Here is a 60457-nt window from a genome sequence, read left to right as displayed (position 1 = left end):
TAGTCAGTTACATCACTGTAGCACAGCCACTGAGCAACCTGCAATGATGACATCACCCATTACTTATTTCTAAGACAAGGCTTAAAACTCAGGCACAGCACACTGCCTGGCAAAGGTTTATGAACACAGTGTAGGTTGGGTTAACCTGAAACTCAAAATGGCCTGCAGGGGTGAATGTTTTTTTTTTTTTTTGTCAATATACAGACATGTTACATTAATGGAAAGAAAACAGAATATATGAGGAAAAGCTTAACCAATGCAGAACCTTCCATACAAGCGTACTGCATCATACAATTAAGCAATCAACACCCTACGCTCTGTGACACATTCTACACTTGGTGAGCAGGCCCAGGCTTTGGATCAAAATGGAAAGGGTGACTTTATCCTGTGATTACAGAAAAGGATATCCTGACAGGAGTGGTGTCATCATCCACAGGACACAAGGCTCACTGGACGGTTTGATGAATTTGAGAATTAAGTGAATCGCATGCTATGGCCTTCACACCATCATTGGGAAATGATGTGTTAGACAGCGCTCTCCACAACCATCATCAAAATACCATGGAGAGAAAAATCTTTTGGAAGAGTGCTGCTCATCCCTTCAGTAGAGATCCAAACACATGGAGACTCTGTGACAAGGAGCGTTGACGCTGTTGAGGCTAGGTTTTTCCTCTCATTTGTCACTCACATGTATGTCTGCCCTGTGATAAACTGCTTTCCTGTCCAGGGTATTCTTGTATCACTTAATAAACCGGGCCAGTTTCCTCCCCTCTCTCTCTGAAGAGATACACCAGTAATTTAACTGAAATACACGTAAACTTGTGACGCTTATACTGTCCTTGCTAAGGCGTTTACATGCCTAAATTAGTAGCATGTGCAACCTCAGGTCAACTGTAGAGACAGCTTCATCTAGTGATTTAGTGAACAATCCCCCTACACTGCTGAGAAAATAAAAAATGCAAGCAAAATCATAATATTAATAAGAAGCTACTGATGTGTCTACCTCTAGTCCATATCCACGTTCCTCCCATAAAACGAGCACAATTGCTTAATTTGCCAAAGCCACTCATTGACTGACACCCTCACCCCACAGCAGCATTTTTAATCCATAACGCTTGGAGAAGTGTATTAAATATGATGATGATGATTGGATGCTATTTATTTCTTTTATGAATTATGGGAGCACATATATGTGTTTAACTTTTACATGTTGAACAGCTTGACCTCTCCTGTGCACAAGCCTTCCATACTGTGGATTGCATTTATCCATGCATTTGTCCATAAAGCACTAATTAATAATATCTGAAAGCCTTTCAGTTGTACAAAGACTTGGGTCCTTGGTGAAAAATCACTATATTTATTTCTTCAGAGGTGGTAAGGACAATCTAATAATAACATTACTATGCACCATGTGTACAGTATGTGTGACTTTGCTACTTACACCATAGTTGCGGTACGCGTTACAGCTTCTACTACCTTTCTTTGGTCTTCTGATGAATTAAAGTCAATGATATTAATAATGCATGCATTTTGCTTATCCTAAATAAGGTGGCACCCTGGTGTTGCTCCCCTCATGTTCCTCACTCATTTTCAGGTTGTGGTCGATGACTAGCAGGGCCTGCTTTGGTTGTTTCATAAGTTGACCAACATCGATTGTGATTGGTGGTTCGCTGAGCGTGCAGAGCCTGCATTTCATGTCAAATTACGTTATATCAGACAGAGACTTCTCTTGTACAATAGTGTTAGGTTTCTAGCTTAACGACCTGTAGTTGGGACAGACCTAACTCAATTAGCTTTGGCTGGCTCTTGTCCAGTTTGTTCAGGCTCGCACTGGAAGGTTGATTACAAGCAGCCTGGAAAGTTGGCATTTCATTGTTTTTTTCCAAGCAGACTTTGTGGAAGTAATTGGTGGACGATTTTACAGGATTGTTGACAGTTGCTGACAATGATAGAAATAATATGTTGCTAACTTTCGGATACATAAGTGATTTGAATGCAATCTTGGTACTTTATGGAAACTTATTCTCTACAGCAACATCTAGCAGCTGATAAGCAAGCGTTTATTTCTTTAACAAAAATGGTCCGATTTATGTATTATTAACATGGCTTCTCATAATGGCAACATGTATCTTGTCTTGCCAAAATGGTGCAGAATGATTATGAGTTAATTAGCCTCCCTCCAGGTTATTGATTTTCCTCCCACAGAAGTCATTAACTCTAAACAGGCCGCCTGAATGGCCTGGTTGCAGTTTGCTTCATAATACTACACGGTATGCCCCCGTTGCTGGAGTTTCAGCCACGTGTTATTAAAGTTACTATATGTCACTTTTAAATCTTTCTGAAACTGCGTAAAAATCTGATGATCATAAATGAAGTGTAACAGCAAACAAGACTTTATTTATATAGATTTTATTAATGCCTTTGCCCCGGTCAGAATGTTTCCCTGAAGTCACTAAATGATTTACGGCAGGTAGACGGCGCTACAGAGCACACATTCTGACGGGTCACAGATTTCGGTGTATTGTGTCCAGCCAGGTAAAAGGTAGCAGTTTCTTTATATAGATATTTTAGAAGTTATCTGCTGCTGTTATGGCTGATAGTGGGGCAGGACCATCACAGGAAAGAAGGAAATTAAACCTAGATCAACTGAAAGCTGAAAGGGAAAGTAAAGGGGAAAACCTGAGTCACACTCTTACTTTTGGAGACAATTATGATTCTAAATGATTCAAAACCGTCCCTGAATTGGCCTTCAAGTATCTATCTTATCTATCCATCTATCTATCTATCTATCTATCTATCTATCTATCTATCTATCTATCTATCTATCTATCTATCTATTTCATTCATAAAATAACTTCAGATTGCGCGATGTGGTTGTAGTCAGTAGCCAACATTAAATTACACCTCCCCCTTCCATTTAGCGCCCGGTTTTTATTTCTTTCAGTCCGTGTTTGTGTTGGCCTACTATTTTCTGCTCCCTTGTCCCCCTGTACTTGTGTAAAGCGTCCTTCGGTTTCATGAAATACGCTATATTCCATCCATCTTCATCTGCTTATCCGGTGTCAGGTCGCAGGGGCAGCAGCTCCAGCAGGTGACCCCAAACTTCCCTTTCCCGAGCCACATTAACCAGCTCCGAGTGGCCAGGTTCCAGGCCAGGTTGGAGATAAAATCCCTCCACCTAGTCCTGGTACTTCCCCGAGGCCACCTCCCAGCTATAGTAATCTAAGTTATTATTACGTTGGTTACTACAACAATCTCTTAATGCTTTGGCTCGTGATCCAGTGACCGTGATCCCTGGTTTAGCTCGCGATACATCCGAAGTAGGCTAAGTTACCGTATGAAGACTTGAAATGCAAGGATGCATCTGTAACTTATTCTCTTATTGTAAATAAATGATTTTCTGTGTAAGCAAAACGTTCATCGCAACTATATGACCTGCCGGTAACGCTAACAGTAATAAAGCACTGTATAGAAAAGATCTTTAGGACAGCACGTGTGGTAAAATCACTACCTTTTTTTCCAAAGTGCCCACTAGAATCAACAGAAATGAAATATATACATATAGCCACTTTAATAACAGGCATTGCTTATATGATTTCATTTATTGCTGCGAAGGGAGGAGGTTTGTATGTAATTATTGCAAGATGGGATTTTGAATGTCTGTCACTTTCACTGAATAAAAGGAAGCAAACACTTGCACACACATAGATAATGTCACTTTAAAAGAATAGCAATTAAGACAATTGACAAGTATTCATGAGGCAATTGTAATCTCCTCTCTATCCAATGTCAATATCCTAGTGGAGCTATGTTTTACAGGTTAACCCATTGGTGCCATGAAACATGTTGATGCTACACCTCTGCAAAGCTGAGCATTGGTTTGCTGCACTGTAGGCCCAGCTGAAAACAGACTACAGACTGGCCCCAGTGGAATGATGCTTATTGGGTTAAATGGGCAGCTGGACGTAGTCAGGGTTAACCTGGGTACCTAGGGACTTTGAGCTCCTTCTAAATAATTGGTGAAATGAGATGATGAGTATGTGATGTTTTTCCTGACACTTGGGAATGTCTAACAAGCCCCTGCCCCCACCCCCTGCTGTGGCACATTGACCCGCCCCGTTAGACCCCATGGTGGTCCCAGCTGCTGACACACCTACCCAGCATCAAAGAAATAGTGGCGACAAAGACGTGAAAGAAAATTACTCTCCATGCCATGTATACATCATTCAAAAATAGAAACTGGATATACATACCATTGAGATGTTACATAAGGGCTGCACAACTAATCGAATATTAATCATTAATAATTAATTCATGATTTTGTGATATTGACATTTAAAATGCGTGCTCCGCTTATAGAAAACTCTGCTGCATATCATATCAAGCGCTTCTTAAACTAACAGCATGACTCAGGAAGAACTCAACCAGCCAGTGCCGTTCCAGCAGTGGCATTATGCACAGCCGTTACCTTTACACACATCAGAGTGCTCAGTTATAACTCCACTCAGCATGACATTTCTCAGTTATTGGCTGAGATGGACAGGTTAGCGCTGCAGTGTTTTAGTCTTTACACTCACTGTATAAATGACCCTAGCGGCTAGTGGTTAGCTAGCGGCTTACAGAACACCACTGTAAATTTCAATTTATTTAATTTTTTTCAGTTAAACATTCATGTAATTAACTAATATTGGTAGTAAAGTATAAACTTAATGTTCATTTCAGTGACATGCAGGACAAGAACAGGACATGAACCCCAGTCTCCTGGGTGAAAGTCCTGTATTGTTTGACCCATCCACTCCCCCAACCTGCCTTCCTATGCGGAATTTTGGTCTTTCATACTAATCTCTACCCTTGAGGAGCGAGCATTGAGGAGGGTTCACCAAGGAGCTATAGACCCTTTGCAAACATGTGACCACGACCACGTGATGACGCCATGACGGACGGCAGAATCACCGGAAACGCAAGCTAAACAGTGTAGTAGACGAGTGGAAAGTTTCATTAGTTTCAATCAGTTTAAAAGAAATAACACTAAATAAACTGTAATAATAATATTATCTTCTTCTTTATGGCTTCGCAGATCGCAGGATTGGATACCGACCCTTACCTTCTTCCTCCCTCCGTTTTCACGGCCCTCATTAAATCCCAGAGTCTGCCCGACTTCAGTCCACATGATCTGTACCACTATGTGGTAAACGGGGTATCCCCATACACTGGTGCTGTTCTCAAAGCTTTTAAAGACATCGAGGTTTATGGCGTTTCATAACAACGGGCCAGTTAGCTGCCCTCTGAGCCAAGCCAACTACAGCTTTGACTCACCCGACAGATCAAACGGTAAATGTGAATAACTTGTACTAACATTTGAATTTCCCTTCGTATTAAAGGCAACCTCTGAGCAGGCTAGTGTATTTCAACAGCTGACTTCGGGTATAAATGACACAAGTTATCTTGGAAGCTAACGTTAGCTAGCAATCACCTGTTGAGCTCCATGCAAAGTCTGCAGCCAGCCAGCAGTTAAGACAAACTCCCAAAAGAGCCACATGAAGTGAAACTGAAGATATGTTGTGCACCATTCAAATACGAAGACAAACAAAGTCAGTGTGGTCTGTTGTTGTTATCACTTTAAGATAATTAAACTTAACTAACCTAACTAAATAGAAGCGGTTTAGGCAGGCTAACGCGCTAGCATTACGTGGCTAATAGTTAGCTAGCTCTACGTTAAGAGTGATTTAATATTGGCCAGTTTGTGATACTTTAAATATCGAAGGAACCTCAGAAGTGTGTTCCCCTTAACACAGTGACTCAAACCAGACATAACACAAAGCCTACAGAAGCCCACCGCATAACCATTTTATTATATGAGCGAACACGTACGCGTTTGACTTGCCATCCGTCCACAGTAACAGCATAGCTCTTCTGCCGTCCGTCATGGCGTTCAGAATTCCCGCGAGTAGAGCGTGTCGTCACGTGCAAAGGGTCTATAGCCGAGGATACACAAGAGCAGCCTTCCTGGAAGCCGTGCAGTTAAAGGAGTTGCTAAATCCGCCCAAACAGCTGACGTATTCATGTGACGCTTCAGAGGAAAGGACGTCTCATCCCTCTAAAACACAATGCTCATTGCCTCTCTCCTCAGATGATTTCCTCGCATCTCAGCCGTGTCAATTTATGCCGCATTCTATTTAGCTCGGAACTCGGAAGCCGGAGCTGGAGAATGACGTCATACCCGAGTTGAATGCGTTCCATTTAAAAGTCGGATTTTCATTGTTTTCGTTAGCTCTAGCCCGGTTAGCTACCAGTTGATAACAGCGCATTACGCCATTTTTTATGCATGCAAACAGCATAACAACATGCCCACAGATAGAAGTTGGACATGCCTGTGTGAACGACTGATTTAGTGACACAAATAAGACAGAGGTGGTTATAACTTTATGTTACTGCAGCTTTCACATCTGTTGATACAGGGGGCAGCCATGTTGGATTTTGAATTTAGGGTACTGCGAGGTTGTACGAGTTCCGAGCTCGTAAATCCGAGGTCAGGGGGCGTGTTTCCGACTTTGACCTCGTAAAAACCGAGTTCCGAGGTAAATAGAACGTGGCATTAAGTGCTATGGGACGTACCCATAGTCTCGGGAAGGAACTTGTTTTGGTGGAATGTGCGTACGTTCAAAAGTTGGTCTAGTCATGCAACAGAAAACTCAGATTGGACAGATAGTCTAGCTAGCTGTCTGGATTTACCCTGCAGAGATCTGAGGAGCAGTTAACCATAGTCCTCACAAATCCACCGGAGGTTAGAACGCCAACACAAAGGAAGAGGAAGGTAACAGACATCCGGCGGAATTTACGGCGGCACCGGAGCAATCCCGGAAGTGGAACGTCGTGGATATAGACTATGTGGTCATTTTAACAGAGAAGTTTGACTGATTAATGAAATGTATTTCTGTACAGTCCTTTATTGAAGTGATAGCTAAATGAAGAGCTATGTATTAATCCTCCTCAGACGCTCCCTGTGGTTGATGCCATGCTCAAGCAGGAAGTGAATGATGACACTGAGTGCTGGGCAGTTTGTCTCCCGCACTAATCATCACCACTGTGTCACATGTGTCCTAGCAGCCCAGTCTTCCACCTGAGAGGACCACAGGATGAAATATAGCGGTGCAGTCTATCCACAGCCCCAACTTGCCTGCCATTGAGGTGGGGTGCCTGACAAGCATAAATTATGTTAATAGAATTTAATAAAAAACACTTTATTCCAAAGGTTTCAGTACTTTGAAATGTCAAGATGATCTAGTATGTTACCTGGAGAGAATTCTGAAGCTTAAGTTAGAACACTAAAATATTAAAACAAGAAATTGTGATCTCTCATGAGGAATGACAGAGCGTGATGAAAAATGGAGAATGCACAAGTGTGTCTCCCAGGTGGAGTTTTCTCCATTTATTAATTGATCTGAGCGCTGAATCTAGTCCTCTATTGTGGCTCTGTATAATGAGGAAGATATTTAACAGATTTAGGAATATTTTAATGAAAGAATGGCCTTTTTTTTGTCGATTCCTTTCTGTAATTTACAATCACACTGTTATCTAAAAACAGCCAAATTGTAATTAAGTAAGAAATTGGATTTTTGTGTTTAGTTTGGTGATTAGTAATGACGGTCTATTGAAGAGTGGAATTATCAGAAAATGATTCTTATGAATACAAAAAAACACAGTTTTGTGTGCCACCTCCCCAGCCCTCTCCGACACACACACACACACACACACACACACACACACACACAATGGAAAAGTAATGGTGGTGAGACTGTAAATTATCCACTGCTGGTTGTTAATTGAACATGTCCATTGTTACCATGACAGACTGCCTATTGATTGGCTATTGGTGCTCCCACCACTTCCCTTGGCCTGAGGATACGGCCTGACGTAGAGACATGTTGTGAGTAGAGAAAGGAGGGGAAACAGGCTGAAATAATAAAAAAGAGGGCGCTGAAAAAGGCTGGGAATGAGAGAAAGAAAAACCTTGGAAATTGAATGAAAAAGAGAATCAGAAGGTGGGGGAGTAACGTTGGGTGCTTGGCCACTGTGTTCAATTACAGCATGCGGGAGGTTAAATCGATAACATTTAAATTGCTTATGGTAATCACCTGCAATGCACCTCCAATCAGTAGGATCAGCATAAGCAATGTGCTGACCCCAGCCTGCTCAGCCAGCGACTGAAATACATGAAGAGGAGTCAGCTGGCTGGAAGGGTCAGCCTGGATTGTGTGTGTGTGTGTGTGTGTGTGTGTGTGTGGGGTAGCCTAGCCTCATTACATCTTTTCTAAATTAGTAAGATGTGTTAAAATGCAAATGCTGCTCTGTGCAGTAAAAGTGAGAGAAATCCGTTTCCCCACAAGGAAGTAATGAAGAGGAGGAGACCTGCTGGAAACAGGCTGTCTTGGCTTGTTAAAACGTGGCGATGGAAAGTAAAGGTTTTGAGGTCAGAGAGGCTGAGATGTGTTTTTATTTTCAAAAGGTCATTTGAACCTAACCCTAACCAAAACCCTAACCAAAACCTCAGCCTGCCCTAAAAGGGTTTCACCAAATGACATTTAACCACAATTCAAGAGGATTTCGAATATCATCTCTGTCATTACGTTCCAACTGCATACATTTCACGTATCGGGGAGCGGTCTGTGAGATCTCACCCTGCTGTGTTTTCCAGTATTTTGAGTACAGCCCTTGCAAAACAGTATCTGATAAGTAGATTTATAACAGTCATTTTACTTTCATTTATGTGCACCAATCAATACATTTTGTCTGTAACACATATCATTTACTTTATTATTATGTTTTCCAACCAAGAGGTACTGAAAGCCTCAGGCTGCTACTAATGAACTAGTTTGTATGATGTGTCACGGTTCTGTCCTGCGGCCGGTGGCCTTCACACTTTCTGTTTATTTAAGTATATTTTAGACCATGTGACAGTATTTGTTTCTAGGCTGGGGTTTCCTGTTTCATTAATTGTGTGAGTTTTCTGTTTGTGTGTATATCTCATGTGTCGCCCTGCCCTGTATGTCTTCCATCGTCAGCCTGTCTTTTTGTTATCAGTCCTTGTTGTCCTGTTGCCACTGTTGTGATCCTGGGTTTTGTTCAGTTTCCTGTTTTATTTTGTAGTCTCTCTGTTTCTCCTGGGTCTTGTTTTACTTCCTGTCTTGTGTTTTCCCACCTCTGATTGTCTGCCCCGCCCTGATGCGTTCCAACTGTTCATCAGCCCTCATGTCACCTGTCCCTCGTTCCTACCCTCCTTACCTTGTGTATTTTGTTCTGTGTTATTGTTGGGTAGTGTCAGATCATCATCATCATCATCATCATTCACGGTGTCTCACTCAGTGTTGTAGCTTCCTGGTCGTCGTTGTTGTTGTTGTCCTCCGTTGTTATTCCACTAACTTAGTTAAACTCTTAATAAACTCCTTACTAGTCCGTTTGCTCAAAAAGGCTCACATGAACAAAAAACATTGGCCAAGTGCACAATCCATCATCACGGTGTGTGTGAGACACCGCTGCTATAGTACACCCATACAGAATGCAACATAACAGTATAGGGGCCTGCCTAACTTATAATAGGCTATGTCACTGAACACAACTGATTAACCATCAACACAGCACAGGTACACACAGCTCCTACATATTACAAGTTGACTTGTTACTTACTTCCCATTGACTTTACTTGTGTTACAGCTGTGTGCTGGATGAATGTTGTGCAGCGTATGTTGGGTGGGAATGGAAATTTGGACCTGACTATATGCTGGTGCACATGGGTGTTTCAGGCCCGGACGCACCAACGGATTCGCTGCCTATGCTTGAATCGGTTCACTATTAATGTGGGGTTTTTTTTTTTTTGTGGGGGGGGTTTTTTTGTTGGGGGGGGGGGCGGGTGTGTTGGCCTGTCTTGTACTGTAGGCGTTAGCACAGCAAAAAACAGCTGGTAGAAGCTTGGCTAAAAGCAAGCTTATTGTAGGTCGTTAATGCTGAAAATATTCAGGAGGATAGCATGCTGTATCTCATTCTACGGCACCATGTCTTTCAATGTTGAGAAGAAAGAGAGTAAAGAATCTCAAAATGTCCACCTGGTGTTACCCAATTGATTCATAATTCTCTCTGCCAGCCGTGAGTTGGATTCCGCCTAACTATTCATTAATTTTTCAGGACCTTGGGTGCCGTTGTACGATATAAATATCTGGCCCACCTCAGCACCGGTGTGGAGTGCGACTTTGAAGTTATGCCTAATGAAGCGGCTGTATAGTTAACCAGCTGAACAATGAGGCTCAGGGCAGATCATAGGCATGTGGATGACAGCTAATGAAACGCAGACACAAAGCAAAGCCAACAGACGCACACAGAGGGAACATCTTCAACTGGAGGCACTACTGTATCTAATCAGGCTGTCATACATGAATATCCTCAGTACAGAGACATACATGCACATACTGTGTGTACCCATAGTAACCCTGTCTCTAACAAAATATGTAATGCACTGTAAATTAGCTTTCTGAAATGGGTTTTGGAAGAAACGCATTGCTGCCAAAAGAATGTTCATATCCTTATGCAGGGACTGCAGGGAGAAGGTTGTGGTGGATGGTGGAGTGTAAACCACACTGTCATTAGCTTTAGGCTACCATGTTGTGCTCGTAGAGACAGTCAATGGAAACGTCGTTAGCTGTTAAAAACACGTTCATTATGTCAGCCTGATAATCAAAATGAAATGCAGTGTTAACTTTCATAAGAGCACACTCTTTCCTTTACCTTGCGCACATGCTTTAAATGCCCTAAACAGAACCTTAACAACCTCAGGCTTTAGTTGCCCAGAGTGGATATTGTAGGAAAACTAAGAAAACACTTTGGCAGTGAACATTTAGCAGATATGCATAGTATATACATTTTTGTGTTGCCATTTTTAATTAGTTGTAGCCTGTATGAACATTTGATGAACAATACAGGGTTGATCCATACAGGTAGCAAGCTTGCCTCCTAAATGACTCATGGATGAATGATGTTCTAGAGCATCATAGAGAAAGGGTGTGGAGGCCAGGTGGTGGATGAGTAGAAGAGCCCTGATATACTCCAGAACAGAGGTGGAGGTGGACAGCAGCATGACAGTGGAGTGGATTTGTGGACCCCCCTGTGCAGACGGTGGCGCAACTCTTGTGGAAATAAGCAGCTGATTCAAATAAATGTAACATGAACTCTTGTGGTGCCCGAGTATTTCATGGTTCACGTCCTGTCTGCTGCAAGTCTGCGTTGACACATTTGCTATTTACCTGAACTTGTTTCCTTCATCTTAACCAAGTGCTTTAGTTGTCTCACCTCAGCCAAACCTGAATCATACTTCAGTATATGGACAGAATATCCAACTGAAACGTGTAACAGCAAACCTTCTGCAGATACATTCAATATTAATATGCTGACCTTTTTAGAAAAAAAAAAAACACAATCCAGGCAGAATGCCTAAAACATATTGTGCTAATGCAAAACAGTTGCATTTGTGCATAGTGTAATTGATGTGAGATGTTGCAGACAGAGTCCAGCCTACTGTGCATGCAGCCAGGCGTGCTGGGTGTGTCTGTGCCTGTTAGTTATACAAGGTGGAGCTGTGAAATGCTTGGCTTGTCTGAGGAATGAGAGACCCTGGAGGGCCAAGGGTCCCCAACAAATGAGCTCCCATAAAACTATTGTACTTATACATGGACAGGACCCAATGCAGACGAGCAACCGCCCAAAGCAGCCTTCATGGTAATTTCCCTCTATTATTTACAGTGCCCACCCATGGGTTTCACTGCTCCGTGTAGGAGCCAGTCACCTTCATGTGAAGCGTGGGGCAATTCATCATATCAGCAGCTGACACATCCAAACAAGTCGGTACACTCTACTTCCTAAGAGCAAACACAAGCGGGAATCTGCTGATGACAATTATTTTGTATACAAATGTTAGCAAATTGGGTTAAAGCTGTTGTTGTTCCTTGCGTTCAGTCTTTGCGTAATTATATTTGAGTGTTTGTGCTCAGTTGGAAATGAAATAAAAGCTGCATTGTGGGGGTATGCAGGGGAATGTTTGCAGCACAGCAAATGAAGTTAATTGTTCGAGCTGAAGCGCTTTTATGAGCTGCACCTGGTCCATAAATGATTCCTAATGAGGAGCAACTCAGTTGACTTTTAAAATGCCTCCCTCTAGTGGAGGACACGCGCCCTTCCAACGCCTCACAGTCAGTTCAGCTCTGTTCTGTCTGCCACAAATACAACAGCAATATATCTGAATGTGGACACTCCTGTGAATGTGAAAACTATGGATTTTAGAAACAGATCTTTAATATCTCCCCATGTTTAGCTCCTTCTCACGTGTCTTCATTGCGTGTGTTTGTTTTATCAGTTGGCAGCACATTATTACACATTATTCATTCTGACATCAACTGCTGAGGGAATCGAAATAGGATTCTTTTTTTTATCTGTGTTTTAGTCAATAAAGGAAATGAATAATGAACCCCAAAATGTATTATTATAATGTTATTAAAAGTACAGATAAAATAAATCTCATACATTGGTTTTTCAGTCTGCTATAATTAAAAACTTTGAATAAAATGTGGAGAATTACTCTTAATGGAAACACAAGGGCTATTCCCTATTCCATTAAAATGACAGGATGTCAAATAAATGATACGGCAATTTCCAATAATTGTATAATACTAATACAAGTATACACTGTTAGAAAAGTCAGTAGAAAGACAGGCTAATATACTTCGTTAATATGAAGGGATGTTCTGTAATGATTTTTTACAGTTGTAAAATTTAAACATTTAAACATTTAGATTTTTGGATGAAAAGAAAGGTCTGTCTAAAGGTACAGAGGATACACTGTAAATCAAATAAACGGAAAAGGTACCGGTCATTTTCTGCCAGGACATTATCAGTTTTTGTACGGATTGTTTTCATACAGTGTAGCTTTTTAAAATGTTGTGTTTCATATCAGGAAGGAATAAGAGGACAAGACAACACGCAGTTTTATTTCCAGAAAGAAAATATTACAATTGTAATGTTTGAGCTGCTGACATGTGGATGTGGCTTCTACAGGGGAAACATTTTCTTTTCTGTGCTATTATTGTCCAAGAGAAATTATTTCTGTTAATAAATGCAAATCCCCCTTAGTGTTTGGTTTATGCTCTTATTTGGTTGTAATTACCAACAAGAAGGAATGTCAACAATTGTTTATTTTTCAGTTGTCACTAAACTAATAATAATAATAATAATAATAATAATAATAATATATTTAATTTAATGGCACCTATTATGACACTCAAGGTCCACTTACAACAAGAACAGTAATAAACATTTAAAACAATGAAGCATTAAAGGCACACTATGTAACTTTTCCCTCTTACAGGTTGTCTCATTGGAACTACAGCTCCCTCTTTGGTCCCCTACAGGTTGTCTCATTGGAACTACAGCTCCCTCTTCGGTCCCCCCTACAGGTTGTCTCATTGGAACTACAGCTCCCTCTTCGGTCCCCCCTACAGGTTGTCTCATTGGAACTACAGCTCCCTCTTCGGTCCCCTACAGGTTGTCTCATTGGAACTACAGCTCTAAATCCAATGAGACAACCTGTAGGGGGGACCGAAGAGGGAAAAGTTACATAGTGTTGCTTTAAGAACTAAAACAACTTAGTTAACTGTAGAAAAAGCTTGTGGTTTGGGTTCCAGTCCGCTAATCTTTTTACGTTATTTTACGTATATTATTTTTTTACATGGTAGCTCATGCACTGAGGCTCAGTCCTCACTGCAGCGGCCCGGGTTTGAGTCTGAACCACGGCACTTTGCTGCAGGTCAGTCAGCTGTCAAATAAAGGCCCAAATGCCCATAGACAGTATATAATGGACCAACAGAGCCCGTTGCTCTGGACGGAGACCAGTGAAGGCTATTAGAAGCACTTATCTGGTGATCTCTTGCTTTACTGAGCAGCCTCCAACTGAGCTTGAAGACGTAGATGTGACGTGAGCAACCTGTCTGAAAGTGTGAAGTCTTCTGGTAGCTGTGCCGAGAGAAATCTCAATCATTCCCAATCTTACAGAGACGGAGAGCGTAGGTATATGTAAGGAGATAACATGGGTACAGGCTAATTAGTGCTAACTAAAATGCTAGTTAACATTAGTAATTAAACCTAAACAGCTAATGTAAGTTGAAACTGCCTGTGAGCTTCTGTACTCCACGGTAATTACTCTACTATGTGACACAAGCCTATTTTTACAAAAGCGTCTGCTACGGAGCCATAACGTGAGGTACAAGGTAATGGAGCCTTTTACACATTGTCGTGTTTCTTTAGAAATAAACAATGGACAAATAGAGTCTTTTAACGGTTCAGATGTAAAGTTATTCGCTGTTAAGTGGCGCCAAAATGAATGCTAGTCAGTGGAATGCTAACGGGAGGTGATGGCCAGGTAGCAACAAAATGGCGCCATAGGAGGTTCGAGTTCTGAAGCGAAGCTTACCCCCTTGAAAATGCCTCAAAAAAATAATTTAAAAAAATGACTTCCTGCTTTGCGCCTGTCATAACTACTACGGCCACTGGAGGGCGCCACCACTGTAAACGTAAAGATGGATAGTAACTGTTGCTTGAACAAACAACTTGTGGGGCATTTTCCTGGGGAGAAAAGTCTCTCTCTCTCTGTTAGAAATCACTGGAGAACAACAGACATACATATTTAATGCTACTATGATCTCAAACATGTCAGTGTAACATATCATCTCAGTTACATAATACTTTAAATATTTCAATTACTAACCTGACAGAAAGAAAGCTGACCTGTGATCGGCATTATGCTATTAGATATTGTAACTCTATGTGTATGTATGTATGTGTATGTATATATATATTCATTTATTTTGTTTTTTTATTTTAATTATTTATTTTGTAATGTCTCCAGGAGGTGTGGAGGTAACCTTTTATTTAAAGTTTTAGTCTCCTGCTGTCCGGCCTGTCCAGTGGTTCTTTTAACCTGCTTTTAATATCTGGCCTTCTTTTAAACAGCTTTTATATAACCAAACTCGTTTTTTTAAGGAGGTTTTGAAGTGTTTTAATCACACCAGTAGTCCCCTTGTGCCCGTGCCCCTCGCAGCGCCCATCCCGGTCATTGTGTTTTAACCCTAACCTAACCCCGAAAACTACAAGTCAGCGTGTTTCATACACATCCTGAAGCATGTCCTTCATCATTACTGTATTATAAGAGACCTGTGTCAAGATCTAGTGTTTAGATGCTGAAGCTTTGGTTTATATTGTGCTCACATTATCCTAATATCCTTTGCAGGTGGATCAAAGGGGGGGAACAACTGACAGGTTTTGGCCCAGCAGATCATTCACCATAGATGTATACAGTGACCAGCCCAGCAAAGCAAATAAAGCTGAAATGAAGTGCAAGAGAAGAGATATTAAAATTATTATTGTGGTCCAACATGACGTTGTGTGCATCTTCCCTTGTTTTTTTGCACAGTCATCGTGATCAGCAAAAAACAGTTCCAAAGAGCAGAATTCCTGGCATTTATCCTGGGGTTGTGTAATCTGCCCTGAGCTGAAGTAACACTTACTATTAGGTGTTGCCAATGAAGTAACAATTTAGCCTCAGGTATATATTACATTACATATATTAATACACTGGTAGTCCAACCATTTTAAAGTGAAAATGAACACAATTCTTATCTTCGCTGGCTTCATTTGAAGTGTCTGAATACTGCATAAGACATACTGTTATGTTTGAAGGATTTCACCTTTTAAATTTTAAAATTATATGAATGACCTTCTCCATTGCCAGATTGAACACCTGTACTTAAGTGAATCAGAGTCGCATTGAGTTTTAGCACTTGTTCCATTCCATTACCTTGAGAAGTCATTACCCAGACACAAAGTTGATAGAAAAGTTTATTAAAAAGAAATGTTCCATCTATGAAAATGTAAAGCATAAGTGCTAAGGATGTTTAATAATCAAGCTCATAGATAGCTGCAGCAAGAGTTAATTATTAATTAACAGATAAGGTTTTGTTAGAGTCCAATGCTGTCTCTAAAGGAGGAGAACGGTGCTAAGCACCCTGTAAGTCATGGAGAAGGTGACCAGCATGCCTGCTACCCAGGACAGGGCCCTGCTGGGCTGAGGCAGAGCGCCAACGTACGAGATGGTGTGGAAGATCCGAGAGCCGGCAAACACACGGAAGTGAAGCAGAGCAGTAGAAAGCTCGGGTCCAGTCAGCGCGTAGAGCAGGCCGACCATCACAAAGGGAACAACGCTCTCCAGGTCATTCTGGTGACACCTGCACAACAAACAGATAACACATAACATCTAGCAGTATCGGTTGGGATATGTGGCAACTTGTTTTACATATTTACAACGTATTGTATTGTCCATGGAAAGTCTTGAAACTGATGACTTAATAATCTTTCCAATAAGGATTCTTTACATTGATTATACAATGTAAGGGATCATGGATTTTGTTACTATTGAGAATTGAACCCCCTCTGGCTAATTCAAGACGTCCTGCATCACCCTGTCGGGGGTTTAAGTTGCAATAATGACCTCTCGCTACATTATCTGGCTTATTACGGCGTATTACATGGCTATACATACAGGGGTTACCTGCTGATCTCGGTCGGGACAGTTAACTTTAGCGCTGATGAGCCCGGCTCTCTGGTTGAAGCCAGGTGGCCCCATTGGCTGAGCTAACCATGGAGCTAACTCATGCTCTGTTAGCACTGTTGCTATTAGCCAGAGGTGGGACCAAGTCACTGGTTTGCAAGTCACAAGTAAGTGTCAAATATTTTCACTGAAGTCCCAAGTTGAATCGATTGTATTGATTTTAAAATAGACTGCCAGTGTCTATGACCGTCCATGGCAACATACTTCGCAACGGTCTGTTATACGTAGCAACAGTCCGTTAAACAGATTTAACACACCGTAGAGTGCTGTGATTGACCAATCAGAATCAAGTGTACAACAAGGCCGTATAACAATGATATACGCATATATATGATATAATCCATCCATCCATCCATCTAACTGCTGATCCAGTGTTTGTTTGAGAGGCACTGTGCTGCACGCATGACTGTATGATTTGTATTATTAGTCAATATTATTTACTATTTTTCACCCTTTTGTTATATTAAATTATTATTTAGCTTCTTAATAATAAACCTAACTAGGATTTATCAGCCTTTTCTAGAATGTGACTCTGTTTTTAGGTCCAGAAATCTTTAATGCAACTACTGAATTGAGTTTGAGTATTACCATTGTATCAAACCATAACTTCAAGTTTAGGGGGTTGATCATTTCACCTTCGAACTCGCTCCACATCTGGATGGGTTCTCAACAGCTTCTTCCTCTCCTCTTCAGGCTTCAGGGCCACATCTTCCTCGTTCGCGAAAGCCTAATTATAATACATACACATACATAGTATATAGAAAACATATAATACATGCATTGACTCAAAGTCTGCAGTGTTTACCCTTACCAGAGGTTAGGTGAAAAGGTACCATATTATAATCTCGTAATGCAAATACATGAGGAGAATATGCAAAAACTGATTAGCAAACATACTAAATAAATCTAATTAAGTGATTCCTTTTTAATTGGTTGCCTTTAAATACCTTTTGTTTTTCTTTCTTGGCAATCTTTTACAACCTGGCAACCTGGCGTGTGCTTCAGTTAGGCTGTGAACAGGACTTTTCATTCTGGTCTAAACACACCCTGGGACCTTGTATCAAGTCAGACTTGTTTTAACAGATGTGAAGGCTTGCTACCTACCCCTCTGGTCATGCGGTAGTATGCAGTCATGGGCGCCATCAGCAACATCTTCACAATGACAATAGCTGCGTAGGTGGTGAAAGCCATAAATACCTCATCTTCCATCAGCGTTGCCATCTCTGCTGGTTTACAACTGACAGGAAGAGATGCAATTTAGTTAAACATTCTGTTTCTGCAAAGATAAGAAATAACCTAAATAAAATGACTAAACTTTCAGCTGCCACAAATCTTCAAAACTTCGAAAATTAGTGTAGCATTAGTATCATTCTAAAAGTGTGATCAGAGTGTACTTGTGCCTTATACCTATAGTGGAGAATGAAATACTGTCCGTAAGATTTAACACTCTAAAGAAGCCAATTATGTATACATCATTATATATATGCTATTGTCAAAAATATATAGTATAATTTATAGTTTAACAGCTTAACTTACGTTCTGTGGTGACTCTACAGAAGTGGAGTGAAGTCTGGGTCTGTTGCATAAAAACAAACTGACCCTTCACCCGGAATTTCAGGAGGCGGGACAACTGCAACTGCTGCAGCAAGAAAACATCTGGTTACAATGTAACCTTGGTTCTATGAGTAAAGAAACTATCTCTTCTAGGGGTGTCATGATTCTCCAAATCCTCGATTCGATTACATTTTATATTCTAAGGTCATGGTTCAATTCAGTTCTCAATTTTTTTATTTTTTTTTTGAAAGCACATGTTGCTATGCCTTTTTAGACTTGTATGCAATATAATATCTGACCTTTGTTCGCAATGTACCTCACTACATTTTCAAATTTAAAACATTTATTAACAACATAATGTAACAATAACATATCTTCTGTCAAAAATCTTTATACTTTACTTAATACTTTATATCTTAAAGTAAAAAGAAAAAAACGTTTGCTGATAATGCTGAGGGCAGATGCTTCGCAGCACAGCGGTGTTTGGTGTTTTAAGCCCCCAACGTCGTCTTCCAGGCAGCACTGCCTGGAAGGCACTAGGATTAGGCAATGGTTATGGTTAGGGTTAGGTGCCTTGAAGACGATGGTCGCAGTGCTGCCTTGAAGGCTTGGTTGGGGGCTTAAAACACCATCGAGCCAGCACAGCGGTCTTAGCAGCTGAGCAGACAGAGAGCAGAGAGGGTGACTCGGCAATCCGCTAACTTGTTGCTCTCTCTAATATAACCAATGTTATAGTTTGGATCTCGACAAATTTCAGAGGACCCTGGCTGCTCAGAGCTCCGTGCACTGGCGCCACGGAGGAAAGGCACACACCTAAAGGCACCATTTAAACACACTACCCACACAAAGATGACACAGAGCTGGATTGAAATCAGCGAAATATCAATTAAAACCATTTTGGACACAGTAACCTGGGACAGAATTCTGTTCACATTGTAGATCAGAGTTCTTCAATGCTGTAGATATGTTGATTGAGTAAAGTTAGTATATGTAATCTTGTATTGCAAGAGCTTCCTCCACAGTGCTGTGGAAGAGGGTCTGGCTAGTCCACACAGCATTTTGGGATGGGAGAAAAACGTGCTCCCGGTTTATTGGCATTTCTTAAAACCAATCACAATCATCTTGGTCGCTGGACGGAGCTACGGGGCCTCTGCAAAATAGTCTCGGGAAGGAACTTGTTTTGGTGGAACATATACGTTCAAAAGTAGTTTTAGTCGTGCAACAGCAAACTCAGATTGGACAGATAGTCTAGCTAGCTGTCTGGATTTACCCTGCAGAGATCTGAGGAGCAGTTAACCATAGTCCTCACAAATCCACCGGAATTTAGAAAGCAAAGGAAGAGGAATTGGGACGGACATCCGTCCGAAAAGAGGGACATCCGGCGGCACATGAACAATCCAGAAATTGAAACGTCGTGGATATAGACTAGTATATATGCAACTCCCTGAATCCTCCTTCAAATATAACACAAAATCATCATTATAAAATATACTTTATAAGTGTATTCCACTGCTGTTTCCAATGCAGCCCGCCTCTCTCCTCTCTGTTCTTCATCCCTCCATCAAAGCTCAGTGAACTCCTGTCTCCAGACTGTTGCTAAAATTCTCCTGCATGAAGTCAAGATCCCTTTTGTCTCAAACCTTGCTGTCATTTCCCTTTAATCTGATGTGTCACTTTTTGAGAGCCAGATGCTTAAAACACTGTCAGTCTGAACTTAAACAAAGAGCTATGTCTTACCAGCATGAGGTGCTTTGAAAAGTGTGCGAAACACCTGATAAAGAGACCAAGCTTGTTATTTCTCCGTGTTCGGCAGCCCCCTCTCCCTGTCACATCCCAGTGTGCCCAGTGCACTCACTTTGCTGGGAGGGTATATACCAGTTGGGGAGAGGAGTCACAGTCTGTTATGTTGAGTTGTGAGTGAGCACCGTCTACGTAAGAAAAGCAGAATGTTGATAATGTGTCTATTCAGCCCAAGGCATGTTTACCATGATCTGACATGCTGATACATGTGGAGGCATGATGCTAATGACAGGTGACACACTCACAGATGATGTTAGTTTTCTCAATTCCTCTCACTTCTCCTTTACTCGGTGCTGCAAAGGCTCATCTGTGCAGGAGTTGCTACAGCTGCGTTTTTCAGTTGTCTCTCTAACGCGTATCTGACAAAACACATTTTGTTTTAATCAATAGAGCTGTCTACACAGGCTAGCGTTTCATTCACCCTGTACGTGCGTTATCGCGACTCAAAGCTTTTTTTTACGCTTTAAGTCTGTTTTTCTTTTGTGTGTTGGGCAATGTCAATGCTGCCAAAATGCAGGTGACCTACATTCAATACTGTGCCTGAAAGCATCCTGTGTTGATGGGGGACTGAACTTTCACTACGCAGCAGACGACCAGCCAAGAGAGGAAAAAAAGTCACAATGAACTGGTGATACATTAACCACACGAGGAGCAGTAAAAATGAGATTAACCATAGGATATGACATTTCTCCGGACTCTTTATTGATGGTGTCAAAGATGGTAGCATCGGCATGCTAACATGCTAATGCTACAGCTATGTTTAATTATCAAACTCCTTGAGACACAGTCAGGGCCGATGTTTCCATGGTGTGTAACTTTTGCACAGTGACTAGTGCAAAGCATTATTATGTTCATTGTTATTGTAGGTGTTATAATTAATTTGAGTATATTTATTTTAAGTATGTTATCCCTTGGATACTTTTATCTTGTTAATCCAAAAATGAAATAAGTTAAACCACAAACAAATTTACATTATTTCTTGCATGATTCAACTTACAAAAAAATAGCAAATCAATTACGAAGCAAGTTGTCATTAATATCATTATTATTGATTAAGAATGTCTCAGATGAAGACTTATGCATCATGTTATACACATTCCTACAAACCATGTGTTTGACAATGGCTGTCTGGTCTGTGTGTGTGTGTGTGTGTGTGTGTGTGTGTGTGTGTGTGTGTGTGTGTGTGTGTGTGTGTGTGTGTGTGTGTGTGTGTGTGTGTGTGTGTGTGTGTGTGTGTGTGTGTGTGTGTGTGTTAGTAGAAGCCAGCAGTGGGCCTCTCAGGTGGAGAGAAATCATTTCTGGCAGTAACATTTAATTTCTCTGCAGCAACCAGTTTACTATTTGAAATTGATTAATGTTCTTGTCAGGAGCTGCCAGTGATCAATACATTATGATCACATATCATGTCAATATATGGTTTTATCCATGTTTTACTCACACTCTGCTGCAGGATTCCAATCTGAGTCCCGCCTGAATGAAAAGGAAGCTAAGCGCCTCAGATGGATCTTAAATATCAGCAGCCAGGCGTCATCCTTTGTGCAGTATATTCCCCAAGAAAAATAAATGTCCTGTGATTTCCCACAAGGGGTAGTAATGGCGAAAAGCTGCATTGATTCCTCGCCAGCACTGCCAGTAATTGGGATGCTGGCTGCGATATGCTGCCATTGATTTCTTATGGTAGCCAGGTTATGCTGCTGGTGTAGGACAACAATGACTAAATAACAGCCTGGCCAATGATCTTAATGCCACAAGGCAAGCACAGCTATTGATTTCATTATAAAGTGCCTCCTAGGTTCTGCACACATACATTTTTTTATTGATCAGTGGCAATGTCCACATTACTTTCAGCACTGTCACAAGCAGCCAATCAATGACAGAAGAATGCTGAGTGCATAGAATTGCATAGGTACAGTGGGGCGCAATGAATTTGGCAGCATATAATCAGGGTTTGGAAGGTGACCCCGACTGACAGAATTGATAAGTGTGAGCTTTTTCTCTGCAACCTGTGGGATAAACCACAGATATGGTGTGATTAACTTGTCCAATAGGGTTTCATTTGACCCTATTCACAAACTCTATGGCCCAAAGGCAGCACGGAAATAAGAAATCAGACCAGCACCCAGGCAGGAGAAACTGCTCAGATAAGACTGTATTGATGATAGGTTGGGAGTAATTTGTTCAGCCCTAACCACAAAATAGAGGAATCATATCAACTGGATAGATGGACAGCAAAATAAATGTTGAAGCCACAATACCAGTAATTGGTTGATTTTTGTTGAACTGGAACATGATGAAACAGTCACAGACGATCAATTTAGTGGGCTCTAAAAGCAGTATGGGGGGGAGGGGGAGTTAAAGATGAACAAAAACATACCACATCAACTACAAAATCAGACCGTACTGAACTCCTTGTAAAATAGCAAGGCTACAGATAAGGGATCTCAAAAGTCAATGCCATCATTACGCGTATTGAGTGTTTCCTCCAGAATGAATATAAAAACTTTCCTGAAAGGACATTTATTTTAGGTAATCAGCTCTTAAAGTACACATCCTCTCTTGAATTCAAATGAACGGTTCATGGTCTGTCAGGATCGCACTGAACAACTGATATCTGAATTTTGAAACTAAGTGTGCGATGTGTCAGTGAGGAGTAAGATTGAATTAGGGACTAATCTGTTGAGTCTAACACGTGTACCCTGTCATCCAGTGACTTAGTGTATTTGTAATGGTTTCCCTTGATGGGGGTAGCCTGCCCAGGTGCTCGGGGGGGCTGAGCCTGGCTGCCTTACAGACCTTTCCCTTCCAAATGGCTCTTAATGAAGAAGCTCATTAAGGACCAGCGGTTGCTCTACACTCTTAATGAGGGCCACACAGCTGCTCATTAGGCTCAGGCCTTTAGGCTTTGTCTTTTCTCCAATCACTGATAGCACCTTCTTTACATCCAACTATTTTTTTTAGAAAACTATTTAGTTGAGGTGGCAGGTTAGCACATCTGGCAGTATTAAAAGCCTCGTCAGTGGCTGTTAAAGGTACGGACATGTTTGAAACGAGAAAATAGGTCAGAGAATATAGAGTTGTTCACTACATTTCATTATATAAAAGTGTTGGATGGAACGTGTACCTACTGTACATTTATATGCTACTTATTTTCAACAGCGAATACATTTAGAGAGTAATGTAATGCCAACCTGTTTTTTTGTTTCTTATAAACATATTAATAACACGTTTGGAATATGTGTCTGCAAAGTCCCAAGATGTTCTTTGTTTTGGTTGCCTACATCCAACCACACATGGGCCTCAGGATTCGGATCCTGCTCTCTGGTATCAAAGTTGTTCGCTTTGCCCTGACCAACGTCCCACATTATGTGTGAATCAAGAAGGTGGCCATTCAGCACTTATGTTTCCTTCTAAATGTATTTGGCAAAAACCACTAATTTCTATAGCAGCCTATACAGGATAAAGTGAATGTTGTGTGCTACTTACAGTAGTTTACCAGAGCACTTTCATTTTGACTTTTTAATTAAAGGCTTTAGATAATCTGGATAGTCTAAACTGTTGGCTTGTTTCCAACCTGTTTCACCATGTGACTGCTCATGTTTGTTGGACCTGTTTTTATGTAAAATCTGCCGAACACCAGAATTTCTTTCTTTCCATTTGTTTCCCATTTTAAGTACCAGTTGTGATTTGCTGATCTGTTTTCGACTGCTAATGCCTCGTTCGGACTGTGAAGGGAAACGCGTGGCTTACGCTCGTTCATTACTCATTGGACTTGACTGAAGGTCTATCGTTTCTATTATCCCCTTTACAGGGGAACATTAGCATAACCAATAGAATTAATAGCCCAAACTCCACAACTAAAATACAGGTTGTAATAAAACCTTCTTTAAGGCTCCTGTCTAGCAGTAATGTCATGGAGTTATTTTTCATCATTGGGGCTGATGACTAGATCAACTCTTTACTGGTGCCAGAGGCAATCAGTGATGAGCTGTTAGCACAGGACACAGCTGCTGTCTGACTATGACAGGAACAGGTTTCTGTGGTAGATGTTGTTATGATGAAGACATAAGAACAGCTCAGTCTTCCATGCTGTGTACAGTCTGCACACGGAGTCACTTGAGTAGTGCCTTGCTATCACGTGCATGCTGGGATCAATGATGTCATCACATTGTGAGTTCTCTGCAGCGCTGCCTTTAGAGAAGGTTGACGTGGTAACAGAATCTAAATCAGTCATGCCTGCTTTGGGTTCTAAGTAATGGTGGGTGTGTTCTCAAGCCTTCTTTATCCCTGCTTCACTCTGCTCACCTCATCTGGCCAGACAGCTGAGTTTAGTGAATAATGAGGAGATCTCGGCAGCATGCTGAGAGAGGTTGCAGGAGGACATGCCTAACCATGGATTTATTAAGTGATCCTGTTTCAGATCTGATTAGCACACCGCCACTGTGGTCAGCGTGTTCTGCAGCATGCTAATGCTAAAGTGTGGCAACATCATATACTGATGGTCTTTTCACAGTCAAAGGCTCCAAAATACCACACAGTTCCACTGGTTCTGCAGACACTCGTTTCTTTAAGCAGGTTGAGTCGGCCCTGATGCCACCAGAACTGCAGCAACATTCACACATTAAAGGTATTCACAGACATCTCTCTCTCTCTATGTGCTTGTATTATTATATGTGTATATCTTAGATGTTTTGATACTGGTTAGCTATTGTTCCTAGAGTTAAGGTAAGATCACATTAGCCATCTGTTGAACATAAGTGGCCTGCATTCAGCCCAAAAACAGCATGTGATGTCAAGGGTAATAAAATATAAGCAGGGTAATTCCAAGTAAATACAGAAGTGGTGTTATTGGTTAAGTTCATCAACGTGAACTCTATCTCAGCCTGCCAGCTGTTCTGTTATGCTATCGTCATGCATCGTCATGCATTGTCGTGCATGTTCTACTGTTGCAATAGAGCTAATAGCAACAGTGCTAACAGAGCATTAGCTCCATGGTTAGCTCAGCCAGAGAGCGGGGCACATCAGCGCTACGTTAGTAAGTTAACTGTCCCGACAGAGACGCAGGTAATCAGCAGGTAACCTCCATATGAATAACCGCGTGGTACGCTGTCTAATAAGTGAGATAATGTAGAGCGAGCTGGTCATTATTAAGAACTGCACCGGGGGAACAGGGAGATGCAGGACCCTGGTACAAACTGCTGCATCGCGTCCTGATTTCCCAAAGGAATTTGCGTTAATTCTTTATTATCGCATTCATTTTGACATGGAAATACCGTATGTATACAAGGTGCGATTTGTGAAAAAAAGCAGAGGGGGAGGGGGGGTTAATTATGCACAACACAACAAATCCCCCTTCCAGTAGCATGAATATAGAGCCACTCAGCCGGCCATGCCAAAACACTTATTTATGAACTTCAACATCCAATGGAAAATAATCTCAAAATGAAACAGCACAACGTGGTGTCAATATAAAACACAGAGCTTTCAAACCGGAGAGCAGAGTTCACTCCGCGGCCAAAACAAAAGATTTTCACCCAGGAAAAGCTTGTTTGTTCCTCGGGAGTGTTTTAATCCAAACCACCGTCTTTTTCCTAAACTTAACGAGTCATTTTGGTGTCTAAACTTAACTTTCATCGCCACATGACGCTCACTTTTTCTAGCTAAACTCAACTACCACGGCCCCGTATATATATATATATATATATATATATATATATATATATACACTGTATATGTACATACTTAGTTGTCGTTGCGTTGTCGTTACGTTGAATAATGTGTTTGAAGTTGAGATGAAGTCAAACGAGGGAAGATCACACGTTAGAAACCAGAATAGAACATTGTCAGTGACTTCAAATGCGTCACATTTCTTGTAACAGAAAGCGAGCTAACAGTAACGTAGCTCTCTGACATCAATATTTACTTCACAAACAGAGATAATTGTGGCCGGTGTGCGATACTCAGCGTTCAGGGTGTGCTCACTCGGCAACCACTCTCCTTTCCTCGCCGGCGTTTGGCAGAATGAAAGCAATGCACTCTGGGTGATCAGGCCCAGGCGAGATCCTCATTAGGGTGCTATTTCAACAAAGCACTTTCTCTCCGTGCTGCAGAGAGGCGTGTTACCGCGGCTCGACATCCCATGCTCTCCCTCTCAGCCCTTACAAAGGCATATAAATCTCCTTTGAGCAGGATAATTACCAAGATAATTTTATCCATAACGATGCTTGTCAGTCAGGAGTGCTGATGAAATTAAAGAACTTCTTCTCCGCGAAAATTTCTCCCCCAGATTTCTCCCCAGATTTATGTGTCAGGGGAAGAAGAAAAAGGAAAAGAGAAAGTGGAAGTCTGAGAAACTTTTGCGTCTATAATAGGCTGACTCCATAAATCCCCGCCGTGTTAACGCTGTGTACATTCCTCACCTGGCCTCCAGCAGGAGTCAAGCCCACATCAATTCGCGCAGAAGGTTGCAGGCGAGCAAACGGTCACTGTTGTGTTGACATTATTCACAATGACAAACCATGCCGCGGTGCTGTGGCGGAACATAACGCACTCATTGTGTGGCTTCAGTCATCAGAGGACATCATTCAACTCGACACTTAATTTGCTGTTCGCACACGTGCTGGTAGGTATGCAGACGCGTGTTACGGGCAGATGTGGGGAGTCCAGGACAGGCCCTTAAACACAACACTGTACTTGATCATCATGTACTGTCGGATAGGAAGCTGGAGGAAGTCAGCCCTCGCTGCAAAGAAAAGGCCCACCTTGATCTTGAATCTGAATTCTTACGACTTGTCTTAGTGTTTTTTTTATAAAGGGCTACTTAAATTATTTCTGAGATGCTGTTATGAGGCTCAGTGGCAAAGGTAAAGGCCTCCTGAGATAAAAGGGAAAAACAAAAGACATCACCGCCTGAATGTTATAATATTTAGCATAAGCAGCGCCAAACATTTCTTCAAGGAATACATGTCTTGTGCTTTCTTTTAAAAAATTAACATGGAGGAATTGGGACCCTGTTACCCGTTGTATCACTCAACAAAGACGACTGAACAGTCGCTTATGTCAAAGTTTTGACAATGACAGAATTAGAGCAGGGTTTTTTTTCTCGGCTCCCTGTCCCCCACAGGGAACCTGGCTCACACAACTCACAAAAGAAGTTTACTTTTCGTTGTCATTTGAAATTACATTCATTTGCATTTTTCTGGGAGAATGGGGCCACATGAAAAACAACGTTGCCACCAAGTGGGGCATGGAGAGATGGAACGTGTCTTTGAAATGGAACCTCGGAGCACTTGAATAGGATGAGCTGTCTGGTGATCAGCCCTGCAGGCTTTTAAAGAATCTGTAAAAACTTCTCTAGATTGGGTTTCCAGAGTTCTTGCCTTCCTCCGTTGCTTCATGAACGCTCGCGTCGACTAGAAACTGAAGGTGGCCGAGCCTCTGGGGTGGCGGCTCCGTCTCGCTGGCCCGCCCTTCCTGTTGTCTTACGTTCTGCAGTCTCTGCTGATGCTTTTAAAAAAACAAACAAAGGAAAATTCACTTGTTTGAATTGGCTTTTGTCTCATGTTTGTAATATTGTTTTTAATTTTTATTTCCATTGATATTTTATTTCTTCATTTGCTTGCTCGTTTTAATGTTTGGGTCTTATTTTAACAATTGTAAACATGTGAAGCACTTTGGGACTTGTGTCTGTAAAACGTGTTTGATCAAATAAACGTATTTAATATTATTATTATTGTAATTATTGCTGTAGGGAGGGACCATCGAATAATAGGCTCGTTCAAGATGAACTGCGCCTCGCCTGTAAAGTGAAAGAGAGCAGGCGGCAGCAGCCGGGGAGGTAAAGTCAGACAGTTTGCAGCCGTTTCCAACAGCGTTCAGGCTGAACAGGAAGTCACAGAAACACTCACATCCTGTTCGGTCCGATCCAGTTTTATTAAAAATGTTATCAGACCCAAATATCAGCTTGTACACAGTCTCCAGTTGTTTTTATTAAGACAGAGTAGCTGTCAAAATGATCTACATGCGATCTGTTGCTGATGTTAATAACAGACTGTAGATGATCTATATATATGATTATATATGAATATATATGAATATGATTAATATTTTTTAGTTAGTAAGTATTTATGATGACGATTATATTCTTCTTACTTATGAGTTTATTTCCATTTCCATCTTATTGCATGCATGTCAACACAAAGACAGCTTCAACGACATGGTTAGAGTTAGGGAAAGATGTGTGTGGAGGTGGGCGTGGCCTGCAATCAGCTGCAGTGAGACAGGTGTGAGGATAGATCAGGAGAGCAGTGTAGGTGAGTTAACTGTCTCAGCTGATTCTTGTTAATCACACTCTCCCTTCATATGCAGTAGCGTAGCTGGAGCCTCAGATGACTGCCAACCTCAGAGACAGGCAGCGGTGGCCCATACCAGTTTGGGGCCCTCGGCAGGACTTGAGCTGTTGCCTCTAGTATTGCAGCCAATTCCACCGTCAACCACAATATTCATACACTTGAAGAAAAAAAGCATACAGCCTAATGATTTAAAGTTTCTTTATCTTAAAGGTGCCCTGCCACACAAAACCGTTTTTTACTTGCATTTTTTGAAATATGTTAGGTCCATATGTGTTTGTGTTAGGTGGTGAATGTGAAAAATGAACTGCTACCTCCTCTGTCAGCTCTAGCCACTGAAAAGAAATAAGCAGAGAAATCAGACCAATCACAAAAGCTGGTCAGTCTGACATCATGCTGCCTGAGCTCACTACTATTCATGAGCTTGCCCAGTTGGGCTGGGTAAAGGGTTCTGACAGCCAGGCTCTCATTGGCTAGCTGTTAGCCAATCAGATTCCAACAGCTTAGCTTGTTGAATATTAATGAGTCTCCCTGCAGGCTTTCTATACCACCATATAGAACATCAGACATTACCACAAAGTAATGAAATCTGTGTGGCATTGCACCTTTAAAATAACAAGGACCACTGAACAAAATGTAAGAAAATGCTGACTGTGCTGCAGCCTGACTTGGCAGAGGTGGAGGGAGGAGGGATCCCAGATGGCCCAGGGTTGGGGGGCGGGGGATTTAAAAGTGCATCTGTAAAGAAAGGATGAGCATTTGGGAAATAAGGGTTATTTTACAATATAGTGTAAATAAAAATGCTACTGTGATACCCAGTTAATAATTGCACCTAAGTCACATTACAGCCTACCCATTCCAAACAGTTTGAAACGGGCTGTGTGCTCGGCGTCCTGTATCGCTGTTTGTAGCTTTCTCCAGAACCATTGTACCCTGAAAGGACTTACAGTAGGACCTCAAAGCACTTGATATGCAACCACACTGTATACTACTGACTTACTGTGTACTTCTACTTCAGAGGAAGACATTGTACTACTACATTTACCTGACAGAGAAATATTGCTGGTTATGTTGCAGATTCAGATTTTCCTCACAAAATATTAGAATTGAAATGTGGAGTAATCAACCACCAGAACCAGACCAAGTACAGAGCAAGGTTATTATAGTTTTGCTTTTTTCATTAGTTTTTATTTTTATTTCATTACTAGTTTTTGTTTTCAAATTCAGTTTAGTTTTAATTAGTTTTTAAAGCGGGTTTGCTAGTTTAGTGTTTTCATTTTAGTCTTTTTCTGTAGTATGGGTTATTTGTTGGGGGCAAGATTCAAAAAGGTCAGAAAAAGTATTGTGTAATAATAACTTAACAAAAACATCATGCAATTTTAGAAATATGTATTCACAATGTATTCAACAATAACACCAGTACATAAAGTGTACATATGATGATGAGCAGAAATATGTAAACATTAAAGGAGAACTCCGGGCAATTTTTACGTTAATCTTGATTGCTATATGTATATGAGTACTGCCGATAGCAAAAAAAACGAGCCGAATCGGTGCTAGCAACATGGAGCTGCTGCAGCTAATGCCGAGAGTTCCACTCAGCTAAAACGGCAGTTATGGGGGCATAAGATAAAGAGTGCCTTTGTGCCTCTTAACAGACACAAAATGCAATTAAAATGTCTGTGCAACATGAAAATACAATTTTTCGCCGCGAAGGCTTGAACGGTCTTCTGGAAGACCTCCACCAGACCAGCGGGCGCTTGTTGGATTGTTATCGGCCTCAGCAGGCGAGGGAGGCGGCTAGGAAGTAGAAGGATGCCCGGTCGGGGCTGCTAGCCTGGCTAAGGAAACTACCACAAAATTCGCCACTGCAGAGACTCATATTCACCAACGACAGCACACAAAATGGATACATATGCTACAAATACACATGGAACTGCTGCGTGATGATTATTACCGGAGCCTGGCTGAACACACTCACTCATCCCAGACGGCAGCTAGCAGCTAAGAGGGTAGGTGAATTTAAACAATGGCTAAGTTGCTAAACGCATCTTGTTGTCATGTAAGGTCCCTGTTCATGTTGCATGTTAAAGTGTGTGTGTGTGTGTGTGTGTGTGTGTGTGTGTGTGTGTGTGTGTGTGTGTGTGTGTGTGTGTGTGTGTGACTCAAAAGAACAGTCCTGAAAGAAACCCTGACCTGTCCTGGTTCTCCCTCGGAGCCTTCTTGTCAGAAAATGCCCCCTTGGACCTTTTCCGTCTCTCTTTCTGTCTCTGTCCCCCCCGTGCCGGAAATGGGCAGGTCTTCAGATTTTTGTTACATGAATACCCTTACTTCTTATTGCATACTGCCACCTCCTGTGGTGAGTAGGTAGCTCCCCCCCAAAAAAAACACCTGCCTAACTGTGTCTCTTTGTGAACACATAGCAGCGAAACGCTGAGAAAACAGCGCCGAGAGTGTCCTTGCTAACATGGCTCATTAAATGGTTAAACCTGATGATGGTAGCCCTGGTCGCTGGAGTAGACTGCTGTGCCACCGCCGACACAGGAGCCCAGCTGTGAGCCTGTGCCCAGCCTACGGCCCCCCCATCCCGGCCACCATCCAATCCTGCAATCCAGAACAGCAGGCCGTGGCGGGCATAGAACACATTTTTATTTAAGATTCGAGTTGGAGATGTTTATGGAACAATTATCACTCAGTACAAGCGCAAATAACACTGCTGCATTTAATCTTAATCATACCGTGGGTGATATGGAGTGAAAAAAAATGTGCGTGAGGCATCAATACTTGAACATGTTACGAGTAATCGTTATTCCCACATGTACTTTCTGTAGTCTGTCTTCAGTTCACCACCTCACAATCTGCGTCGTCCATTCCCATTGTCTCCAAAATGTGCGCACGCATGGGTCAGAATTCTGCCGTCAAGTTTGTTTTTCATAAATCACAACCTTTTGCGTGGGAAGTGGCGTATGCACATTTTCAGCCCCGTTTTATGCATTATGCCACGTTTATAAATGAGAGCCCAGGTGTTTATGCTGGATTTTCACTATTTCACGTGAGCATTTTAATAACGGATTGTCCGGTCTTGGAAAGATTTGGGGATTATACCACAGGATTAATAGGGATAAATATTTATGTTCTTCTATCATTTGTTCCTGCAGCCGATCCCAGCTGCTAATCCGTCTCAGATAGAAGCCCTCTTGAGTTATATGCTAAATAATACAGCCTATATATTTTTGATTTGGGTGCCATTTACATTTAAATGGCTTGTAAATCTATTTCTTTACGTACATTGAATCACACCACGGTCACCTTTTAACCCTCAGAGGTCTGAGGGCATTTTTTAGATATCTTCTAAAACACACAGGCTGGTGAGGTTCATGTCAAGCCCTGAATGTATGTCATGAAATGCTACAAAGCACATTATAATATATTCAAGACATATGTGATGATCATGTCATGCAGCTGCTGAATTAGAGTACTGGTACCTTTTTTACTTTTATTTTTTTTTTTTTGGTCCAATTCAGCCACTGCTTTACCCTTAGACACAACTCCAACACACAGACACACACACAAAGTGCAGTCACGTGTGCACAATAAGAAAATCCAAACTTAAAATCTCTAATCTTTGAATTAAGGGACCTCTTGTTAATTACTTAATAATGTAGGCTTATCAGCATTTCTATCCTTTTTAGTTTTTTGGTTGTTGTTGTTTCCTTTCTCTCGCCTTGTCATGTCTCACATGTTATCGCTTATTGCACTATTAATAAGCACCAACCATCAGTCATCAAGGCCGAATTACATTTCTTACAAAACGTATTTGCTGTTGTAAATGAATAGGATATAAAACTAAATCTACTGTCGATGTCCAGGAGACGAGGTTGGAAAGTGCACCCTCCTATTAGTTCAACGTCTGACATAAAGTGAAACTAAGAGTACAGAAGAATCTATAATTGTAAATATGCCGTTTACTTCAGCTGAAGATTTGAATCCAGTCGTGCTGTAAAGAACACAGTGTGTGCTCTCCCAGAGCCGTGGTTCTGTTTGGATAAGGTTAGTAAGCTGCTGTCTTTAGGCTCCAGTTCCTTACACAGCACTGTGTTATGTTCTATAAATCACACCGCTGGGGCAGAGCTGCACAAAGTTCCTCAGTATGGGTAACTTTTTGAACAGAAGGACATTTTAAAGAAGGGAAATGAAAGAAAAATCAATGAGGGTGGATTTTAGTTTGAGCAGGCCAGTGTGAAAACTACAGCCGAGTATTTCACATGCAGCGGAGCCCGGTGCTGACCTCCATACAGCGGCAGATCAATGGGCTGGACGCGGGCCACCGGGGTATGGGTTGATTAATCAAAGCTAATGTTCTTTTGATCAGCGCGGCCGCCCTATTAACCGGCGGAGGCAGAGTAAAGCAGCGTGTTTTATTTACTGCTTCAGGTCCCGGGTTGCCTCCTGCTGCAGACTTCAAACAGACTGGGACAGGTCTGTCATAGCTGGGATTGATAGAGAAAGTTTCCCTCACAGCACTGTGGGTTGCTTTAATCATAAGCAGTTTGTTAAAAACATCTCTGAAGAAAGACGTCCTCTTTTGAACATGTGCTGTGTGTGTTCTCCGTACAGCTACAAATACCTTATTCAATTTTAAGAGGCGCTATGCAGTTTTGGCCATTTCTTCGCCTCGCTTTTTGGTTGCAGGTTTCTCTATAGAGCCCCCCTACAGGTTTCTCTATAGAGCCCCCACAGGTTTCTCTATAGAGCCCCCCCACAGGTTTCTTCTATAGAGCTCCTCCTACAGGCTTCTCTATAGAGCCCCCCTACAGGTTTCTTATAGAGCTCCCCCCACAGGTTTCTCTATAGAGCCCCCACAGGTTTCTCTATAGAGCCCCCTAGAGGTTTCTCTATAGAGCCCCCCTACAGGTTTCTCTATAGAGCTCCTCCTACAGGTTTCTCTATAGAGCCCCCCTACAGGTTTCTCTATAGAGCCCCCTACATGTTTCTCTATAGAGCCCCCTACAGGTTTCTCTCTATAGAGCCCCCCTAGAGGTTTCTCTATAGACCCCCTACAGGTTTCTCTATAGAGCTCCCCCTACAGGCTTCTCTTATAGAGCTCCCCCACAGGTTTCTCTATAGAGCCCCCTACAGGTTTCTCTATAGAGCTCCCCTACAGGTTTCTCTATAGAACTCCCCTTACAGGTTTCTCTATAGAGCTCCCTCCCCTACAGGTTTCTCTATAGAGCTCCCCACAGGTTTCCTCTATAGAGCCCCCTACAGGTTTCTCTATAGAGCCCCTACAGGTTTCTCTATAGAGCCCCCCTACAGGTTTCTCTATAGAGCCCCCCCCTACAGGTTTCTCTATAGAGCTCCCCCCTACAGGTTTCTCTATAGAGCTCCCCTACACAGGTTTCTCTATAGAGCCCCCTACAGGTTTCTCTATAGAGCCCCCCTACAGGTTTCTCTCTATAGAGCTCCTCCTACAGGTTTCTCTATAGAGCCCCCCTAAGGTTTCTCTGTAGGCCCCCTATAGGTTTCTCTATAGAGCTCCCCTACAGGTTTCTCTATAGAGCCCCCACAGGTTTCTCTATAGAGCTCCCCTACAGGTTTCTCTATAAAGCCCCCCCTACAGGTTTTTCTATAGGCTCCCCTACAGGTTTCTCTATATAGCCCCCTACAGGTTTCTCTATAGGGCCCCCTACAGGTTTTCTCTATAGGCCCCCCCTACAGGTTTCTCTATAGAGCCCCTACAGGTTTCTCTATAGAAAGGTTTCTCCCTAGGCCCCTACAGGTTTCTCTGTAGCCCCTCCCTACAGGTTTCTCTATAGAGCCCCCTACAGGTTTCTCTATAAACCCCCTACAGGTTTCTCTATAGAGCCCCCCCTACAGGTTTCTCTTGGGCCCCCAAGGTTTCCTCTGCTCACAGCCCTCCCCACAGGGTTTCTCTATGGGGCCCTACAGGTTTCTCTCTCCTCCTGGGTTTCTCTATAAACCCCCTACAGGTTTCTCCTATGGCGCCCCCTACAGGTTTCTCTATAGGCCCCCCTACAGGGTTTCTCTATAGAGTCCCCCTACAGGTTTCTCTATAGAGCTCCCCTCAGGGTTTCTCTATAGAGCCCCTCGAGGTTTTCTCTATACCACCCCTACGTTTCTCTATAGAGGCCCCCTACAGGTTTCTCTCTATAGCTGCGGTTTCTCCTAAGGGCCCCACAGGTTTCTCTAGAGCCCCCTACAGGTTTCTCTATAGAACTCCCTACAGGGTTTCTATATAGGCCCCTCTACAGGTTTCTCTATAGAGGCTCCCCTACCGGTTTCTCTATAGAGCCCCCCTACAGGTTTCTCATAGAGCCCCTACAGGTTTTTCTCCTCATAGGGCCCCTGGGTTTTTTCTCTATGGGGCTCCCCTACAGGTTTCTCTATAGGGCTCCCCTAGGTTTCTCTATGGACTCCCCTCACAGGTTTCTCTATACGCCCCCACAGGTTTCTCTGGGGCTCCCCTACAGGTTTCTCTATGGAGTCCCCCTCTCTTCTCTCCCCCTCTCCCCCATTTCTCACCCCCCCCATTTCCTTCCTCCAGGTTTTTCTTCCCCCCCCATTTTCTCCCCCTTCCCCCCCCCCACAGTTTCTCCTTTCCCCCCTTTCTCTTTCCTCCCACTGCCTCCCCAGTTTCTCTAGCTCCCCCTACAGGTTTCTCTATAAGCCCCCCCCCTGGGTTTCTCTACCCCCCCCCTCTCGTTCCTTTCCTTGTCCCCGTTTCTCCTCCCCCTAGGTTTCCTCTGGGTCCCCGGGTTTCCTCTACGTCCCTGGGGTTTTCTCCTGGGTCCCCTCAGGTTTTCTCCTGCCCCACAGGTTTCTGGGGGTCCCCACGGTTTCTCTTTCCTGGGTTTCTCCTGGGGTCCCTGGGGTTTCTCCTGCCCCTGGGGTTTCCTCTTTCCTGGGTTTTTTTGGGTCCCTGGGGTTTCTCTGGGGTTTCTCTGCGGTTTCCTCCTGGGTTTCTCCTGGGGCCCTGGGTTTCTCTGGGGTTTCTGGGTTTCCTGGGTTTCTCCTAAGGGTTTACGTTTCTCTGGGTTTCTCTGCAAGGGTTTTCTCTGGTTTCTCTGGGTTTCTCCTGCGTTTCTCTGCGGTCGGGTTTCTCTGTCCGTTTCTCCTCGTTTCCTGGGTTTTGGGGCCCTGGGTTTCCTCCCGGGTTTCTCGGGCCTGGGTTTCTCCTGGGGCCACAGGGTTTCTCCTGGGTCCCCTGGGGTTTCTCTGGGTTTTCTCTGGGGTCCCACAGGGTTTTCTCCTGCCGGCTTTCCACAGGGTTTTCTCCTCGGGTCCTCCGTTTCCTCTTCTGGGGTTTCTCTCTCTCTGTGTCTCCTGGGTTTCTCTGGCGGTCCGTTCTCCTTGGGGTCCCTGGGGTTTCTCTGGGTTTCTCTGGGGTTTCCCTGGGTTTCTCTCTGGGTTTCCCTGGGTTTCTCTCTGGGTCCCTGGGTTCTCTGGTCCCCTGCCAGGTTTCTCCTGGCTCCCTGGGTTTCTCGGCTCTGGGGTTTCCTGGGTTTCTCTGGGGCCCTGGGTTTCTCTCTCGGCTGGGTTTCTCTGGGTTTCTCCTGGGGCCCAGGGTTTTCTCCTGGGTTCCTCAGGGTTTCTCTGGGTTTCTCTGTCCTGGGGTTTCCTCCTGGGGTTTCTCTGGGTTTCCTCCTGGGTTTCTCTGGGGCTGGTTCTGGTTGGGTTCTGTTTGGGCTCCCTACAGGGTTTTTCTGGGGTCCGGGTTTCTCCTGTCCGGCCCTGGGTTTTCTCCCCTGGGGTTCTCCTCCCTGGGTTTCCTCCCAGGGGTTTCCTCCTGGGGCTCCGGTTTTCTCGGCCACAGGGGTTTTCTCTGGTTTCCTCTGGGGTTTCTCCCGTTTCCCTGGGTTTTGCCTGGGTTTCTCCTGGGTTTCCTGGGGTTTTCTGGGTTTCTCCAGGGTTTCTCGGTTTCTGGGTGGGGTTTGTTTTCTCCTGGGTTTCTCTGGGGCCAAGGGTTTTCTCTTCGGCTCCGGTTTCTCTGGGGCACGGTTTTCTCGGGGTTTTCTCCTGGGGTTTCCTCCGGGTTTCTCTGGGGCCCTGGGTTTCTTATGACGGTTTCTCTATAGAGCCCCCCTCACAGGTTTTCTCTATATAGCCCCCTACAGGGTTTCTCTATAGAGCTCCCCTACAGGTTTCTCTATAGGCCGCCCCCTACAGGTTTCTCTATAGAGCTCCCCCTACAGGTTTCTCTATAGAGCTCCCTACAGGTTTCTCTATAGAGCCCCCCCACAGGTTTCTCTATAGAGCGCCCCCCCTACAGGTTTCTCAAAGCCCCCTACAGGTTTCTCTATAAGCCCCCTACAGGTTTCTCTATAGAGCCCCTCCCCTACAGGTTTCTCTTAGCAGCCCCCTACAGGCTTCTCTATAAAGCCCCCCTACAGGTTTCTCTATAGAGCCCCCCCCTACAGGTTTCTCTATAGAGCCCCCCCCCTACAGGTTTCTCTATAGAGCTCCCCTACAGGTTTCTCTATAGAGCCCCTCTACAGGTCTCTCTATAGAGCCCCCCTACAGGTTTCTCTATAGAGCCCCCTACAGGTTTCTCTATAGAGCCCCCCCACAGGTTTCTCTATAGAGCCCCCCCACAGGTTTCTCTATAGAGCCCCCACAGGTTTCTCTAAAGAGGCCCCTCCCCACCGGGTTTCTCTATAGAGCCCCCTACAGGTTTCTCTATAAAGCCTCCCCTACAGGTTTCTCTATAGAGCCCCTCCCCCCTACAGGTTTCTCTATAGAGCTCCCCCTACAGGTTTCTCTATAGAGCCCCCCTACAGGTTTCTCTATAGAGCCCCCCTACAGGTTTCTCATAGAGCTCCCCCTACAGGTTTCTCTATAGAGCCCCCCTACAGGTTTCTCTACTAGAACTCCCCTACAGGTTTCTCTATAGGATTCCCCCTACAGGTTTCTCTATAGAGCCCCCCCTACAGGTTTCTCTATAGAGCCCCCCCTACAGGTTTCTCTATAGAACTCCCCCTACAGGTTTCTCTATATAGCCCCTACAGGTTTCTCTATAGAGCCCCCCCTACAGGTTTCTCTATAGAGCCCCCCTACAGGTTTCTCTATAGAGCTCCCCTACAGGTTTCTCTATAGAGCCCCCCTACAGGTTTCTCTATAGAGCCCCCTACAGGTTTCTCTATAGAGCCCCCTACAGGTTTCTCTATAGAGCCCCTATAGCCCCCTACAGGTTTCTCTATAGAGCCCCCCACAGGTTTCTCTATAGAGCCCCCTACAGGTTTCTCTATAGAGCCCCCCTGCAGGTTTCTCTATAGAGCCCCCCCTACAGGTTTCTCTATAGAGCCCCCCTACAGGTTTCTCTATAGAGCCCCCCTACAGGGTTTCTCTATAGAGCCCCCTACAGGTTTCTCTATAGAGCCCCCCTACAGGTTTCTCTATAGAGCCCCCCCTACAGGTTTCTCTATAGAGCCCCCTACAGGTTTCTCTATAGAGCCCCCCCCCAGGTTTCCTATAGAGCTCCCCCTACAGGTTTCTCTATAGAGCTCCCCCTACAGGTTTCTCTATAGAGCCCAGCCCCCTACAGGTTTCTCTATAGAGCCCCCCCTACAGCTCCTATGTTTCCTTGTGTCTGACTCCTCTCTTGGTCAGTCTGCTGCTTCCTCTCTCTGTTCCCCCGACGATGCTTTCCGAGCTTTCTGCTTCTTTTTATCCGGCTCAGCCAGACCATAGTGTGGAAAACTCCATCGCTACCGGTTCCTGAATGGGTGCAGTGCTGTGAAGCAATCCGTTACATGGCGAGACCTGATATCACGCCATACTTCCTGACGCTGAGGCCGCCGGCTAGCCGGGCGAAAGTTGCAAGGGGGGTTTTTCCGCTCACAGGCGCTAGGGGGGAGTGAGACGACCACCATTCAACCCGAAAAAAAGTCATGTAACCATTCCAATGACTCCGAAGCTGTTCAGTTAAGGTAAATTAAGCTAAAAAAAAAAGCATAGTTCCCCTTTAAAGCAGTTCCATTGACCTTATTTATTGGTTGTTTGATTATTCACTAAATAATACTTCATCATAGCAAGTATGGGCTATATTACAACACCACAATATAGTACAAAAAAAGCAGTTTCAAGAAAAGCACATTGCTGCTGTTTAAATGCGTGTATGCGTAGCACTATAGAGGTCATTCATTTGCATGAATTACTCCTCCATATTCAGCCCTGAAGATTTCTTTTTACGGGAAGTGATTTGATTTATTTTGCCAAATTGGTACACTTTCTCTGCAGTTCTCTGGAGTCCCAGAAGGCCATGGTTGAGTTTTTGAAATTACTTTTCCTCACAATCCAGAACGTACATATCCAAGACACATCTGTGCAGTCTTATCCTCGCATACCATGTGGTACTGATTGGGTCTTTGTTTTTCTGGCATGAAGAAATGGCATCCATGATGAGACGTATTTGTGAACCGCATACTGATCGAGACTAGCTGTTTCCCCCTGCTGCCATTCTTTATGCTAAGCTAGGCTAACCCCGTCCTGCCTCCAGCTGTGTACTAGACACGCAGACGTGGGACTGACATCCATCTTCTCATCTCATTCTCAGAAAGCAACAAAATAAAAAACTGTTCCTCAAACATTTGTGGTTCAAATTTTAAATGGTATCCTAAGGTTTTGGTGAATTGATGCAAAAACAATTTGAAGTTCATGAAAATGTCTTATGAGGGAACAAGAACTACAACTTTTTTTTGTGATTTGTTTTTATTTGTTTTTTTTTAGATATGTTAAACTAACACTCCCAAACATCATATCTCATCATCATTCTGGTATACTGGGCATAAACAGGAGGCAGCGGGGAGACTCCGCCCGCTGCTGGTAGTTGCCATGGTAACGTTCGTAGCTTTAGTCTCAGAGAACGAGACATCATGACCGATGAGACCCAATCAGGAGGAGAAACGTTGGCGTCAGATCTGCCAAAGGTCTGAGACTGTAACACAACCAAAACGGGTCAGAAGGGTTTCCAAATGTCTCTGGTTTAAGGGCTCGGAAAGGCCAGAGAGGGGGTTAATGAGAGGGGGAAACATCAGAGCAGGGGGAATGAGAGGGGCAAACGCCAGAGCAGGGGGGAATGAGAGGGGGAAACACCAGAGCAGGGGGGAATGAGAGGGGAAACACCAGAGCAGGGGGAAGAAAGAGGGCAAACGCCAGAGCAGGGGGGAATGAGAGGGGGAAACACCAGAGCAGGGGGGAATGAGGAGGGCAACGGCAACGCGCAGAGCAGGGGGAATGAGAGGGGGAAACACCCGAGCAGGGGGAATGAGGAGGGGAAACGGCATAGGCAGGGGGAATGGGAAGGCAAACGCCAGAGCAGGAGGAAATGGGAGGGGGAAACACCAGAGTAGGGGAATGAGAGGGAAGGCCCCCAGAGCAGGGGGAATGAGAGGGGGAAACGCCAGAGCAGGGGGAATGAGAGGGGGAAACACCAGAGCAGGGGGAATGAGAGGAGGGGAAACACCAGAGCAGGGGAATGAGAGGGGGGAAACACCAGAGCAGGGGGAATGAGAGGGGGAAACACCAGAGCAGGGGGAATGAGAGGGGGAAACACCAGAGCAGGGGGAATGAGAGGGGGGAAACACCAGAGCAGGGGGAATGAGAGGGGGGAAACACCAGAGCAGGGGGAATGAGAGGGGGGAAACACCAGAGCAGGGGGAATGAGAGGGGGGAAACGCCAGAGCAGGGGGAATGAGAGGGGGAAACGTAGCAGAAGATATTCCTTTTATAAACCAAAACACAGCGATGTAAATTTAGCGAGAGTGTCAGCATGTTGAAAGAAGACATAATAAGATTGTTGCTAGATACCACTACAGGTCAAGAAGTGGACAATACACCTTAAAATTACACTTAAAATTCTTGGAACAAGTTGATTTGTATTAGACTCTGGATTATTTTAAGACTCTATTAGACAGAACAATTCTATTTTGCAGTGTACCACTTCATATTAGAGCACAGCGCATCTGTAAACAAAGTTTTTATTATGATTTTTAATATGGTAATAATTCTGGGGATGAGTGGCTGAGTAATAGAGCAGGAGAGCTCACTGTAAGCGCTGCTGAAGGCCAGTCCAGTCCTAATCAGCCTCCCAGCTGTTTCTCCCAGCATGCACAGGGAGCCAGAGCAAGCTCCTGACCACAACAAGGCAATCAGCATCACACGTTATGTGTTGCATGCTGCGTGGGGGGGGGGCAAAGCATTGATAACAAATTCCAAGTTTTTAATGTTACCAGAGTTCTGATGGTGGTTCATAATGGAGGAGCTGCGTTGTGTTCTGCCACTGGGCTGTGTTGAAGGGAATGACACTGTTCTCTGCTGAATCTTCAGACCACCTCACCACCCCCCTTTACAAACAAACTTGTTTCATTTTTAATGATCCCCTCAAGTGCAGATAGATATTCCACCAAACCCCCCTCATCCCCTGAAAGCGCTGCTTATAATTTCTGAGGTGAACGCACCTCCATCTTTCTTCATTTGAGAAGCCCCTCATCCCCTTCCCGCCCTTGACTCTCTCTCTCCAATGTCAGCGCTCACTTCAAAGCCTCCGAATGAGTTCGGAGGACTCCGTGGAGAGTTCCCATTGCAAACAATTATTCTGTCCGTGGTTACTTGACAGAGATTTCTTCAGATTTCCATTACTAGGCCATGAATCAAATACCTCGGTGTCTCAGTGGGGCCTTGTGCTTCACAGCGGTTATGCTATTGACCAAAACCTTGAGCTGCATGTAGATTATTCCCCGTCGAGGGATCTAGGAACTGATTTCATTCGAAACAGCTCAAGTCAGGAGTAAGATTTGGAGAGCAGAGTTAGTGAAAAGCAAGAGTTTCGATGTAGGCGGCTTCACATTCAGAGTTTTTGGGGTTGCAGAAGTTCCCAACTACTATGTAACTTCTGAGTGTTTCTGGTGCAGCCCTCCTCCCCACCTTTCTCCTCTTTCCCTGAGATCCTAGCACCTGTCTGGCCTCTGTACCTGGGCTCTCCACCCGGGCTGGGGGGGGCTTTCATGGTGTGCGGCGGTATCATCCAAAATAGATAAGGAAGCCTCTCTGTTGCCACAGGAAGGCGCTGTGAAGTCTCCCCAGCAGTGGTCCCACACAAGCATCCAATGAGAAGAAAGGCTGGAGCTTTAAAAGAAGCTTCAGCCCCCCCCCCCCCCTCCCTCAGGGAAGCGCCCACACAGACACAGCCATATCCTGGAGGGGGAATGAATGGGAGTAAACATGGCTGAATAAATAAATGCATCAACTCTTTTTCTGAATTTCAGATTCTTGCTGGAGGACTTTAGAATGAAGTTTGAAACCGACGCGGGCCCACCTGAGACATGTTGCATTACAGCCCAACTCAGAAAGCCTTTTGTGTCTGGAGTTACCAGCATTATATCATGTTCTTATGATTCAATGCACACTTGTTTTTACTGCTGAACATTTTTCAAAGGATGCTGTATAACTTTAAAATCAGAGTTGTGTTTCATACCTTCAGGCGTTGGTTTCCATTCCTTATGTAATAAAACTAACCTGATACATTATTGTTCATTTCCATGGTCCAGGTGGTCAAGGTAAACTGGATTCAGGTGGTCAAGGTGCAGATACACAAAGATACACAAAACAGTCATAAAAACAGATACAAGAACAAATATTGATATTAATAAATAATCCATATGCTATTCCCGCCCTTACATTCCCTTAACACACACACAAACACCAACATATGCGCACACACACACACACACACACACACACACACAGGGAGAGCTTTCTAAACACGGCACTCTGAGACACACACACACACATTCGCACACACACACGCACTCACACATACATGCACACACACATATACACTTGCACACACGCGCAAGCACGCACACACACACATACACTTGCACACACGCGCAAGCACACGCGCAAACACACGCGTGCACACACACACACACACACACACACGTCCAGCTGTCATCATTTCTCACTAAAGTCTTCACTTGCACATACAGCCCATTACCATGATTATCTAGAATAACAACTAGTATCATAAAAGACATAAAAGAATATGCATAAGAAATGATTTTCCACTATCACAAACTATAGGTGTGAAAACGCCCATATGGTGTGAACGGGTCACATGTGAAATACTGTCCTCAGTGGACCCAAACAGCTCCTGGTCCAATTTAGTTCAAAGATTATCATTCCAACATCTGGGGAACAGCTGACACGTATCGGTGTTTGGTGCATACATTGACATAGCCCACTACACCTCGTCCCAGCATTCTGGGCTGAATAAAGCATTGCTACGGAGTCAGTCGTGTACAGTAGATACCAGTTAGTAAACGGTGTCATTTTGGTGCAGGGCACCGGTGCGTCTGGGAGCTGAGCTCAACCACTGCTCATCAACTTCTCTAATGAACATGGGCTTTAAAACCTGCGCGGAGACAGGTGAGCCAGGACTGTTTTGATCTTTCAAACATGTATTCCATCTCTTCTCTCAGCACAAGGGCGCCTCCAACCAAGGTCAGCGTCAAAGGCAGGGTGCACCATGGGAAAATGAGCCTGAGCGAGTGCGTGGGATCAGAAGCTTCAGACTGACACGAGTGAAGTCTCCCGGTATCACCTATCACTACCTGTTTGGGCCTCAGAGGAAACCAAAGGCTGCTCTAATTCTATCATTAATTTCATCGCTGTCTGAGGGCCAATTATTCTCCTTTTTTGAGTTCCAGCTGCCCAGCCTTGAATCAGGGCTCTGCTCGGCTATTTGAGCACACGCTGGCCGTGTTAGTGACGGAGAGCTGTTCAGTCATCTGTGATCAAAGCCTGTGTGGATAGTGGCTTAAAGATGCAGCCAAGTTCAACACACACCAGTCCAGCAGGCCTCAGATGGCTTCTGATGGGAAAACAATGCAGTGTGATGTAGAGGCTAATGATGTGCACATGCACACGCTGACCTCTGCCTGCGCACATGCACCCGGTATTTCATTTCATTTCTCCTGTTTCATTTTTAAATACATACTTTCAAAAAGCCCTCCAATCAAGTATTTTCAACACCGTTTGCTAAGCTTTTCAAAAGTGGCACAGACAAAATGTTGAACCGGCCGGTGTATGTTGCATTCATGTCGTATTCTGATTGGCTTGTTTGTAGATGCTATCTGTAGCAGCATATACAAATATATTCATGTCATGATATACAGTAGAACATATAAATGGTTCATTTGAAAAAAACATATCTCAGATTTTATGTATTTTACTTAATCTTGTTTTTCGTCCTGTCCAAGGAATATCAATCAAACTAGTGCTGGTTTATTCATTTTAGAATGGCTTTTATCTTTTTTTACATATATAAAATATGTATCCGATTGTGTATTTACATACTGTATGTATATATGTGTATATAGATAGATAGATAGATAGATAGATATAGTTGTATATACACGTATGTGTATATAGATAGATAGATAGATAGATAGATAGATAGATAGATAGATAGATAGATATAGTTGTATATACACGTATGTTTATATATATATATATATATATATATATATATATAATATTCTTATTCCGTTGGAAAGCGATACTTCACCCACTGGACATGAGAAACATCGGTCACACACGCTGGCATCCCTCCTCTGCCGTGACGACCAATAGCAGCGCTGCGTCCCGCGACATTAATAAAAGCATGTGTAGCGTCTTCTGCAGCCACAAACAGCATGACGGATCACAGCTGGGACTCGTAATGGATGGTCCAGCCATTACTGCCACTGTCCCCCGCCAGGCCATCTTTTCTCCATCATGAAGTGTGTGTGTGTGTGTGTGTGTGTGTGGGCTGTTGGGGGCTCACAACGTGTTGATTATTTTCACACCTGCTGCAGGCTAAAGAAACACTGATGAATTAAACAACAGCAAAGCAATCAATCGGAGCGAGCCGACCTGTCAGGTGTGAGCGCCTGGATCAGCGACGGCTGCTGCTTGTTTCATCCAAACCAACGGGAACCTCAGAGAACCAAAGTGCAAACAGACCCGTGCCCTGTTAAATAACACGCTGTCCATTTCACAGTTGGACACTGGTCCAACAAGTTCATGTTGTCCTAACCGCTGTGGTCAAAGTGGAACAAGAGTCCATCGTGTCTCCGCGGCACACAAGCTTTTTGTTGGGTGATGGCAAAATACATATGCAGACTCAGCTACCATCAAATGATTGAGATGAAAATGATCTTCTCATCAGTCCTGAACATTAGAAACTAAATGCATACTTGCCATGCATGGAGTTTTTTTTGGTAACACTATGTAGTATCTACATAAGACTGACATGACACTGTCATGAACACATGAACCCTAACCCTGACTCTAACCCCCAGTCGTCGGACGAAGCGGGGGGAATCATCGAGGTATCTTATCTTTCTCTTACATAACCCTAACTTGTCAGGACAAAAACCGATTGACACTTACTAAAAGAAACGTTATGTCATAAATGTTTGACTGTCTTATGTTTATGACTCATTCATGACAGTGTCATGTCACTCATATGTAGATACCTTCAAGTAAAGTTTTTTTTTTTATGCCAGGAAAATGGAGAAAATTTTTTTTTTTTACTGAGCACATTATTATTACATTATTTGTGTGTGTGTGTGTGTGTGTGTGTGTGTTCCAGTGCCTCTGTCTTATCAGGTGGCAATGTGCTGCCCGATGGTCCAGATTTGAGATGATCTACATGCCGGTACGTAAATGGGATTAATCCATCAAGAGCCGACAACAGGTGACTCCATCATCCCTGCTCACACAGAGAGGGGGCCTGGGGGGGGACAAAAAGACAAACTATTTTTGCCGTAAAGTCAACAGTTTGCATCATTCTTTGAACTATGAACCTTGAATTATCTTGCTGGCCTGAATAATAAATCAGGCCAGCTAGATAACTGGCCCCCCCCCGAAACACCCCCTCTAACAGAACTCCACAGCCGGTCAGTACCAGCACTCAGGAAAGCCACTATAATCACACAGGATCCCACCCACCCCCTTCATCCATCCTTTCAGTTACTGCCATCAGGGTGATGCTACAGAGTCCCGTTTGCATGGAAAAACATATACAAAAATCCTTCATCCCGACTGCCATCAGCACACTGAACAGCCAGACATAGAGGGCATCAAACGGCTCCATTCGGGCCTCTTCTTGCACTGTTTTTGCATTTTGCACACGTTTGTATGTTTCTTTATGTTCTTATATGCATTCTGTGTCATTTGAGTCTGCCCTGTCAAAGACAAATATCTCGTGACAGACAAAGTTTTTCTCATCTTATTATCTTATCCTAACATCAGTGTGTGTGTGTGTGTGTGTGTGTGTGTGTGTGTGTGTGTGTGTGTGTGTAGGTGGGCATGGCCTGCAATCAGGTGCAGTGAGACAGGTGTGAGGATAGATCAGGAGAGCAGTGCAGTTGAGTTAACTGTCTCAGCTGATTCTTGTTGCACTAATTACACTCTCCCTTCATATGCAGTAGCGTGCTAGACTGTGCATGAGTTACCAGGGCAACCAGAGGCGCACGGTCACGGCGCGTGCGATTTCTTGTTGTAAACGTGTGAGCGTTGAGAAAATAAATAGCGGTTGTGAACGGCCAGTCTTGGCTGTGGTTAGCGCCGAGGCTGACCCACGGTGGCAGTGAGACCTGCTACGGCTTCATTAACCACACCTGTAGGCCAAACATCTGTGCTGTTTACAGATAAAACACCTGCCACACTTTGGAACAAGTTCCTTTAGTGCAAATGATAAGGAGAATCAACAAGAAAAGAAGTCTGCGTTGTTGATTTATCTCTGCCCCTAAGAGCTTTAACAGCAGTGATGGAAGGCTACTTACAGAAGGCGCTTTACTACATCTTGGATCCTGAGCATGAAAGTGTATTTTAAACCATGGAAATAGTAATTGGCCTAAAACAAACTAAAAAAGCCCACTTGCATTCTTTTTACAGAGCTTTTAACCACTTTTCATTTCACTTTCCTAATGTCCAGAATTTAGGCTTTCATCCTCTTAGAGGCATGAACATGAACAAAGAGCCGTGGGACTGGGCAATATCACAGCGTGGGCCTCAGGGAAATCCAACCAGTTTTCAAACATACATACTGTACATACATACATACATACATACATACATAATTACAAATCTTTGGGAGTTTAAAGATATACACAGCAAATTGTGTCCAGTAGTTGAATGAGATTGTTTTTTGTTGAACTGAGGAACGTAGAGCGAGCAGCACACAAACGTAAAGGTCCAGTGTGTAACGTGTTTAGTTGTTCATTATTAAAATATAAAAAACAAACTTGTCGTTTTTCATGAATATTTACCTCCACCATCAATTCCAAGTATTCCTATTGGCTTGAAATTTTACATTTGCATTTACATGAACTGGGGTAGACACATAGACATATATAAACTGGAGCACCAGGTCCCGTGTCTCTGTACGAGACCAGTGAAGGATATCTGAAGTCTCTTTCCCGGTGCTGGCTGAGCGTTACTGAACAGCCTCCAACTGAGCTTGAAGACGTAGATGTGACGTGAGCAACCTGTCTGAAAGTGTGAAGTCTTCTGTAGAGATGTTCCGATACCGATACCAGTATCGGTATCGGCTCCGATACTGCCTAAAACGCTGGTATCGGTATCGGGAAGTACTGGAGTTTATGCACCGATCCGATACCACGTAATGAAGCCCTAAAGAAAATCTACGTTAAAGTAGTTTATTTATGTTCTTTTTCATTAAAACTATAAAAGAAAGTTCTGGGGCATTCCTTGTTTGCGTTTGTTCATGTTTCACAAAGAGTTTAACCTGAGCCAGACCGACAACAAAGAAAGAAATCATATCACATCCATACAGAGATAGTAGTATACAGATGTTAAAACATAATGAAATATATGACACGCTGGTATCGGATCGGTACTCGGTATCGGCCGATACACAAGTTCAGGTATCGGAATCGGTATCGGGAAGCAAAAAAGTGGTATCGGACCATCTCTAGTCTTCTGGTAGCTGTGCCAAGAGAAATCTCAATCATTCCCAATCTTACAGAGACGGAGAGCGTAGGTAAATGTAAGGAGATAACATAGGCACAGGCTAATTACTGATCACTAACATGCTAGTTACCATTAGTAATTAAACTTAAACAGCTAATGTGAGTCCAAACTGCCTGTGAGCTTCTCCTGTACTATACGGTAATTCCTCTACTGTGTGACAGTAAGTCTCGTGGTTATGACACTATCGTTAGCCTATTTTTATAAAAGCGTCTGCTACGGAGCCATAACGTGAGCTACAAGGTAATGGAGCCTTTTATACATTGTCGTGTTTCTTTAGAAATAAACAGTGGACAAATAGAGTCTTTAAACTCTTCAGATGTAAAGTTATTCGCTGTCAAAGTGGCGCCAAAATGAACAGGAGTTAATGGGATGCTAGCGGAAGGTGATGGCTTGGTAGCATCAAAATGGCGCCATAGGAGCTACGTGTTTCCGGGGAGAGGCTTACCCCCTTGGGTAGACACTCCATATTCATGCGGCATCTTGAAATACGTTAGCTCTGTCACATGATAAACTCACAGCTGCTGCTAATGCTGCTAATGGGTATCGTAGCTTCCCGGCCCCCGGCAAGTTTGAAGAAGGAAACATGGAGGACCACACGTATTCAAAATCCAAATTTCAGGAAAAGGAGTTTTCTTCTTCTTCTTCGCCAAGAAAAAAAAAAAAAAAGGAGATTGTAAAGAGCAAGAGAGCGGCTTTTTGAAGCGTGGAGGCTACCGTAGCTGTAATACCTACTTTGAACTGCGTGGTGCGAGAGAATTGATTGCGATATATGATCTCAACGCTAGATGGGAGATATTCCTGCACATTGGACCTTTAAATACAAATGTATTTCAAAGTTTCAGGAGAGCGCAGGCTTATTATTAATAATATATACTTATTCTGCAGAATAACATTGAAAGTTGTGTATGTGACCGTGTCAAACAGCCAGCTACCCTTCCTACAGAGCATGGCCTCATTCCCAGCCTTCCACCACTGTCCTGGAGACAACCCTCTCCCACCATTTAATCCCACATTTCCCCCCAAAAGCTCACATCTCTCTCCCCCCCCTTATTAATTCACTCATTTATCCTCTGTTCCAGTCGAGGTCGAGGCCTGTGATATCTTCATTAAAAGAAGAAAAGGAAGAAGAAAGTTTTCCGTCTTCAAATGAAGCCTCAAATTTGTGAGCTGTTCAATAAGATCTTTTAAACTCGTTTAACCCCCCCCTGATTAATCCTCGGCGCTCTTCAGTTGGCCAAGCTCCCCGCTAATGAAATTAAGAGCAAAGAAACATCCATAAGAGATTCAGCACACATCGCTGGGACAGGTCGGAATCACACAGCAGCATGAACACAGGAGTAATCCCTTCATTTATCACTTTGTTTTTCCAAATATGAGAACAAAGGCATATGCACAGCTCTAAGGTGCACGCTTTTCTAAACTGTATCCCTGTTTTTAATGTAATCTGGGTGGCGATATCTCTGCTCTGCAATACAGTCCTGTGTTAAAGATTGTAACTGGGTAGAAGTGGTGACAACAGCCGTCGGTTAAGTTATTTTTGCAGATGCATATTTTATTTTGTGAAAGATCAGGAAGGACCAGATTTAAAAATACTGTATCTGGATTTGAAGGACAAATTGATCTAAATCACTAGTTTTTCCTGCTTCACTCACAAATGAGGTTTAACACATCCTTCACAATGACTGCCGAACATGACACACTGTTTATTGTGTAACAAAATACTGTGACAAGTGTATAATGTAGTACAGTAATATGCTTCTGAAGAAGCCGTTCTCGTTGTGTCACAGACATTGGTCCCAGTCAGTTCAGTTAAAGCACTGAACAACACTGTCAGGCTTGTGTGGTGAGTCTGAGGTTCTGATTGGTCATTAAAACAGGAAGTCACAGCTTCAGGCCATAGGCAGCTCATGATAGGCCGCATACTGTCCAGTCACATGATGGTAGATCTGTCCAGACAAGAACAAATGAAAAAAAAAAAAAATCACATATGCAGAAAAGTCAGCTATAGAAATAGTAGAGTGTGTGTGTGTGTGTGTGTGTGTGTGTGTGTGTGTGTGTGTGTGTGTGTGTGTGTGTGTGTGTGTGTGTGTGGCCCCCACCTGCCTCTCGATGTCAGCCAATAGGCTGCTGGCTCCGAGGCGGAAAAGGTGCGGGCAGAGCCAATCGTGTCCCAGCTCCTCTTTGATCAGCGTGAGCCACAGCAGAGACTCGTGAGCCGTGCGGATCCCCCCCGCTGGCTTAAAGCCCACCTGAGGGACACACAAACACCTCTGTCACATGAGACACACACACATCAGAACATGGTGACATGTAGTTTTTCGCCTCAAGTCCACTTTTCTGAACTCTTGCGCTCGTCTTGGTCTCGGATCTGTTGGACTCTGAATTGACTCGACTACTGAGAAGGTTGCTCCTGGCTGCTGATTCTGGATCAGTTGTACAGAGCATTGCCTGAACTCTTTGCATTAGTTAGTTTGACGTTAAAAGATCAATAATTCTGGTTTATATATCCATCCACACTCGTTAATCCCTACATTAGCATTGGAAAGACACTCTGCCTATTATGGTTTTTAATTCTCAGGTGGTCTATGTTTTAGAATACCTCTGTTTTTTTGTACTTTAATTGTTGTGGAGTTTAGTGTTCCCAGCAGATCTCCTGACACGACACTACACTACAGTCAGATGTGTGACAGGGTGCACACATTACAAGATCATTACATCAATTTCAGAGAATTTGACATTTGTTTGAAGCAGGTTAAATAAGGTCATGTTCATGTCAGGCAAGTCCTTATGTTGGCTAAACATCTTTTACTAAAATAAAAACCAATCACTGTATAATGTTGGTGACAGTCACACTGCTGGTCTAAAGTAATGACATATTTCAGACCATCCTCTTTGATGAAGGAAACACTTTGGTTGACTCTTTCAGTGTCTGCTTTTTCATCCACCTCCTGCCATGCTAAATGTGTAACAGCATGACGCGGTCTAATGCGTGGGCAGCAGAGGGGACTCACTTATTGTATGAATCCAACAGGAAGAAGAACTAGACTGTAGATGACTTACTGAAAGGAACTATGTTGCTGGCAAAGAAGTGGTACACAAAGGCAGAAATACGTGTACTGTACCTTATGGCCTGTACACAAGAAGTAGTCCCGGATGGCCCTCACCATCACTATGGCGACAGGGTAAGTGGCGTTGACGGACTCCTTTCCTGTGGACGTCTTGATGAAGTCCGAACCTGTCAGGGTAAAACAGGTGACATGTGCTTTTTACCCCGCAACTCTCCCCTTTTTCCAATTTAGTCCACCAGTCTGCTGTACAGGACGTTACTTCAGCCGGATTTTCACAGCAGACTGTATACACTGACAGTTGCGCCTGACGGACAGGACTATTTTTGACAGCTGGAACAGAGAAGATGGACATTTCTCTGCTTAGGAACAGAGGACATACTGAAAGCGGATCTAACAGAGGACAGAAAGGACATTACTCAGATAGCCGGTCTCAGCGAGGACAGAGGACATTACTGCAGCCGGATCTAACGAGGCCAAGGGCGTTCTGACAGACGAACTGGAGAGGATGACTGGCGGACGGATCTGACCGGACTGACGAAGACGGAATTTTTTTGACAGACTGAACCTGGCTGAGGACGAGCAGGACATTTCTCTGACAGACTGACCTGGCTGAGGACAGACGGGACATTTCTCTGACAGACTGACCTGGCTGAGGACAGACGGGACATTACTCTGACAGACTGACCTGGCTGAGGACAGACGGGACATTACTCTGACAGACTGACCTGGCTGAGGACAGACGGGACATTTCTCTGACAGACTGACCTGGCTGAGGACAGACGGGACATTTCTCTGACAGACTGACCTGGCTGAGGACAGACGGGACATTACTCTGACAGACTGACCTGGCCGAGGACAGAGAGGACATTACTCTGACAGTCTGAGGACAGACAGGAACATATGCTGCTGATGAGGGCAGCTGCACGCTCATCAATTAAATCATTCATTTTTCCTTCCCTTCCTTCACAGACAATTATGTTTTATCAGCTTTCCTGATAAAAATAGAAGATTAAATGACACTCTTTAATAGATTACCCACAAACTGCGAGCTGCAGGGGAAAAAAACCATCCCTTCTGCCTTGCTGTATAATGACTGTTCATTACTGAACAGAACAAGATGAACATTTTCCAGTTCATTAAAGACATGTTCTATGTGTTTTTCCAGTCAGGTCTTTCTTTCAGCCTCTTTCCCCTCTTCCTCAAACTGGCATAATCCTTAAGATTCGTTATGGGGAGTCTTAATTACCAGATAATGGATAACGGTTATTAAATGCGGGTGGCGGTAATGAAGCTCTATTCATTTGCGTGGGCAGGGGGATACTGGCGGGGAACAGCAGAGTAAAATAGCCTGCATCAGAGATTAATAGGTGAAATTATCATTCAATTTCAGGAATCTCATATGCAATTCATAGGAACAAGGGGAGATTAAGGAGCGAGTGTGTCGACAAAAGCAATGCATTTTAATAATGATCTCTATCAGAGCCCCTGACAATTTGGTTCTCTAATCGGCTTATTATGTGATGGCTAGTTAAGCGCGTGTGTGTGTGTGTGTGTGTGTGTGTGTTGTTGTTGTGTGTGTGTGTGTGTGTGTGTGTGTGTGTGTGTGTGTGTGTGAGAGAGCCTTGCAAAAGAAAAGGCTAAGCAGCAGCGCCACAAGCTGGAAGACCGCAGGAATTACACCAAGCCTTTTACAGTCTTTAAACCTTTTAAAACCTCTTTATGTCACATGAAAACACACGCATGGTGGCAGCCTGCCTTTCAGGAACCAGACTGAAACTGTGGAGCCGGCTCAGCCACTGATATCATGGACCTCATCACAGTTTACCGAGTTTCAGCACAGAGACCAAAACTCTACTTCAGCTCCAGCTGCTGATGGAGGAGAAGAAGAGGCTTTCAGACAGCGGCCCATGTGTCTACACAGGATGTGATCAGGCTCAGTATCGAGTGGAGGTCACCCGTGCTTTGGCAGTGCTCAGAGCCCGGCACACAATCACTGTAGTTACATGTGTAAAACCGAAGGAAAGGAGACGTAAAAATTGCACTTTGGCTTGCATTCATACACATACTGTATAGCGTGACTGAAATGCGAGCAGTTCCTGAGCCTGTTATTCTGCGTGCATAAATAGAACTTCTGTTGTGATTATGCCCAACATATTTCCTGATGGCAGCACGAGATGTGTTACATCTGCAGGGTGTCACCTTGACATGGCTCATAGTCACACACACATATGGCAACTGTTATATTACAGCACACTGTGGAAACATGTATCCAAGATCAGTTAGTTTACTGCTGCAGGGAAATATCTCCAAACTCACAGACCGATAACTTCTGATCTCACTCTCAGAGGAGAATAAGTCAGCCATGAATGCGTTCTTGTGTGAATGTGATCAGGGCGTTCCTATAAAAGAGAGGCTTCCTCTCAGTGAACACCCCCTGAATAAATTAAGGTTAAAAACTAAATAAAGCCAAAATGCTAAAATCTTTGTTCATTGTAAAAGATCATGGCAACTTGCCCTTGAAATGCACATTTTCTTGCCATAAGGGGATACAACCACTGACCATGACAGGCAGACTCACCGGCCATCATGGCTACCAGGCTGACCTTGTACACATTGGTGAAGGTGCCCAGCTCTCCCACAGCCAGGATGGTCTTCATGTGGGCGTCCCCGCAGGCCTCCCGGAACTGACGCACCTCCTCGTACATGGCTGTCAGGGGGAGAAAAGGAAACCTTTACTAAACACACTTCATCTGTGATCAAAATGGGAACAAAAGGTCAGCCCGTCAGCAGAACACAGGCTGAACCTTCTAGAACTCTTTCAACGGTTGGCCACACACCAAAGGACACTAACCACTGTAAAGACCTGAGTACTATTTGTTCTTTAGGGTCACCTAGAGCTACACTGGGAGGACAGACTAACTTTTTGGACTAGTATGAGGGAACCAGGCATTGCCATGAGTTTGTATTTCCCTCTGTAATGATGGGTGATTGACATAAAATGCCAAATTTAAAAGTAAAAACAAATCTTAAAACAGGACACAGCCTGAGTGATCTTTCCTTGTCGTCTTGAGGTCTCAGCGTACCTTCCCACTGTCCAGTGAGCGCCAGCGTCCTGTTGATGACGATGTCGATCTCTGTGGCACCGTCAGCCACCGCCAAGCGGACTTCCTGCAGCCGGGTCTCCAGTGGTGTCTGGCCTGCTGGGAAACCAGTGGCCACTGGGAGACCAGGGAGAACACAAGTCTTATTAATGTTCTACAAAACGCATTTCAGCTCACCATTCATGCCACTCCGGCAGCAGACGCTTCCTGTCGCTGTGACTCAAGCGTCGGGTGACCTACCTGAGGCCACAGCGAGGCTGGAGTTGGCTGCTTTCAGTGATTTAACGGCATCAGCCACCCGAGACGGATACACACACACAGCTGCAGTAGTTACTCCTGAAACACAGCCAGAAACCAGAGAGACGGGGATGAAGTGGTCTGTGTCGCCCTCTGCAGGTTGAATCCAAGTCTGAGCAGACAGTCTGGGATGCTGAACAAAAGAGGACATTTCCCTGTCCACCTCTGTCTGGTCTATAAAAGTGTGATTAACCCCAGCGGCCTGTCAGATCGTCTGACTGCTCCCCTTTCTTAACATGCCTGACCGGTTTGCCCTGATGTCACCATGTTCCCAGAGCTTTTAACTCCTTATTACTGAGATTAACTCTATAAAAATAAGACTCAAATTAACTTGTATTATGTCTGTACTAGAGCCCGACCGATGAAGGATTTTTACGGCCGATAGATACAAATATTTGGTGATTTCAAAATCCTATATTCCGATATATTGGCTGATATTTAAAAAAATAAAAAATAAATCCAGAAATGCGTAACAAAAAAAACAGATTACCCTAAGATTAGTTATTTGTAGTTATGTATGAGTCCTCACTAAAATAATGATAATGCAGTTTAAAAATAAACTGGTTTGTTTTATTGTCACAACAGAACAGTGTAACATCAAAATATATTAAAGTTCTGATAAATAAAATGTAAAAAATACAAACTTAAGATATAAAGTCCTTTGAACAAAAACACAATAACAAAAAATTTGAGCCCGACCGATTTATCGGCGGGCCGATATATATCAGTTGGGCTCTAGGCTGTACTATGCTATGTATATCTGAAACAATCAATCAATTAATCAGTTAGTCAATGAAAAGCAGATTAAATGGTTATAATCATTTCTCAAGCAAATAAAAGTGGTATGCTTTTCCCTATTTTATATCATAATGAACTGAAAAATGAGATCAGATCTGTTTTTTACTACTTCTGGACATCTCATACCAAATAATTGATTAATTAATTAAGAATGTATTGAGTGATTATTTGTTGTTAATTCTCCCTGAAGTTTGCATAACAATCCCAGTGGGCCACCCCAGTGACCGGTGTTAACAGGACGTCCAGCTGCAGTGGCTGGCGCTGGCCTACATGTCTCTGGCAGCACACCTTGGTCGTGCATGTCCATCTTGTTGAGCAGGTGGTATGGGACCGGCTGGATGGCTTTCAGACACAGCCGGTGGACGTTGGACGGTGTATCGTCTCCAGCAAGAGTTGTCAGGTCGATACATGTGACAGCCTTCAGCAGCCAGGCCGCCTGCACCACAAACACAACAGCACAGCTCCATCTCTCTGCTGGCAAACCAGCTCACATGTCTTTATTACACACACACACACACACACACACACACACACACACACACACACACACACACACACACACACACATAAATAAAACACTGTTAAGACTTGGTCCCCTGTAATAGACATTTGTGAGCAATGTTTCCAATTCAACATACCATTTTCTGTGACTTTATACGTCCTACCCACTCCTAATCAGGGCCCATCATAATAATAATAATAATAATACATAAGTTTTATATAGCGCTTTACATGGAACTCAAAGACGCTTTACAAACAAAAGAAAGAAAGAAAGAAGCAAACAAACAAACAAGATGAGTGATTATTGTAAATTATGGATAGGCCAATTGAAACAAATGAGTTTTGAGCAGTTTGTTTATAGGTATTCATTGAGTCCGTGTTTCTGATGTGGATGGGGAGTGAGTTCCAGAGCGTGGGGGCAGCTATTGCAAAGGATCGGTCCCCCAAAGTTCGGTGGTTTGATTTGGTGATGGGTTTGAGGAGGTTTAAGTCAGCTGAGCGAAGGCGTCTGGAGGGGCGATGGTGCTGTAAGAGGTCTGTGAGGTATGGAGGGGCCAGATTATTGAGAGCTTTGTAGGTGATGAGTAGAACTTTGTAATGGATGCGCTGTTGTACAGGGAGCCAGTGAAGTTGTTGAAGGACAGGGGTGATGTGTGATCATCATGTCCAAACTTACAAAAAAGCCTCTTGGAGCCATACCCTAAACCAGTGATCTTCAACCGGGGGTCCGCGAACCCTAGGGGGTCCGTGGTGGTACTGCAGGGGGTCCCCAAAAATTGAATTGATTTAAAATTGTCATTAAAAAAAAAAAAGTATGTGGGTTTTTTTGGTGGGGGAGAAAAATATTGACAATGCTTAAAGCATTAATAGGAAATAATAAGCTATCCTACTTAAAACAATAACACAAAATGATTCTCATGATACCATGGGCAATTAGGATACCACCTTTAAAAAAACAAGAAGAAGAAGACGCTAATGTTAGCCGCCAATAAATAAAAAGCTGGAAAGCAAATAGACTTGACTACTGAGTTAGGTTTGTATAATAATGGATCACTTTGTAACAATAAGGCCTCGAACACTGAACCCTAACGCTAATGTTACTCCGTCCACCTCGTCCGAGGCCGCAGGTGACGGGAGTGTCACGGCTGCTCCAGAGGCACCTGCCCCAGCGGGAGAGGGTAAACGTAAGAGAGAGAAGTCCCGAAAATATTCAGAAACCTACGTAAATCCAATTAGGCAAGGGAACGTAACGCGATTTCTTCAGGTCCTATCCCCTGACCAATCGGCTATCCTAACCTTAACCACTCGAGGTCAATGCTTAACCCCAACCAATCAAGCTGCTTTGTAGGGCGGGACTTGCCTAGAAGTTACGCGAGATCCATAATAACACGTCCACGTTAGAGCTGGGCAATATATCGATATTATATCGATATCGTGATATGAGACTGGATATCGTCTTAGATTTTGGATATCGTGATATGACATTAGTGTTGTCTTTTCCTGGTTTTAAAGGCTGCATTACAGTAAAGTGATGTACTTTTCTGAACTTACCAGACTGTTGTAGCTGTTATATTTGCCTTTACCCACTTAGACATTATATACACATTACTGATGATTATTTATCAAAAATCTCATTGTGTAAATATTTTTTTTAAGCACCAATTGTCAACCCTACAATATCGCTGCAATATCGATAGAGGTATTGGGTCAAAAATATCGTGATATTGGATTTTTTCCATATCGCCCAGCCCTAGTCCACGTCCCATCTGCCCCTAACTTCATATACAACTAGTCATAGTGCCCCCCCTCTGGCAACAGGAAGTCAGATGCATGCTTAGTAAGTATTCTCCACACACACAACACACACACACAGACGAAAGATGGACCTGCCACTGTTTCTTGGGGGTCTTGTGTCCCTGGATGGTCTGAGCTCTCTTCAGGACGGCGTGTGTGTTCACTCTCACTTTAGAGATCCAGCCCAGGTCTGACGCCCAGGACCAGGGAAAATGGAAGAAACAAAATGAGTCGTTAAAAATAGAGAAAGTATAATCAGAAAAACATTGCAATTATTAAACCGTCTCACAGTTAGATCAGATGAGAAAACTGACTTTTATGTTGATGTATCCACTTTAGACCCTCCCCCACAGTGTGTTTAGCCTAGCTTAGCACTAAAGCTTGATTTATGGTTCTGCGGAGGCTCCGCACAGAACTTTCTCCGTAGCCTACATAAGTGGCCTGAAGTTTATACTTGTTGGTGTGTGCGTCGATCTCAGAGTAGCCAGCGCGTATGTGTGTGTGTGTGAGTGAGTGAGTGAGTGAGTGAGTGAGTGAGTGAGTGAGTGAGTGAGTGAGTGAGGAGTGAGTGAGAGAGAGAGAGTGATGGTGATTATCTTCAGAGCGAGTAGTGACTCTAGAGTCATAGTGAGAGAACCAAAGTGTCTCGCGACCACGGTGGGAAATCTGGAGCAGGATAACTTAACCCTCTCCTTGATCTCATGTTTATGGAGAAGGAGAACCAGAAAATGAGTCGGGGGAATCACGATCAAATCAAAATCACGATTATTAGCACATTTTACCTCTGCTAATTAACTTGTTAGTCCTAACTTTGAACCAGCAAGTTGCGTTTTAAGCTCCTCTTTTTTTCTGCTTGTGGAGAGCTGCGGGACACATGAAACTATGTTGATGAGGACCGGCGATTTAAATTGGCCGTCCGTGAGTAAACCTGCAGGTGGAGGCGCTGGAGACAGGCTCGGACATACACGCCGCGGGCAGCTGTGGACTTGTGTCAGTCCCGCAAGCGGTTTCAGGAAAGTGGCTGCGTGTGTCCGACAATTCACAGGACATCATCACCGGTACAAGCCTACAACTGTCCGGACACGGAGTGTGGGAAGTGTATCAGAGCCTCCCTGACGGGTGCACTGAGACTCGGTCAACAGTTAATGATGGGTTAACATTTAATTTCATTGTGCTTTCTTTTGGAAGGCTGGCTGCCAAAAATGGCCACTTACTAGCTAATGAATTAGCCTGAGTTAAATGCTAGCTATCAGTAAACGGTAGTGGCTGGTGTCTGGTGTGTGCGTCAGTGTTTGTGTGTGTGCGCGTGTCAGCCCGCCCCCCTTATTTGGCGACTGGCGAGTGTTCATTTCGGACCCTGCACACACGGTAGAATGTTTTTAAGTAGAAAGTAGGCCTATCAACAGAAATAAATTATCGTCATGGGAAAAATACATCGATAACAGCTTCAGAATTTCGATGTCGATACATTTTTGATTAATGGTCCAGGCCTAGGTGTCCGTCAGGCTACGCCATAGGGTCGGTATCTCCAGTCTTTGTGCTATGCTACGTTAAACATGTTCCAGGATGACAGGGATTTCTCATGGAACTCTGGGAAAGGGAAAGGCAAACAGGAGCATTTCCCAAAAGGCTGACACAACTCTCTAAGACGTTAGGCATTTACTATACAAAAGCATTCAGGAAATGATATGTGCATGCAAAGCAATTAGAATCTAGGATTTGGAGAATGTTTTTGGCAGCTGTCATCTGGTGTACTGCATATATTATATTTAATGTTTGACAATCAGCAGCTAGCCCAGATACAGGCCAGTCTTTAACAGAAAAGGTACAGTCCGACATAGAAGTGAAACAGTGTATGCTAATAACTTACAGAATGTGATACTGATAGCTATAATAATAATAATAATAATAATAATAATAATAATAATAATAAGTCAGACTATGTTCAATCAGTGTACAGAATTCCAGATACTGCTGACTAGGGCTGCTCCCTCTTAGTGGACTAATCGGTGGTTTTGGTCTTAGTCAACTTAGATTTCTTTAGTCCATTAGTCATGTTTTATGATTTTTTCATGCTGAATGACTTATTTCCAAGAAACGTACGAGCACATCTCTGGTAAACACAAGAATTAAAGTGGTGCTTTTGCATGACTCTTTGCGGAGAAACTCATATTTACAGATCTGTCGATTAAATCAACTAATCGATTAGTCGATACAATTGAATGAGTGTTAGTCGACTAAGAATTTCTTTAATGGAGCACAGCCCCACTGCTGACATGTGTAAATCATGTCTTCTTTTCATCAGAGCATGTCAAAGATGATTCAAATATGTCTAATATATATATAAGTAAGACTAAAGCCAGCTGTCACCGTCTGACTGATTCACAGCTCTCTCCCATAATATTTAACAGAATATACGTTACAGTAATAAGTTAGCAAGAGAAATATGACGCTGTAGCGTTACGTTATATAACTATGTATTTGCCACTGTGTGTGTGTTCCAGCATGTTCCGCGGGTCAGTTACCTACAATACGTTACTTATTAAAGTGTCACGAGTTAGGGTTAGCTTAGCGTTAGCTCCCTTTCCTGACTGTTGTTGTGAATGAAAACCTCTTTCTATAAAACAGGCCAAGGAGTTGTTTGTTTTAGGAATGACTAAATAAATAAACGTTACATAATGCTGGTAAAATGAAAAGTTGTGGTAATAAGCCAGAGCGAACAACGTTAACGTGAGACGTCCACATGTGTATGGAAGGTGACAGTAACATTAGGTTAACGTGAACGTCACGGAAAGAATGCTAACGGTCCTTACCGAGCTTCATCCCCGGGTTCCTGGCAGACATGTTGAAGAACTGATAGGATCTAATCACAGGCACATGTTACAGCCACCTTCAGCCGAGAGACCTGTCAACACCTTCTTATATACTGTCTATGGTCAACACTCTGCTGCTTCTTCTTCTTCTTCTGCTGCTGCTGCTGCTGCTGCTGCTGCTGCTGCTGCTGCTGCTGCTGCTTCTTCTTCTTCTTCTTCTTCTTCTGCTGCTGCTGCTGCTGCTGCTGCTTCTTCTTCTTCTTCTTCTTCTGCTGCTGCTGCTGCTGCTGCTGCTGCTGCTTCTTCTTCTTCTTCTTCTGCTGCTGCTGCTGCTGCTGCTGCTTCTTCTTCTTCTTTAATGGCGGATTGCAAACAACTTCTAGGTGCATACCGCCACCTAATGTACAGTGTGTACCATCATGTCATTTTACTATTTCTACAATTCACGCTTGAGTCTTTTAAAACATGTAGTTAATGCCTTCCTGGTGATTCTTTCCACCCTACCCCCCATCTGATCCCAGTACCCCCATCAGATCCCTCCCCCCACCCCCCTCCGTCTGATCCCAGTACCCCCATCAGATTCCCACCACAAGGTGCCATCCAGTCCTGTGTGATCCACTCTTTGTCT

At 43.6% G+C, this 60457-nt stretch overlaps 2 protein-coding genes and 1 long non-coding RNA gene across 3 annotated transcripts; all 3 read right to left on the bottom strand.

Annotated features, from left to right (window-relative positions):
- Positions 1–15916: 15916 nt before the first annotated feature.
- Positions 15917–18338, bottom strand: LOC120553706 (microsomal glutathione S-transferase 1-like). Its single transcript, XM_039792399.1, has 4 exons — positions 18236–18338; positions 17804–17936; positions 17335–17426; positions 15917–16316 (listed from the first exon to the last, which is right to left on the bottom strand). The coding sequence occupies exons 2-4, from the start codon at positions 17918–17920 to the stop codon at positions 16070–16072; spliced, it is 456 nt and encodes a 151-aa protein (XP_039648333.1). The 5' UTR covers positions 17921–17936; positions 18236–18338; the 3' UTR covers positions 15917–16069.
- A 9097-nt stretch (positions 18339–27435) lies between these two features.
- On the bottom strand, positions 27436–30756 carry LOC120553708. Its single transcript, XR_005638198.1, has 3 exons — positions 30595–30756; positions 29051–29136; positions 27436–27556 (listed from the first exon to the last, which is right to left on the bottom strand). It is a non-coding gene; the product is annotated as an uncharacterized LOC120553708 (long non-coding RNA).
- An 18373-nt stretch (positions 30757–49129) lies between these two features.
- Positions 49130–60008, bottom strand: dera (deoxyribose-phosphate aldolase (putative)). Its single transcript, XM_039792221.1, has 9 exons — positions 59830–60008; positions 57109–57206; positions 55010–55157; positions 53867–53962; positions 53609–53743; positions 53104–53232; positions 50580–50692; positions 49557–49706; positions 49130–49403 (listed from the first exon to the last, which is right to left on the bottom strand). The coding sequence occupies exons 1-9, from the start codon at positions 59858–59860 to the stop codon at positions 49347–49349; spliced, it is 957 nt and encodes a 318-aa protein (XP_039648155.1). The 5' UTR covers positions 59861–60008; the 3' UTR covers positions 49130–49346.
- Between the last annotated feature and the right edge of the window lie 449 nt (positions 60009–60457).

Source organism: Perca fluviatilis, chromosome 23 (assembly GCF_010015445.1).
Source record: "Perca fluviatilis chromosome 23, GENO_Pfluv_1.0, whole genome shotgun sequence".
Lineage (NCBI taxonomy): Eukaryota > Metazoa > Chordata > Actinopteri > Perciformes > Percidae > Perca > Perca fluviatilis.
Note: the sequence above shows the minus strand (reverse complement) of the source record. Positions and strands in the feature narration are given on the sequence as shown.

Excerpts from the sequence above, each read along its gene's own strand:
- dera (XM_039792221.1), bottom strand. The coding sequence starts at position 59,860 with ATGTCTGCCAGGAACCCGGGGATGAAGCTCG. Across the intron at positions 53,233-53,608 it reads GCTCACTGGACAGTGGGAAG|CCATGTACGAGGAGGTGCGT; the intron begins GTACGCTGAGAC and ends TCCCCCTGACAG. Across the intron at positions 49,404-49,556 it reads TGGCTGACATCGAGAGGCAG|ATCTACCATCATGTGACTGG; the intron begins GTGGGGGCCACA and ends TTGTCTGGACAG.
- LOC120553706 (XM_039792399.1), bottom strand. The coding sequence starts at position 17,920 with ATGGCAACGCTGATGGAAGATGAGGTATTTATGGCTTTCACCACCTAC. Across the intron at positions 17,427-17,803 it reads ACTACCGCATGACCAGAGGG|GCTTTCGCGAACGAGGAAGA; the intron begins GTAGGTAGCAAG and ends TATTATAATTAG. Across the intron at positions 16,317-17,334 it reads GATGTGGAGCGAGTTCGAAG|GTGTCACCAGAATGACCTGG; the intron begins GTGAAATGATCA and ends TTTGTTGTGCAG.